At 42.4% G+C, this 56,920-nt stretch overlaps 1 protein-coding gene across 1 annotated transcript; it reads left to right on the top strand.

Moving 5' to 3' along the window:
* Positions 1-18,484: 18,484 nt before the first annotated feature.
* LOC124691031 (protein CHROMATIN REMODELING 35-like) lies at positions 18,485-25,881 on the top strand (the record flags this gene model as incomplete). The annotated part of the gene is made up of 5 exons (XM_047224319.1): positions 18,485-19,081; positions 19,380-19,691; positions 20,090-20,257; positions 23,816-25,619; positions 25,726-25,881. Coding segments are annotated over 4 exons (2,841 nt in total), but the record flags the coding sequence as incomplete, so codon positions are not given.
* Between the last annotated feature and the right edge of the window lie 31,039 nt (positions 25,882-56,920).

The following is a 56,920-nucleotide window of genomic DNA, read 5'->3' as shown; positions in this document are numbered from 1 at the left end:
GCTTGGGCCGCGCCGGCCGCCGGCCTCTCGTGGCCCCACTTCGTTAGGTCTTCGGTCTTACGGAAGCTTCGTGCAAAAATAGGACCACGGGCGAAAGTTTCGTCCAATTCCGAGAATATTTCTTTACTAGGATTTCCGAAACCAAAAACAGCAGAAAACAGGCAAGTCGGCTCTTCGGCATCTTGTTAATAGGTTAGTTCCAGAAAATGCATAAATATGACATAAAGTGTGCATAAAACATGTAGGTATCATCAATAAAGTAGCATGGAACATAAGAAATTATCGATACGTTGGAGACGTATCAATGACATATAATGTGTATAAAACATGTAGATATCATCAATAATGTAGCATGGAACATAAGAAATTATCGATACGTTGGAGACGTATCAACGCCTCCTGTGAAACCTAAGGCTGGCCCTAAGCCTGATGCTGAGTGCTATTACTGCAAGGAGAAGGGACACTGGAAGCGTAATTGCTCCAAGTATTTGGCGGATCTGAAGAGCGGCCTTGTCAAGAAGAAGAAAGAAGGTATATCTCGATATACATGTTATAAATGTCTATCTTATCGGTTCTCGTACTAGTACCTGGGTATTTGATACGGTTCGGTTGCTCATATTTGTAACTCGAAACAGGAACTAAAGAATAAACGAAGACTACTGAAGGATGAAGTGACGATGCGCGTTGGAAATGGATCCAAAGTCGATGTGATCGCTGTCGGCACACTTCCTCTACATCTACCTTCGGGATTAGTTTTAAGCCTCAATAATTGTTATTTTGTACCCGCGTTGAGCATGAACATTATATTTGGATCTTTTTTATTGCAAGACAGTTATTCATTCAAGTCTGAGAATAATGGTTGTTCTATTTTTATGAATAATAACTTTTATGGTCGAGCACCTGAAAAGAATGGCTTATTTCTGTTAGATCTCGATAGTAGTGATACACATATACATAACATTGATGCTAAGCGAATTAAATTGAATGATAATTCTACTTATATGTGGCACCTGTCGTCTTGGTCATATTGGAGTGAAACGCATGAAGAAACTCCATACCGATGGATTACTTGAATCACTTGACTTTGAGTCACTTGATAGATGCGAAGCATGTCTAATGGGAAAAATGACTAAGACTCCATTCTCTCGGTATTATGGAGCGAGCTACAGACTTATTGGAAATCATAAATACCGATGTGTGCGGACCAATGAGTGTAGCATCGCGCGGTGGTTATCGTTATGTTCTAACCTTCACAGATGATTTGAGTAGATATGGGTATATCTATTTAATGAAACATAAATCCGAAACTTTCGAGAAGTTTAAGGAATTCTAAAGTGAAGTAGAAAATCAGCGTAACAAGAAGATTAAATTTCTACGATCTGATCGTGGAGGTGAATATCTGAGTTATGAGTTTGGCATGCATTTAAAGAAATGCGGAATACTTTCACAATTGACACCGCCGGGAACACCACAACGAAACGGTGTGTCCGAACGTCGTAATCGAACTCTCTTAGATATGGTTCGTTCTATGATGTCTCTTACTCGATTTGCCGTTATCATTTTGGAGGTATGCATTAGAGACAGACCGCATTCACTTTAAATAGAGCACCATCAAAATCCGTTGAAACGACACCGTATGAATTATGGTTTAATAAGAAACCTAAGTCGTCGTTCCTTAAAGTTTGGGGTTGCGAAGCCTATGTAAAAAGTTACAACCGGACAAGCTAGAACCCAAAGCGGAGAAATGCGTCTTCATAGGATACCCTAAGGAAACTATAGGGTACACTTTCTATCACAGATCCGAAGGCAAGATCTTTGTTGCTAAGAACGGAACCTTTCTTGAGAAAGAATTTCTCACTAAAGAAGTGACTGGAAGAAAAGTAGAACTCGATGAGATTGAAGAATCTTTGCTCGTTGATCAGAGTAGCGCAGTACCGGAAGATGTTCCTGTGCCACCTACACCGGCAACAGAGGAAGCTAATGATAATGATCATGAAACTTCAAATGAGATAGCTACTCGAACCTCGCAGATCGACAAGGGAACGTGCCACTCCTGATTGGTATGATCCTTGTCTAAATGTCATGATTGTGGACAACAATGATGAAGACCCTGCGACGTATGAAGAAGCGATGATGAGCCCAGATTCCAACAAATGGCAAGAAACCATGAAATCCGAAATGGGATCCATGTATGATAACAAAGTATGGACTTTGGTAGACTTACCTGATAGCCGCAAGGCTGTCGAGAATAAATGGATCTTCAAGAGAAAAACAGATGCTGATGGTAATATTACCGTCTATAAAGCTCGACTTGTCGCAAAGGGTTTCCGACAAATTCAAGGTGTTGACTACGATGAGACTTTCTCACCTCGTAGCGAAGCTAAAATCTGTGAGGATTTTGTTAGCAATAGCTGCATTTTTCGATTATGATGATTTGGCGGATGGATGTCAAAACGGCGTTCCTTAATGGAGACATTGAGGAAGAGTTGTATATGGTACAACCCAAAGGTTTTGTCGATCCTAAAAATGTTGACAAAGTATGCAAACTTCAGCGTTCAATTTATGGACTGAAGCAAGCATCGAGAAGTTGGAACCGACGTTTTGATAAGGTGATCAAAGACTTCGGGTTTATACAGTGTCATGGAGAGGCATGTATTTACAAGAAAGTGAGTGGGAGCTCTGTAGCGTTCCTGATATTATATGTAGATGGCATATTTATTGATTGGGAATGATATAGAACTATTAAGCAGTGTAAAAGGTTATTTGAATAATAGTTTTTCAATGAAAGACCTTGGTGAAGCATCATATATATTAGGCATCAAGATTTATAGAGATAGATCAAGACGTCTAATAGGGCTATCACAGAGTACATACCTGGACAAGATTCTAAAGAAGTTTAGAATGGACAAAAGTAAGAAAGGATTCTTACCTATGTTACTAGGCAAGGTCTTGAGTAAGACTCAAGGTCCGGCTACGGCAGAAGAAAGAGAAAGGATGAGTTAGATCCCCTATGCCTCGGCAGTAGGCTCTATTATGTATGCCATGCTATGTACTAGACCGGATGTAGCACATGCCGTTAGTTTGACTAGCAGATATCAAAGTGATCCAGGAATGGAACACTGGACAGCGGTCAAGAATATCCTGAAGTACTTGAAAAGAACTAAGGATATGTTTCTTTGTTATGGAGGTGACTAAGAGCTCGTTGTAACAAGTTACACCGATGCAAGTTGGAACACTGATCCTGATGACTCTAAGTCACAGTCTGGGTACGTGTTTATATTGAATGGTGCTGCAGTAAGCTGGGCAAGCTCGAAGCAGTGCACGGTGGCGAACTCTTCAACAGAATCGGAGTACATAGCGGCTTCAGAGGCTTCATCAGAAGCGGTATGGATGAAGAGGTTCATTGTAGAGCTTGGTGTGGTTCCTAGTACATTGGACCCATTAGTCATATACTGTGACAACATGGGTGCCATCGCCAATGCACATGAACCAAGGTCACACAAGAGGCTGAAGCATATCAAGCTGCGTTATCATTCGAGTCACGAGTACATCGAAGATGGAGAAGTAAAGATTTGCAAAGTACACACTGATCTGAATGTAGCAGATCCGTTGACTAAAGCTCTCCCTAGGGCAAAGCATGACCAACACCCGAATGCCATGGGTGTTAGGTACCTTACAATGTAATCTAGATTATTGACTCTAGTGCAAGTGGGAGACTCGTTGGAGATATGCCCAAGAGGCAATAATAAAAGTGGTTATTATATATCTTTATGTTTATGATAAATGTTTATATACCATGCTATAATTGTATTAACCGAAACATTGATACATGTGTGATATGTAAACAAACAATAAGTCCCTAGTAAGCCTCTTAACTAGCTTGTTGATTAATAGATGATTAGTTTCATAATCATGAACATTGGATGTTATTAATAACAAGGTTATATCATTATATGAATGATGTAATGGACACACCCAATTAAGCGTAGCATAAGATCACGTCATTAAGTTATTTGCTATAAGCTTTCGATACATAGTTACCTAGTCCTTATGACCATGAGATCATATAAATCACTTATATTGGAAAGGTACTTTGATTACATCAAACGCCACTGCGTAAATGGGTGGTTATAAAGGTGGGATTAAGTATCCAGAAAATATGAGTTGAGGCATATGGATCAACAGTGGGATTTGTCCATCCCGATGATGGATAGATATACTCTGGGCCCTCTCGGTGGAATGTCGTATAATGTCTTGCAAGCATATGAATAAGTTCATAAGAGACCACATACCACGGTACGAGTAAAGTGTACTTGTCAGAAGACGAGGTTGAACAAGGTATAGAGTGATACCGATGATCAAACCTCGGACAAGTAAACTATCGTGTGACAAAGGGAATTGGTATCATATGTAAATGGTTCATTCGATCACTAAAGTCATCGTTGAATATGTGGGAGCCATTATGGATCTCCAGATCCCTCTATCGGTTATTGGTCGGAGAGAGTTCTCAACCATGTCTACATAGTTCGCGAACCGTAGGGTGACACACTTAAGGTTTGATGTTGTAATAGTAGAACTTGAATATGGAATGGAGTTCGAGCTTTTGTTTGAAGTCTCGGATGAGATCCCGGACATCACGAGGAGTTCCGGAATGGTCCGGAGAATAAGATTCATATATAGGAAGTCATTTTATATGTTTGAAAATGATCCAGTGCATTTATGGAAGGTTCTAGAAGGTTCTAGAAAAGTCCGGAAGAAATCACTTTGGAAGGCGGAGTCCCGGAGGGACTCCACCACCCATGGCCGGCCAACCCTAGAGGGGAAAGTCCAAGGTGGACTCCCCCCCCCAAAGGGGCCGACCACCCCCCCTCATGGAAAGGTGGGAGTCCCACTTGAGGTGGGAATCCCAACTTGGGTAGGTTTCCCTACACATGGAAGGTTTTGGGTTGGGGTCTTATTCGAAGACTTGTACACCAACTCTTGGGTGTTCCACCTATATAATGAGGGCCAAGGGGAGGGGGCCGGCCACACCAAAGCCATAGCTTGGCCGGCCACCCCCTCTCCCCAAACCCTAGCCGCCCCACTCCTCCACCTCTCCCACAACGCTTAGCGAAGCTCCGCCGGAATTCTCCATCGCCACCGCCACCACGCCGTCGTGTTGCCGGATTCTAGGAGGAGCTACTACTTCCGCTGCCCGCTGGAACGGGGAGAAGGACGTCGTCTTCATCAACACCGAACGTGTGACCGAGTACGGAGGTGCTGCCCGATTGTGGCACCGTGATCAAGATCTTCTACGCGCTTTTGCAAGCGGGAAGTGATCGTCTACCGCAGCAATAAGAGCCTACTCTTATAGGCTTTGGAAATCTTCAAGGGTGAGTCTCGATCATCCCCTCGTTGCTCCCGTCTTCTAGATTGCATCTTGGCTTGGATTGCGTTCTCGCGATAGGAATTTTTTTGTTTTCTATGCAACGAATCCCTACATCCAAAAGGTTAGAAGGCGCTGGAGCATGCGTAATACTAGTATCACCTGAAGGCGAAAAATTGAAGTATGTCTTACGGATGACGTTTCCAAACGCGTCTAACAATGAAGCAGAATATGAGGCCCTCATACACGGGATGAAGATGGCGGAAGCCTACGGTGCAACTCGACTAAAAATCTTTGGCGACTCACAGTTGGTAGCACAGCAGGTCATGAATCAATGTGATGCAGTTAACGAGAGTATGATAGCATACAAGGAGATGTTCAATGAGCTAGAAAAGTTGTTTGATGGATGCGAGGTAAACCACACTAGCAGGTTGAGCAATGACGAAGCCGATGTTCTTGCAAACATCGGGTATCAATGTCTCGCTATCCCTCCAGGCATGTTTTGGGAAGAAATAAGCAAGAGATCAACGAAGTCAATGAAAATAAAGAAGAAGGAGAAGGAAGAAAAACCTTCGAGTGTCACCAAAGAATCATTGGAAGAAGAAGAAGAGGAACAGGAGCTAGTCATGATGGTGCAAATACCATGGATGCAGACGTACATATCACACATCTTAAGGAAAACAATACCCGACGATCCAGTTGAAGCAAGGCGAGTAATCAGACGATCTAAAGCTTTTACTGTGATAAAAGGGGAGTTGTACAAGCGAGTATTTCGGGTGTGCTACGAGAGATGTGTCACACCCGAAGAAGGAAAGATCATCCTGAAAGATGTACACGAAGGAATATGTGGGCATCACGCAAGCAGCCGAGCTATCGCGGCTAAAGTCTTTAGGGCAGGATTTTATTGGTTAACAGCAATTGAGGACACGAAGGAAATAGTGCGAACTTGCGATGCGTGCCATAGATTCGCCGCTAAACATCACTCTCCGGCAGCAGAACTGATGCCAATCCCATTATCTTGGCTCTTTGCTCAATGGGGTCTCGATATGGTGGGAAAACTACACAAAGCTTCGCCAGGAGGATATGAGTATATGCTCGTTGCTGTCGACAAATTTACCAAGTGGATAGAAGCAAAGCCGATAAATTCACCGGACGGCGCATCGGCAATCAAGTTTGTGAAAAGCATTGTTTTTTGGTTTGGAGTTCCCCATAGCATCGTCACAGACAATGGCAGCAATTTCACATCCAAGGAGTTCAAAGCGTATTGCGAAGAAGTGGGCATTAAATTGAGTTTTGCGTCTGTTGCACATCCACAGACCAACGATCAAGTCGAGAGAGCCAATGGCATCATCTGCAATGGTATCAAGAAGCGCCTGTTAGGACCATTGGAAAAAGCTCGGCATACTTGGCCAGAGGAGCTGCCAAGTGTGTTGTGGAGTATTCGAACAACACCAAATACGGCAATGCAGGAGACGCCGTTTTTCCTCGTCCATGGAGCTGAAGCAGTATTGCTGATAGAAATAGAGCATGATTCTCCAAGAGTTACAGAATATGATGAAGAAACTTCGAGAAGAGCTTTGGAGGATGATGTCGACGCAGACGAAGCTCGAGACGAAGTATTGTCACGAGTCGCCAAATACCAACAGGACCTGAAAAACTACCACAGTCGACGATTGTGACCAAGATCTTTTCAAGTTGGGGACTTGGTCTTACGACTCAATCAAAAAAGCCATGAAAAACTTGAGTCACCGTGGCTTGGACCTTACATCGTCACAGAGGTAATCGAAGGAGGAGCATACAGAATCAAAGACAAGAAGACGGGGATTGCTGAGCCAAACCCTTGGAACGTGGCGCAGCTCCGGCGTTTCTACGCTTAGATGCCGAAATATAGTCTCCTCTGTAAACATACAATGTACTGAAACGCCCGCGAGTTTTCAGACGCACTCTTTTCCTTTTTCGGGGCACCGAGTGGGGCCGGGAAGGTTTTTAATGAGGCGGGCTCGCGGTGCTGCAATATAATAAAGATAGTGGAATTATATATCTTTTCGACAGGCTCGGGGGCTTCTACCCAGAAGATACAATATATATATACGCAATGTCTTCAAATACAATCTGCAAAATATCTCGCCTTGGTATAAAATACCTTGCCAAACAAAAATATGTCGCCAAATAGCGATCAATATAAAGCTCGGGATTTCGCACCCGCAAAAATAGTGCACAAATATAATTTATCTTGCCTTGGGACAACCTCGCATTATAAAAAGAAAAACATCGCCAACAAAACGCCCGGGGGCTTGGCATTGAAAAACAGAAATATAGTGACTTTACAATATAGATTATGTCTACTACACACAAGATACAATCATTGAAGCAGCAGATCTTCAAGGGTTACCCAGTATATTATCTATCGTCAGTCGTTCATTATTTATTGCGCGAGTGCTATGTTCAGCATAGCTGCCCTTCACGAAGAATTCGGCGTCCATCCGAAGAAGTTCATCCATCATATCTTCGGCAACAGGGGTTACAACGTCGTCATATTTGCTGAAGTTCTTCCTCCTCTTCGCCATCTTGGCCAGGCACTTTGGAACAACCTGACCCACGTCCAACTTCGGGTAGCAGATTTTTATCATGATCATAGCAAACCTTGCGCCAGCAGCTAGTTGGGCCCGCACAAAGCCGTGGATTCGAGGAGCATCCCGAAATTTGTCCATTAAAGCAGGAAGAGTTTCTGGCATCTTATTGCGAGGAAACATGGTGCCATAGACCAGAGACAAGGTCCTTGTACAAAAGTCGAGATAATCGCAAACCTGAAGCGCGCGGTCCTGAAACCTGACGATCTGGCGAGTCCGTTCAGGCGTGCCCCAAAAATTTGAACCATGATCATGCGCAAGCCGGAGAAGTGCATTGGATCGAGCTTCGACACGTTCATCTTTGGTGGTAGCATCCAAGAAGGAACCTATTTTTGAAAGAATCAGCGGGCAACAAGGAGACAAGTGATGCGCGTAGATGTACACGTCCGTTGGGAACCCCAAGAGGAAGGTATGATGCGCACAGTGGCAAGTTTTCCCTCAGAAAGAAACCAAGGTTTAATCGGACCAGAGAGGAGCCAAGAAGCACGTTGAAGGTTGATGGTGGCGAAATGTGATGCGACGCAACAACAGGGATTCCGGCGCCAACGTGGAACCCGCACAACACAGCCAAAGTACTTTGCCCCAACGAAACAAAGGAGGTTGTCAATCTCACCGGCTTGTCGTAACAAAGGATTAACCGTATTGTGTGGAAGATGATTGTTTGCAAGAAAACAAGAAAACAAGTATTGGCAAGAGATTGTATGCTATGTAAAGAATAGGACCGGGGTCCACAGCTCACTAGAGGTGTCTCTCCCATAAGATAAAAGCATGTTGGGTGAACAAATTACAGTCAGGCAATTGACAAATAGAGAAGGGCATAAAAATGCATGTACATGATATGGTAAATATAGTGAGATTTAATCCGGCATTACGACAAAGTACATAGACCGCCATCCAACCGCATCTATGCCTAAAAAGTCCCCCTTCAGAGTTATCATCCGAACCCCATTCAGTATTAAGTTGCAAAGCAACAGACAATTGCATTAAGTATGGTGCGTAATGTAATCGACAACTACATCCTTAGACATAGAATCAATGTTTTATCCCTAGTGGCAACATCACATCACAACCTTAGAACTTTCTGTCACTGTCCCATGTGTCAATGAAGGCATGAACCCACTATCGAGCATAAATACTCCCTCTTGGAGTTAAGAGTAAAAACTTGGCCGTAGCCTCTACTAATAACGGAGAGCATGCAAGATCATAAACAACACATAAACAATAGATTGATAATCACCATAACATAGTATTCTCTATCCATCGGATCCCGACAAACACAACATATAGTATTACGTATAGATGATCTTGATCATGTTAGGCAGCTCACAAGATCCAACAATGAAGCACAATTAGGAGAAGAAGACCATCTAGCTACCGCTATGGACCCATAGTCCAGGGGTGAACTACTCACTCATCACTCCGGAGGCGACCATGGCGGTGTAGAGTCCTCCGGGAGATGAATCCCTCTCCGGCAGGGTGCCGGAGGCGATCTCCTGAATCCCCCGAGATGGGATTCGCGGCGGCGGCGTCTCTGGAAGGTTTTCCGTATCGTGGCTCTCGGTACTGGGGGTTTCGCGACGGAAGCTATTTGTAGGCGGAAGGGTAGGTCAAGAGGCGGCACGAGGGGCCCAGGGGGCAGGGCCGCGCGGACAGGGCCTGGGTCGCGCCGCCCTATCCCCTGGCCACCTCGTGGCCCCACTTCGACTCTCCTTCGGTCTTTTGGAAGCTCCGTGCAAAAATAGGACCCTAGGCGGTGATTTCGTCCAATTCCGAGAATATTTCGTTACTAGGATTTCTGAAACCAAAAACAGCGGAAAACAGCAACTGGCTCTTCGGCATCTTGTTAATAGGTTAGTTCCAGAAAATGCGTAAATACGACATATAATGTGCATAAAACATGTAGGTATCATCAATAAAGTAGCATGGAACATAAGAAATTATCGATACGTTGGAGACGTATCAACAAGCAAAAAAGAAAAATAAAGCAGGACAAAGATAATGAAGCACACCTGCCATATCCAAGCTAGCATTTGTCAGCAGTTGAAGCATAAAATTCTCTCGAGATGTAGCTGCAGCAGCCTCAGCAACCGCGGAGTCCTTCTCAGGTATGGCATCTTGATCCTGTTGGAGTGCAACCTTTTCCCTCTCGGAGGATTTCCGAGATTGTTCCATGAGCATAAGCGACTGCCTCTTCGTAGATTGGAGTTGCTGCCGAAGCTCTTCCAAATCTTGCGCTGAGTCTTTACCCGACGAATCCTCAACAAATTCGACAGCGACATAGTTTTTCTTCAAATGGGATGAAGGAAAAGCCTCGGAAGGACCAGGAGTCGCAGTATAGTTGTCAAAAATCAACTGAAAACAAAATTTTCGACATCAATCATTAAGCAAAGATAGATTTCCATTCATTCTGAAAGTATGTACATGTCTATTACAAAAGAAGGACCTATAGACAACTACTGAAGCAGCCACCGCCAAAAACACTATGGCGACAGTGCCAAAAGAGGGGAGAAACTAAAAGGAAAAAAGCAAAAGTGGTCTACTTGACCTCCGGCTTTGAAGAACTCGGAGCAGGCGCTGGCTTATATCCAAGGGTGGCAAGGATCTTCTTCGAGTTGGGTTTCGCCGCTTTAATTAGCGACTGCCATTTCTTCGTCTCGATATCCTCTGCGTCGCCAACCCTTACCCAGTCGACGTTTTGTTGGCTATTAGCAACAAAGGCCATTGTACCTTCGACTCCAACTTTTAATCTTTCTTGGCGAAGTTGGAGTCCAAGGTCTTCTTGAGAAGTGAAGCACTTGGCGAGATCAATGAAGATTGCGGGTTCCTCCTTCTTCTTGACAAAATAGGGGAAAAGCCGTGACAGACCAATTTCGGCTTCAGCAAGGCCGTCACGAGCTTCAGTACCATGGATTTCAAGGAGAGAAAGCGCATCAAGGAGCTGGTCACCCTCAGGATTCTCCAGCTCATACTCTAGGTGTGTTCTCCCTGCTTAAAGCATAAAAAAAAGAGTTCATCACGGGGAAAAAAGGACCAAAACATGATGCAAAAAAGCAGCAAGGGTGTGGATACTTACTAACAAAATGTCGACTCTGCGACTCCAGTCGACTAAGGATTTTTTCTTCGCGAGCAGAATTTTGAGCTACATTTTCTTCTAGAGCCTTTTTTGCGTCGTCGAGTCTCTTTTGAAGATCCTCGACAGTAGCAGCATCTGCTTCAGCTTTCATGCGTGCCGTTTCGCTTTGCTCTAGCTCAGCAGCAAGAGCGTCATCACGTTTGTTGGCTTCCGCAAGTTTTTCTGCCAACATAAAAAAGGCGAGTAAAGTACTGCAGCAAAAAAGAGTGATTGAGTATATTTTGAAAAAGGCAAAAGGGGGTACCTTCAAGTTTGACGGCATATTCGCGGTACCCGATAAATTGGGTACTGAAACGGATAAGCTCCTTCATGAAAGGCTAAAGAAAGATCATAAAAAGAGGATCAATATAAGAAATGGAAAAGTTCGACATCATGAAGAAACAGAGGGAAGTTCAGAAAAATGAAGCCAATACAGAACAAAAAATATAACTTACTTCTTCCATCAAAGGAGTCGAGGAACAACCAGCTAGTATGGTTGGTTCCTTGGTTGATTCTACCCTGGCTCTGTTCGGGGAAGGAGCCTGGGGGCTCACACCTGGTGGTGGATGTTCAGGGTTTTGTTGAGGAGGTGAAGTTTCATCGCCATCAGGACGAGCTTCGGAAACAACTAAAGTACGAGACGTGCTCGTTTGAGCAGTCTCGTCAATAGGTGCATCTTCCTCTTCATCGCCACTGCAACAAATACAGCGACATGATAAATAGCAATTTCAAAAAGCATCGACAAAAGAAAAATATAATGCATTAAAAACTTACGAGCTAACGAGAGCAGCTTCGTATAGATCCAAAGCTTCTTTCTTCGCGTCAGGCGCAGCTTCTTCGGCACGGGTAGCACCGGCTTTGGAGGTACCGGTGTCAACAACGTCATCTCTTTTCCTCTTGCTCCTGGGAGAAGCAGCTGAAGGAGGCGAGTGTGTCGATGAAGTTGCCTCGGCCTCGGCGTCCTTTTCAGAGGATACCGCAGATTTTCGAGAACCTGCGGCCTCACTCTCAGGGCGAGACGTACCCTGGTTGTCGTCGGTGACAACGGCCCTTTCTTCAACTTCTCCACCTTCGGGAAGGGGAGGAAGAGGTGACGCAGTTGCATGATCCTATTCAAAGACAGAAAAAGTATCGACATGAAGTGTTTGAAGGAAAAAGATAGAAGGAAAATAAAGACATGAACAAAAATAATACCTGCGGGAGTGCGTTGGTGGCGCTGTATGGAGCCACACCGCAAGAAGTCGGGACGACATCCTTTTTGTTCAGTGACGAGATTTTTCGGACAAGTTTCTCCAAATCTTTGACTGACAAATCCGTCGACAAGCGATCGCCATCTTCATCGCCAGCATACATCCAAAGAGGGTTTTTGCGAGCTTGAAGAGGTTGCATCCTAATTCTAAGGAAATATGCCGTGATTTGGATACCCGATAATTCTTGTCCTCGAGTATTTTGGAGCTCGTGGATGCGCGTCATCAGGGCCTCTGTCGCCGCTTTTTCTGCGTCGGTAGCCTCTGCATCCCAAGATCGGCGGCGACAGATTTTTTCGGCACCGTCAAAAGGAGGAATGTTGTCTTCAACAGAGCCGTGGTTTTCTTCACGGATGTATAACCATTTCTTGCGCCACCCTTGAACTGAATCAGGGAATTTGACGTTGAAATATTCGACGTCAGGGCGAACGCTGATTACAACGCCGCCTATGTTATAGGCGATTGTGGGAGAGCCATTACGGCGACAGAAAAAGATACGTTTCCAGAGGGACCAATTGGGCTGGACCCCAAGGAAAGATTCACACAATGTGATAAAAATAGCAATGTGGAGGATGGAATTGGGAGTGAGATGGTGAAGTTGCAGTCCATACATGAACAACAACCCGCGAAGGAAGTCATGAATGGGAGTGGAAAGACCACGGATGAGGTGGTCGACAAAACTAACCCGGTATTGCATCGGCGGAGCTGGGTAGCTTTCTTCCTTGGGGAAGCGAAGCGCATCTTGCTTCCCGTTAATGCCGAGCTTCTTCAGCAAGTTGGCATCTTGCGGGGAAATCTTGGATCTTTCCCACTCCAAGCTTCCCAGATCTTCGGTGGCCATCTTTGTTGCAGTAGCGCTGTGCTTGGTGAGTTTGCGCGGTGGCATCAACGAGAGTGAAGGCGAAGAGCGCACGAGCGGTGGAGCACAAGGAATTTTAGGGCGCAATGAAGAAATTTTGCAGAGGAAGAGCAGATGGGCGGCGCAAGCGAAAGTGACAGAGGAAGAAGACGATGGACTTAAATAGAGGTGCGGTGAATCGACGCAACCGTTGGATGGAAAAATTACGGAGCAGATGGAGCACACGTGGACAAGGGGTAAAAATGGATTTTCACTGAGAAAAGAAAAGACAGGCGGCACAGTGCGTGCGCCAGAAAAAGTGGAGGACGTGTGTCCCCCACTTGCACAACGTGTCCATCGGAGAGGGAATCTGGACCCACGAGGCAGTGAAAGGAGCGGTTTTCGCATATTTCCAATACAGTAATCGTGGCTATCATCAGCAATGACGTCACTGAGGTAAAAGAAAAACTCGACTAAGAAGCCTGGTGAAAGTATCGACAACGCAAGATTATTTCGAGAGCCTTCCATCAAATACAAGTTTTTGCCCAAATGCTCGGGGGCTACTTTGGAAAAAGAGAAAATTTAGAGTATGACAAAATAGAAATGGCGAGAGCCTATGACCAAATGCAAGCATTTGTTCATAGCCTCGGGGGCTACTCCCATCGGGAGCGCTGGTCGCGCACCCGATAGTTATGAAATGCTCGAGAAGGATTACAATATAGCTGCAGAAGATATTAATCTGTGGAGCCTACAACCAAGTACAAGTCCTTGGCTGTAGCCTCGGGGGCTACTCCCATCGGGAACGCTGTTCGCGTGCCCGATGAAATTGTACAAAAATATAGAGAAATAAAAAGAAGTGAGTATATTTCGAGTTATACAGATAACTCTACATATACTCCCATCGGGAAGGCAAAATAAGTCATCAAATGTGACTCGATAAAATGTGCTATTCCAACAGCCGAAAAGCACTCGACAATATATTCTCAGAGCGCTAAAAGTCACGAATAATCTCTGAATGCCGCAAAACTTTGCGAAGGTAAGACCCCAGATCCGTTCTGAGCGGCGTGGCACCGTCTCTGACGGCGGTTTGCTACTTTTTTCCGTATCAACAGATATGAAGAAAAATCCTAACGGACGCGTTAGGTACCCGATAAAATATGACCGGGACTCGACAGAATGGTAAGACCTTAAGCGGCACCTGTCGAAGTTTACACCAGTATCCCGAGATCATGTCCAGGGACGTGATCTTGAAGTAGGTTTTTGCGGATTGCCACTAGAGCAGTTAACTAGTACCTGATCCGTCAGATGAACTAGCCCCAATTACCGTTATCCCTGTACAAAATAATGTTTATGTATCGAAAGGTTATGCATTGAATTCGATAAGATTATTAAGTGATTAATGTTGGAGATTTTCCCTGATTCTTCGATTCAAGAAAAATCTCGGGGGCTACTGACATAGGCATCCCCAATGGGCCTGCCGAAGGTGGTACCCGGGGTTTATTGAAGGCCCAGGACTCGAAGAATAAGAAGGTTCGGAAGCCCAATTAGTGTTAAGGAAAGATAAATTGTATTAGGAAATATAGAGACTTGTAATCTTACGGGATGGGTACGAAACCCTCCCGAACTCTGTAACTTGTGTATTACGAGAACCCTCGGCTCCACCTCCTATATAAGGGGGAGCCGAGGGACAAAGAAAGTATCGAATCTATTGTCAACAGAACCCTAGTTTTTACAATCAGCGAGTACTTTTCGGCTGAAACCTTCGAGATCTACTTGCCCTCTACTTCTAACAAAACCCTAGTCTACAATCTGTAGGCATTGACAAATTAATCGTTTGTCACCTCCCCTCCTTCCTAGCCACCACCACCCACTGTCGTAATCCGCGATAGATCGCTTTCGTTTATACCTACTTTGCTCCACCGAAAAGTTTCCCCGCCGTCCGCCGCTCCCCCCTCTTAGCAAGCTTGTGGGCAGTGGTTTGGTTCCGCCGGCCACATCAACCGCGGTCCTGCCATGGATGTGTCGCCAAGCTCGATCAGAGGCACCGTCGCGGTCCGTAAGGCTTGATTCGAGGGGGACGCCACTACCATCAGCACCTCCATCGCCTCTCTCGGATTGAGTTACCTATACATCACAGAATATATAGGCTTACCCAAATTTATAGGCTTTAGTAAATCCGACCATTAGGTCAGCCCTGAAGGGCAATTTCACACTATCTAAACTTAACGCAGTTACCTATATATACATCACATAATTTTCTTTTCACATTTCCACCTGACTCAACCTCACACCTATTCTTAGTTCTTTTTGTTGATATGAATGGTCATGGTACCTTTTGTAGTAGTTTATTTTGTTAACATGAATGAGCACGGTTCCTTTTGTAGTTTGTTTTATTGATCCACAAGGTTAATAGATGTCACCGACAATATGTTACACCATGAACATGGGGCCACATCGAATAACCCCAAATGCTTGCGAAGCCATATTGATATTACATCATATTACCTCAGCTCTAAGAAATAATGCCTATAAATTTGGTCAAAAGTCATAGTTTACTAAGTTTGGCAAAATATATAGTACAAACATCATCCACAATATTGAATAATACATTGAAATTTAGTTTAGAATCTTTTGATATTTATTTAATACTACATTTCTTTTTTCGTGTCTATATAATAGATAAAAATTTAGAAGACATTGACTTTTGACTAAATTTATACGCGTTATTTTTTTAATAGAGGAAGTATGATATAAAAAGTTACCAAAAATGAGTAAGGCGAGTTTGGACTCTTTTTCTACAAATGAGGGAGCAAATTATAGCACCCTAAAGCATGTAAGCAAATAAAGATTGCTAATCAATGCTAATTAACTACTCAGTTCTTCCCAAAAATATATTGCATATACTTTGTAAATGCATAGGATATGAAAATATACTCCATCATTGATCTAATTACACATTAACCTAATATTATAATTGTTTATATATTTCCATACTAAGGATATAATGAAAAGTGAGATCATCGTAAAACTTGCTTGTGGAGAACCATTCTCGCATGCTATGTGTTGCCAAATGTTGGTTGGTGTGGTTTGTATAACGTTGATTGATTCAACATGAAATTCTGACGTCAATTTCTTTTGTTTCTTTAATTTCTTCTTCCTTAACCATTTGGTTGTGTCCATGTAGGTGCGTTGACTGGCTCTTGATGTTGTGTTATTATCGTAATAATATCGGCTAGATATTGATATTTCGTCCATTATCTAAAACAATCATCAAACAATAAATACCATATTATGAACTGCGCGCGTGATGAAGCAGGGCCACGTTCATGTACGTGCGCATGTTAGACTGGATGTTATTTCTTAACGTGAACTATGTCTCGAGTATTATTTTGCTAAAAAACATTGAACTTGTGATCCATTAATATTGTTGAAAAACTCCACCCTTGATTTGCGGGTGTGAAGTAGTTTCATCCATGCACTTCAACAATTCAACCGAAATTGGTCCGATGTTCCTCATGCAAAGGAGAACATGCCTATGTGGCATACATAAAAAATAAGAAAAGGTTATAAATTGTTATGTGAAGTTTGTAAAATGAACCGTTATCGAGTGATAAGCAAGAAAAGAAGATCAGCTCAAACACATACGAAAGGTGAGAACACATAGTGATGATTCAACCGATCAAGTGCATGGAAAACTCATGAAGATCAATTTGGAAACTTATACCCGAAAATTGGCATATTTAGACCCGGAGGCAAGAAAATCTAAATATCAACGGTCTAGGGTCTAGAGAAGAGAATTGCGAATACAGTACCACTGACCAGAAAAATTGTTTGCAGCTAATATGGTGTGTGGTGCTTCAGACGGGACAACTTGCTCTAGAGGCGGTAAGTTTTAGGGTTCATGCTCGACGACGTCAGACAGTCGCATTAAAATATAAGACATTCTTGACTTTTAATGGCCATAGATACATACCTTTGATTACTATTTACACTAAAATAGTGTATGTGCAAAATCAGGATTACTTAAAACATATACTTCATCTGTCCCGAACATGATGTCGTAGATATATGGATACATCTAAATTTAGACAAATTCACAAAGATAAAAAAATATACTTCTTCCATTCCATAGTAGTGTCGTTGATTTGGATGTATCTAGACGAAAGGTAGAAAAATAAGAACTGTTATTCTATTCCACTTCTTGATGGAGAAAGAACTAAAGGAGAAGACTGATACTGCTGTCGAGATACATCTAAATTTAGGCAAATTTTAGAAAAAAATTCATAGGACGAAGGACTATTAAATAAGAGGGGAATACTAGGGGATCCACATATTTGGTGTCCATTAATTCAAACAAAATCGTGAACCGAAAACTGCTCAAAAGCCAAACAGTCGCTCGCGTCCTGTCCGTATTCTAGGAGGGACAGTAGTAGTATATCAAATCAAATCAAAGCAGGAGAGGCACATTTTCCGCTGCGCTCCTGTCTCCCCACTTTTCCCCAGCGCCGCCCGTCGCCGACTCGCCGTCGCCGTCGCCAGCGGCCATGGACGCCGCCCCCAGCGAAGACCCCCCAGCGGCGGCCTCTGGTGAGCGCTCTTCCTTTCCCCCCTCCAAACCTCAGGCGCCACCCCTTCCAAGTCCACGAAGCGCCGCAAGCAGACAGTGAGCAAAAGCGGGGAGGGCGAGCGGCAGGACCGCCTCGCCCTCGCGCTCCCGCAGCCAGCGGAACGCCTGCTCCTCCTCTCCCTCACTCTGACGTGATCCCGCGGCCACGGCGGCTCTCCCTGCCACGCCTATGCCGTCGCTAACGGGGGTTTGGCCTCGGCGCCTCCGGGCGAGGGGGGCGGCTTGGGAAGGCGGGGGCTTTAGATCGTGCGTAGGATCGGTCGACTGATGCTGCATTTGCGTTCGCGTTGCTGGGAAAGGGGCTGGATTTGTGGGGATTTAGGGTTTTTGCCAAGGTTTGGGGGTTTCTTCCATTTTTTGGGCCCTCTTCGATCCGCAGGATGCCTAAAGCCGCAAGTGCAGAAAGATATTATATTAAAAAAATGTACAAATTGGCTATCATGGTGTGCCTAGATCCTCCTACAAATTCTTTTTTTTTCCCAATATAAACATTCAACTCATGAATGATACTGCCTTTATCGATTACTGCTGCATACTGACTGGCCACAATGTTTCTTGTCCACTTTGCATGTGGTTTACATAGAGTATATCATCAGAAGTCCTACTTCCATTGCTAATACTTTTTTTTTTCTTCTCTCTTGTATGCAAGTAATTGATCATCTGTCTCTGTAGGCATGTACTATCGGAGAAAAAAGAAGGCTCCTGACCCCGTCGGCGCTCTTTCACTTCCGGCTGCAAGTTTGGGTCGCATATGGGGATGTGGCAGTGTCAGCAAGGAGGTGGAAAGTTCGTATGCTCGGAGGCTCCAATTGCTAAGTTTCCTTTCCACTACTCTGCGTGAGCCCACAGGGAGTCATGTGGCGGGTGCTGCAACTAATCTGACCGAGAGCCCCATCAGCCAAGAACAGGGGGATACCAAAGTGGTAATAAATCTTGATTCAGATGATGAAGATGAAAGCATTGCAGCATGCAAGCAACTGGCACCTGAGAAGAGCAATCAGCTCACACCTGAGGAAAACAAACTGCTGATGCCATCAGAGCATGCTGGTACTCTCACGACATGGCTGGCAACCGAAGCAAATGATGAACCAAGTGAGACCAAGCGTGATGGTGATGGAGACCAAACCAGTCAAATTGTTCCGTATTGTCAAAGTGCAGCTATAGTGAATCAGTATCCTTTGCCCAGTTATCAACCGTCAGTGCAGTTTGAGAGAGTTATATTGCAGAGAAGACCTGAGGAGGAACGTATCCAAGATCTGGCTGTATGTGCTTTTTTACTTGCAATGCTTTAGTGAACTTCAACTTCTACGCACTGTATTATTGTTTTTGTTCTACATGCTGCAATGCACATCGGTATCTCTGAAGGGCACTGCTAATCTGTTATCTTTGTTTTCAGTGTTTTTTTATGTTCATCCATCTAATTGTGTAATTAGTTAGTTTCTCAAATGCCCCTTTCTCTTGTACTGAATAATGGGGTACAAATGTTTGATATTTGCTGAATCTATTCCAACTCAAAGCTGAAAGGTTTCATCCAGCCGTAACTCTTTCTGCTCAATGTAGGTTGCTACCCGTGTGGAGAAGATAGCAGAAACACAAGTTTTCCCTGCTCTTCCTAAGGAGAGAAAACAAAAAATAATTGACCCAAGCTCCCAGCTAGATGGGGATGCTGAAACTGCGCCAAGAAAAAGGAAAAGGAAAAACGATGCGAATCCAGCGGTATTGGATTTGCCCTCAGAAACTTGCAATCCTGTGGAGGAAGATGAGCCTATGGAGGAAGATGAGCCTATGGAGGAAGAGGATAAACCAGAAAAAGAAAGTGATGGTCTCGAGGATTTTTGGAATGACTTCTCACTGGCTGTAGAAAGCTCTAAGGTATAAATTATAATCACAGAATTATGACTTTTTTGCTGCAACATTTTGTAAGTTAACAGTTGTTCTTATAAATATGCTCTATGTAATTACCTTATCTGAATATTGAACTGCTTTGCACAAAAGATCAGTCCACATAGTCCCCTTGCTTTCTCCCCCCTCTACCCAAGCTCATGTGGTATGTTGCATACACAGTTCCACTTGCAATATAAGGGGGGGGGGGCAGATTACCTGGTAAAGTGAGCTCAACTCAATAGTTTGGTGGATTATGTGGACTTGACTCTTTGCACAAAGCAAAATGCATGGTTAATGCACTGTAATAGAAATTTGCACACTTTATTTCAACGTTAATTTCGATTTGTGTTGTTCGCCGTAATGACTTGCTTGTATTTATTGGCCAGCTTGACACCGTTGAAGAGGTAGCCAGTGAGAAAGAAGTGGGTGAAAAAGAGGTGGACACCGACTGCAATCATGACATACAGATTCATGATGATCTGGGTCATGTATGCCGTGTCTGCGGTATGATTGTGAGAAGGGCTGACACAATCATTGATTATCAGTGGAAAAAGGTATTTTTGACACAAAACCCCCTAGCGATATCACATACAAAATAGGAAACTGAAAACAGATCTCAGAAATACATGACCAGATCGGTTTCCAGATTTTCTGGGCTTGACTTGATCGGTGGAAGGGGTTCTTTGCAAAAAAACATAGCTTTACTCTTATATTTTGAAACAAATGCGAAAAAACAATAGGCATTATAGAAAGGAACGGAGGGAGTATATTATTTGCTTAAGATACGAGATCCTTCTGCAACTCCGAGCTCTTTTAGCAACATAAATTGTTCTTCATATGTATATATTTTTATTTAGCAAGTTCTTACCATATCCTTTTTGGCAACTAGCCATGTTTATGAGTGGCCATCATTTCTGTGTGTGCAGAAACTTCTTTGAAACGCATTATTGATTTCATATGACATTGTTTTAACAAGCCAACCACATAAAGGAGCACAATATGCCATAATCATACATGATAATTAGACCATACCATCTTAACCAACAAAATGGACGCATTTGCTCATCCCGCACAGCCTTATACTTCACTGTGTGGGTGTTGTTGTATTGGTTATTCCTATATTTCCAGCATGAAGAAAAATTTCTAGTATAGTAGCACATAATTTTTTTTTGTGAGGATAGTAGCTCATATTTATTGCTGTTATTTTCGGATATTTAGTACCAACTGCTCTGCAACAAAAAAAATTCGCAAATGTTATGATGGCATAATATATACTTTGGAATAAATTGAAGTTCAATTAACCAGCTTTTTCCTGAAAATTTCCGAAAGATCTGCCTGTCTATCCAATCAATAGGGGGTGGGGGATGTGACAGGAGAAACAAAGTCTACAGAGGGTGCTAAAACTAAACTACTTTAAATCCTGAAAACTATATCCAACGGCGTTGACAGGGGAGCCTTTATTGCATACATATTGTACCTTCATTTTGTCCGCTAATTGGTGCAACTTGCATTGCTCTCTGTTGAAGGGACAATCATCCCCAAGTTTCCAAATGGTCCATATTGTGAGGATGACAATAGTATTGATAATGGTACCTTTTCAACTTTTCTTATGCTCGCTTGGCGGTAGATGCCCTCGAAGCTATGGAATCTTTATTGATTGAGATGTCATCTCTGGTTCATCTCCAGCTAGATTAGTCTATTAAAGAAACAACCGAGGAATAGATCAGAGTAACATGTCATTTCAGCTTGTTGCAACACACAACAGCTAGATTTTTCTATTAAAGAAACAACTGAGAAATAGATGGGTATACATGGATTCATTGTTGGAGCTGGTCAGCGATCCACCACATTTCCTCTGAAGCAAAACTGTGCCAAATGAAGCAATGCTGAATAGAATATCATGTCCACTATCTGCTCCCCAACATGATAGTATCACGTCCACTAAATATCAATTGACAATCCTGAATAGAATATCTAAGTACTTGAGTCATGCTTGAAATGCTACTCTAAATCCATAATCAGTTCTATTGTTTAATTGCTATTCAGCAAAGAAAAAATTGCAACATTCTACAAATCAAAATATCTTAAGAATATGGACAGGACAATACCAGCCTACGACTATAGGAAATAAACTAGCCTGATCATTTTCTAAACAGGCTCATGGTGGTACTATTAAAAAGTTGTGCTAGAAATAGTGATATTATATGTATTGGAAATTTGACCGAGGAATATAATTTATTATTTTTGGAAAGAACGTAGATATGCTGTGTATTTAGATTCCTAAACAACACATATGATTTATATTTCAAATTCAAGAACAATTGAGGGTCTGTTTCATTGAACAAAATGGGGCATTCTCATTTGTTTTTACAATCAATGTAGACTGTAGCTATCAATATCATCGTGTACCTATACTTGATCTCCAAGTGTTCAACATCTTTGTATATAGGACTCTTCGGTTAGTCATAATTGGTGATACTGAAGAATAGTAATCTGGAGATATCTAGATGTTGAAGGCCAAGGGCTTGTGATATGTAGTAGCAAAGCATGTAGGAACTAATTAGAGCCAAGACTTTAGTTGTCATGCTATATGCTATGTCAAAGAGAGAAAATCAGGGGGGCATTGACATATATGTTGAAGGCCAAGGGATTGCGCTTGGTGTTATTGACATAGAATAGGCAAATAATGGGCATCATTTCCGTTCCTAGATATAAGCCATATAGTTTCTAGCACGGAAATTAAAGAATGCAAATTTTGGAAAAAGTACACCATGTTTGGGTACGATTAACTCTAGGCCATTAACATGAGTTAATAGAAAACTTTGCATTAGATAAGAAAACGTAATCAAATTTCTAAAAATATTGTCCATATAAGTGGTGCAGTGCAATACACCTTATATTCTGGACTTTTTCTCAAAAAACTATATGGCTTATAGCTAGGAGTTAAGGGGGTAGTAACATATGCAAACACCATATTAATCAATGAAGGGCATACATGGTTTTGATGTACAGCATATCCTAAGCTTGGCAATTGGCTAGAAATAAACTAAGTGGATATTAGACTTACCTGAAAAATGAGATTCCAAATGCAAACATATATTCTTATCTCTTTCAGCTACATGTCTGTTTGTTGTTTGAGAAAATGAGGTTTGTACTTATGCTAGCTTTACCATCAAGTTTAACTCCCCAATAGAAAAGGCTATTAGCCTATCTACTAGGCCCTGGAGTACAGACAAACTTTCAGAAAGCACGGACAACACAAAAAAACCTCCTAAAATGGAATAATTCCAGTTAAAATAAGGGTGCACACCCATTTCCTGCAATTCTCATTGAAACAAAAAGAGATTTGTCCATCAATCCGATGCCTTGAAATAAAAAAGATTCACCAAGTTAAAGTATAGTTCGGGGCATGTGTGGAGGCCTTGATTGCTTTCTACCCCTTTCAGGACAGGGGTAGCTTGAATGCAGCGGAGTGATGGCCATGTGTGCCTGTAGTCTATGAAAACTCTAGTTCGGGAGTCTGCAGTCTTTGGCAGAGGGCAATTTAAGCTCCTCGTCAGCATGCTCTTCTGTCACCTCTAGCTTCTTTGAAGGTGAGGAGAAGAACGGTGCAGAGATGGTCTATGGTGTGGCATGGCGATTTGGGACTGTGTGGTCGCACCAGCGCATGGAGTTGGTGCGGACATGCGGGAAGAGTGATTTGGGGGAGATGGAGAATGGCAAGGAGTAGGTAGTGGATGAGCTGGATCCAGCGCTACAGAAGCAGCAAGGGATATTGGAGAAGAGAATGTTGTGCCGCCAGAGAGGCGATGAGAGCTGCAATGCTGCAAACTTTGCAGGCCATATATTTAAAAAATATGCTGATATGTTCAACAAATGGTTGAATGTATTTTTTTTGTGAGAATCTGTAGTCTACCTTTCTATTTTCTACCATACAGTGCTTTTTAGTACATAATAATAGATAGATGATTTGGCTGGGCAACTTAAGCAAGACATGGGATTAGTAACATATATGGAACTTCAGCATACATCACTGTTTCAAATTATGGTAATCATGAAATTCAAATGTATGATTGGAACAATCAACTGACATTATGTTTACCTCATGCAAGGCATCAAGGTCAAGATCTTATTTCTCTGAAACACGTTCAAAGGATTCTGACGAGATTGTCATTGGTGATGTTACAGTCGCTGAAGAACTCCTTGTGTTAGACATTGCCATTCATCCAAGACATGCAAAGCAAATGAGATCACATCAGTTGGCAGGTTTCCACTTTCTGGTTAAGAATTTAGTCTCTGACAAACCAAGAGGTTGCGTTCTAGCTCATGCCCCTGGTTCGGGGAAAACTTTTATGCTCATTAGTTTCATTCAGAGCTTCCTGGCAAAGTATCCTTCTGCAAGGCCCCTTGTTATACTTCCTAAAGGCATATTAGGTACATGGAAGAGGGAATTTCAACGGTGGCAAGTGGAGGACATACCACTGTATGATTTCTATTCTGTCAAGGCTGACAAGAGAACAGACCAGTTGGAAATCCTCAACTCTTGGCAAGCCAAAATGAGTATCCTGCTTCTTGGATACAAGCAGTTCTCTACGATCATTTGCAGTGATGGGGGTGGCACCGTCGCAGATGCGTGCCGTAACATGTTGCTTCAGGTCCCTAACCTACTGATAATGGATGAGGGCCACACACCTAGGAATCAGCAGACTGATGTGCTCTCATCACTGAGCAGAGTACAAACTCCACGTAAGGTGGTTCTATCTGGTACACTTTTCCAGAATCATGTCCAAGAAGTGTTCAACATCTTGAACCTCGTACACCCGAAGTTTCTCAAGATGGAATCATCTCGTACTATCATTAAACGTATAATGAGTCAAGTAGCCATATCAGGTGGCCGGATTTCAAAAGGAGCTGTTGATAATGCCTTCACTTTTTCAGTAGAAGAGACCCTGCTGAATGATGAAAACATCACGAGAAAATCACACGTCATTAGAAGTCTCAGAGAACTAACCAAAGACGTGCTTCACTACTACAAGGGTGATATCTTAGATGACCTACCTGGCCTAGTAGACTTCAGCGTCTTCCTGAAACTCACTCCCAAGCAGAAAGAACCGGTTCAGAAGTTGCTAGCCTATGAGAAGTTTAAAAAATCCTCAGTGGGAGCTGCAGTGTACATGCATCCTTGTCTGTCAGAAATGTCAGAAGTCGATGCTGCAGATAGGGCAGTCACCTTGAAAGATGCAACTATTGATAGTTTGGTCCAGTCTATCAATGTGACAGATGGTGCGAAGGCCAGATTTTTCACTAATATCCTGTCACTTGCAAATTCTGCAGGAGAGAAGTTGCTTGCTTTTGGTTCATACATACTTCCCATGAAATTCTTGGAAAGGCTATTGGTTAAGACACGGGGCTGGCATGTAGGAAAGGAGATCTTTGTGATCTCGGGTGATACTAGCCCAGAAGAGAGAGAAGTGGCAATGGATCAGTTTAACAACTCTCCCGACGCAAAAGTTCTGTTCGGTTCTATCAAGGCGTGTGGGGAGGGCATCTCCCTTGTGGGCGCATCAAGAGTTGTCATTCTGGATGTTCACTTGAACCCGTCCGTTACCCGTCAAGCAATTGGGCGTGCTTTCAGGCCTGGGCAGCAGAAGAAAGTGTTTGTATACAGGCTCGTAGCTGCTGATTCTCCAGAGGAAGGTGACCATGAAACCGCGTTCAAGAAAGAAGTCATACCAAAGCTGTGGTTTGAATGGAGCGAGCAGCACTACACGTCTGACAGCTTCAAGCTGAGCAAAGTTGAGATTGATGACTGTGAAGACGAGCTGCTGGACAACAATGCGATGCGCCAGGACATAGTGGCTTTGTATAAAAGGTGAAAGCAGGCTGGCTGCTGTACACCATGTACATTGCTCTGAAGTAAGGATCCTCTAGAATCATTCCTCACATCATCATACCCATTTCTACGTGTTTAATATTATTTTGCGACCATTCTTTCTTTAACTGGTAACCTTTTCTTCCACAGGGTGTTACAGTTGCTCCGTTGTGATGGAAATGCCAGGAGTTGGCTGCCAGCAAGGGTTTTCTGTCGTTCCCGTCATTTTCCTACCCATGTTTATGTGATGACCTATTCCATGGAGAACTTATCCTTTGTCTCGTTTCTTTATCAAGACTTTTAGGATTAGCAGCTATGCGTTAACACGTGAAACAGTAACCAAATAATATTACTGTTCTGGATGTGACCCTTTGGCTGCACCTCTTTGTAGGTTAAAGGTGTTTGCTGCAAACACAAAATGCAGGTACTCCCTCTCCTTTGAATGTCCGGCTATGAGGGACGCCTCAGGTCTGTGCCGTTTCCTTTTTTGTAGCGAGCCTGTGGTGGCTGCCTAAAGGCTGTTTACTGTCATGGGAGGGTCTGTTGTGTGTCTTGGTTTTGTCCTGTTTGTGTGTGGGCCTGGTGTTTACTCGCTCTTGTGCTTGAGTCTGCTCGTGGCCCTGTGTGTTGGTTCTTTTCTGGGCTTGGCGCACACAGAGGGGCATGCCTGTGTGTGTTGGACAGGAGGTTCTAGGCGGTTCCGTGGGGCTTGGATTTCGGTGCATTTATGCATTTCTAAGTTCTGCTCTGCTATTATGGTTATCAGCACATTGGTTTGTTGTTTTGCAAGTCTACTGTGGCCTGGTGCGTGCCTGCATGGTGAGGTGTGATTCTGTGCACGACGAGTTTTGGCGTGTCAGTTTCTTTGGGGCGATACTTCTTCATTTGTAGTGCGCAGTGTGCTTATTTGATTTGCTAGACCGTCAAGTTTCTTGTGTGATCCCCATTTCTAGATACTCATTTTGTTCTGGAAATTTTATTGGTGATTGTATTTGCTTCTGAGTTGCTCTTGGTTTTAGAATCAATCAATGCAGGGTTCCGCACTGAATGGGCCAATCGGATAGGTTTAGATGTTGCTATTCTGTAAGGGCAGGCATACAATCCGCAGTTTGTAGAGACTAGAGTGGCGAGGGATTCTTTCTGTAGTCTGAGGCTTGGTTCACAAGGGGGACCAGTTTAGGAAGTCATACCTGCTCCGACATCTCTTTGGGGAGTTTGATCCATAACCTCTTCGACAGATCGTTGCTTCCAAGTTACTCGGCGTTATATCTTTTCTTTCACTAGGTGTATTTCTTTTGAACATGGGTAAGGGAAGATATATTACTTATAAAGCGACAAGGGATTTTGACATGGTGTTTTCTCTGTACAATCTTGCAGATGTCACGAGGATAATACCCGGTGTGTCTCCTCCGATTAGAGCGCAGCTCAAAATGTGAATATATTGTCCCCTGTTATGTCAGCAAAACTATTTCTATCGCACTGAATATATCGTGCATAGGCACTGAGACTATTATTTCCGAAGCATACGTCCTCTTCTGGGAAGCACGCTGTTGTGATCGATCGCAGTAGCCAGTAGGTACCCTTTGTCCGCAGAGCTACGAGATACCGATTCCTCCTTTTCCCTTTGCTACACATTATTCATCCCTCCCAACTGTCATTGATGATAATCAAAGACATGAGCCTAACTAGCACGTACTACTTAATACCTACAGTATTAACCTATCTAGCTTAGCATGTGCACCGATGCTTGTGCTGTACTGTATATATATATAGTTCCCGAGCTGGGTTTACATGGAACGAACAGAGACAGAGGAGCAAACCAAAGTAGCAGGAGACGAAGGAAGAAATGGCGCCCAAAGCACTCCCGGGTCTGCTTCTCCTCGCCCTCGTCTGCGGCGAGCTGGTGGTCGCCGGGCATGGCCAGACGTACATCGGCGGCACCAGGGGAATGCAGCCACTGCCCTATGCCAAGGGAAGATCTCCTGCAGGAATGGAGCCACCGGCCTACACTAGGCCCGCGCCTGGTAACTCATCACTCGTGCTTTTCTGCATCCATGCATAGTCGTTCCGTCGATAAAACCGTTCCATGTTGCGTGCCATGGCATGTGATGATGAATTTGTGTGCTCTCCTGACTCCTGTTTTCGTTGGGATGGTTCTTATTATCAGTGGACACGCGACGGGAAGGGTTTCGGGTGTGGCAGAGGAGAAGGCCTTCATGATCCACGGCGTGCCGCCGCACGACCGCGCGCGCCCGGTTCCTGTTCCGCCTACCGCCAATTAGTAGCCCCAGCGGGGCGGCCGAGCTGGACCAACCGAGGACTAAATAAAGGGTGCCATGAATCCTTAAGAATGAACAAACTGTGGCAAGTTTGTACTGCTTGCAGGGTAGTACCACATTTCGGTCTCTTTTAATTGACTCGAATTTGAAATAACTTTAATTTGAGTCAATTAACAAGGACCGGAGGGAGTAACTCTTTTTCTGTCGGTTGCATAAAGGGGGGAATGGAATGTGATGGTAAATTGGACGACCTGCTGGAATTTCTAAGTGCTATCAAGGAACATAAGTTTATCCCAATATGTTTTCTACACACCTTACCAAAAAAAAAAAAAAACAGTGCATGGCTTTTATCTCAATCGTGCACGAGCGATTTGGATTTCAGCCATGGATCACTACCTCCAGGAGTCGTCACTCTACTGTTGTACTACGAGTCTACGACGACGACCTCCCGAACGGAACTATACTATAACCACTCCTCGTTGAGTTCGGTGAAAGATTGCAAGCAAACGTGTTTGGAAAAACAAAACCTGCTATCTACATTCAAAATATATTGTCCGATGAAACCTGAGATAAGACCCCATGTCAGTTTTTCTCCAAATTTTCTATGGAATCTCATCCTGCACAGGAATTATTTCCGTAGGAAACATATCATCTAAAATTCCCATGTTTTTTTTCCCTTTGTTCCAAACGGGGCCCTAAGCTCATGTCTTTTGTTCTTTTTTTTTTGCGGGGAACGTCTTTCGTTCTTTGTAGTCATATGACATCCGTTTTAGCGTGAGATACATTTAACAAGTCATCATAGTCTATATTCAGACCGTGCTTCAGACCAGAGAATTTGAATTCCGAATTCAGAAGAATCATTAATGTCTACAAATTTACTTTTGGTAAAATAAGCATCCTAGATTGAGTCATCAGCAGTTACTTTGTTTTATTTCACCGTGTTTCGCACTCCCACTTGTATTTTGAGTTTTATTAGTACAAGGAGAAAACGGAGAATCCAAGTTCTTCTTTTTCATGTTGATAAATATAGTATGCGTTGGACAGGAGGTTCTAGGTGGTTTCCTGGGGCTTGGATTTCGGTGCATAGGCATTTCTTAGTTCTGCTCTGCTATTATGGTTATCAGCATAACGATTTGTTGTTTTGCAAGTCGACTGTGGCCTGGTGCGTGGTGAAGTGTGGTTCTATGAACGACGAGTTTTGGCGTCGCTGATTGTCAATTTCTTTGGTGCGATGCTCTTTCATTTGTAGTGTACATTGTGCCTATTCGATTTGCTAGACCATCGAGTTTTTGCGTGATCTCCGTTCTAGATAGTCATTTTGTCTTCTGAGTTCTCTTGATTGTAGAATCAAGAAATGTAGGGTTCTATGCCGAAGGGCCAGCCGAAGTAATATTGTGTTCTATTCAGGAAGGACAGGAGTTTCCTGAGCCTAGATTGGCGAGAAATTATTTCTGTAGTCTGAGACTTGGTTCACAAGGTGGACCATAGTTACGGAGATCATCCCTGTTCCGACATCTCTACCCCTACATGCTTACAGGCTTCATATCTTTGAAGAGTTCGATCGATAATGTCTTGGACAGATTGTTGCTTGCAGGTGATAAGGGATAAGAGATTTTGACAGGGTGATCTTCCAGATGCCGTGGGGATAATAAACGTGCATCTCTGATCTCAGTGTTATATATATGCTGTGTGCTGTTATTATCTTACTCGGTCCATAAATGGATGTTTGATATTTGTTAAAATTTGGATGTCCGTAGACGTAGACACTATCTACTGTATGATACATCTAAATTTAGAAAAATCTAGGACATTATTTGAAGATGAGTGAATTCCACTTTTTACCCCCCCCCCCACCCCCCACCCCCAGATCAATTTTGTGCCACTTTTTACCCGATTTAACAAATATTCCTCAAAACTACCCCATTTAACATACTTCCTTCTATTTTTTACCCTTTTTTATATTTTGCCATGTTCGATCCCACTCTCAGGCCAAACCAGGGTGTGTCCTAGTCAGATTTTTGAGCTGAACCGAGCCGAGCCGAGATGGTTTAGTTCAGGTGTGATGAACCGGACCTGATCGCAAATATTAGCCGAAGCCCGGAACCAACTCGCCGTCCCTACGGGTCGAGCCAGGCCACTCCTTTTCCCTTTCCCCTCTCCCTAAGCTAGGGATTCAGCCGCAGCGAACAGTGCTGAATCGGATGCCTCGTTCCTTTGAGATTAGTCACTAGTAGGAAAATGTTCATTAGTAGCGCACCAAAAAAGATATTCTGTGGCGCATGGGCGGTGCACCACAGAATCTTCGCCATAAAAATAAGGATTCTGTGGCACCGACCCATGCGCCACAGAATTAAGACATTCTGTGGCGTACAGAGACGATGCGCCACAGAAATAAGAGGTTCTATGGCGCATGTGGCCGAGGTGCGCCACAGAAATATGTGCGCCACTGAATTTATTTTTGGTGCGCCACAGAATAATCTATAGGTATACACGATTTTGTACTGCCTGCTGTAGACATGCAAGTTTTATACAAGTTTTATATAGTTATATATACAGGTAATATACAGATATAATATAGACATCATGTATACTAGACAGATATAATATAGCAACATTATAAATCATCATCACATTACTTAGAGCGTGATCGAGTTATACATATAGCTCCATACAACTCATAATCCATACAAAGTTCATCATCTCGAGATACAAATGAAGTGACACCGGCCGCCGCCTACACTAGGATAAAATAGAGTACCGCCGCGACGATGGTGAGCAAGAGCGAGAGCACAACCAAGGTCTTCATCTTGCTCTTGTTCGTCTGGTGCTTCCTCCACATGGCAGCCGCCTCGTGTCTAGTCGGGTTCCCTTTGTAGCAGTTGCCGCTGAACTTGTGCACATGTTTCTTACAGTCCTCCCACTCCTCGTAGACTCTTGGAACCCGCCCCTCGAACACGACGTAGTACGTTATCTCTATGAACACAAGCATATTAGTATATAATGCAATGGAAAGAATTAGAGGGTTCACATGCATACGTATTCACAAGAATTAAAGCAAGGAAATAATAATAAACCTAAAAGATATATAGCATCGGTATCACATAAGCAATTAAGTTCAACGACAACGACTACAATAGTAATTGAAGTCCAACAATGATGACCGTTTCGAGCAAATTAAATTTTTTTAGTTTACAACACACTACACATTGTCCATAAATTCAAAGTAATGGTAGGCACACTGGCATCAACCAATGAGATGTCTCTTCGACGGCTCCGGGAACGGTTTGTGCATGTCCTTCGTCATCCACGCCCTTCCATCACCCTGCCTATGTAGGCGTTCTTCGATATCCCTCTTACACAACCCTTTGAGTTGGTGTAAGAGCCCCGATCTATTGCATACATCTTCTTGGATAATTTCCGATAGCTCTACTTGGATGCGACCGAAGTCTTTTCTAAGATCAACATCGTTGATCTCCCCCGCCATTTTATTGGGGTCTCGCATACTAGGTGGCAGACTCATCATCTCTGCATCCGTGACAAACCCTTTAAGGTGATGGAGGACATAGAAAGCATCCTTCATGCTGTCAGCTGGCTGCTTGATGCAAAGGAATTCGATCACGTGCTTGAACCCGAGCTTGCCAGTCTCTGGCCTGATAAATTACCCTTCTTGTCGAAGGCACCTCCATTTTTGGGGTAGCCAAGGATAGCCTCATCGAGAACACCCCTTATTCTCTTGTAGTCTTTCGTCGTCGTCGTATTCGACGAGTCGAAATACTGGGCTAGTGACCACTTTGGGCAAAGGATGATGAGTGTGCAGTATTTGTACCTGCTCAACACATGCGCAATTGAAATAGAATGTTGTAAAGGATCGGCAATGTAATAAATATATAAGAAATCATAAGTTACGACAACCGTGAGCGGATGTGTACTTACTCTGGAAAGACAGGCAGAAGAAGGGTGTTCTTCTCTTTGTTCCTAAGCATGAAGCTCTGGAGGTACTGCACCGCCTTGGTCCGTGTCCTTGAGCCTTGCTCCAGCTGGCTATCGCGCATGTAGTAGGGATCCGCTACCGCGACCTGGGGGGTCTCTCTTTGTTGATCTTCATATGAAGACTGAGCGCGTATAGGCGGACCAAGTTATAGTCGAGCCGTCTCCAGTGAAATAGATTGAAGACGTCCTCGAACGCTATGAAGAAGATATCCGCGGGATCTTCTTGGACGAAGTTCGGGTATGCTGGCACCTTGACTGTGAACACCGGGTAATTTGGATCCATGCACTTCACACAGCCGTAGTATCCGTGGCCGACCTGGGAAGATACATATGCGTAACCAGGATAGTCCGTGACCGTCGTGATCAACACTGCTCTCATATCGAAATAATTTCTAGTGTAGGCGTCCCACGTACGGGGTGGCGTCTTCCACAACGTGTCTAACTACTCTTTCAGCAGCCCGAGATACAAATGCATGTCGACACCTGGTTTTTTTTGCCCGTGAATGAGAATACTCAGGTGTATGTACATTTTCTTGGTGCACAGCCATGGGTAGGTTGTAAGGCCATACACACACAGGCCAGGTGCTATGCGTGCTACTCTGTTTGCCAAACGGATTGAGTCCGTCGGTGCTCATACCCAACATGACGTTCCTTGCGTCGCCCCCGAACCTAGGGAAGGTGATGACCCACAAGTATAGGGGGTGTATCGTAGTACTTTCGATAAATAAGAGTGTCGAACCCAACGAGGAGCAGAAGGTGTTGACAAGCATTTTCGATGAAGAATTCACTGTAAATGCTCACAGACAAGTATTCAGGGGGTTTTGATATAGCAGATAAATAAAGTACAAGTAAATAAAATGCGAGAGTAATAATTGCAACGAGTGGCCCAATCCTTTTTAGCACAAAGGACAAGCCAGTTTGTTTACTTATAATGACCAAACATTCTTGAGGACACACGGGGATTTTAGTCTAGTGCTTTCGCTTCCTATAGTTGATTAATCTTCATTGTTTTGATAAGTGTTGTGTGGGTGAACCTATGCTAATGCACCGCCCTTCCTAGGACTAATACATACTTGTGATTATACCCCTTGCAAGCATCCGCAAATACAAGAAAGTAATTAAGATAAATCTAACCACAGACCTTAAACTCGAGATCCCGCTTATCCCTCCCGCACCAATATACTAACAGGGGTTTAGGTTGCTGTCACTCCGGCAACCCCACAATTAGCAAACGAATACAAGATGCACTCCCTAGGCCCATAAAGGTGAAGTATCATGTAGTCGATGTTCACATGACACCACTAGAAGAATAACACCACAACTTAAATATCAAACCATTAAATATTACTCAACATAGTTCACTACTAACATTTCGAATTCACCCATGTCCTCAAGAACTAAACGAATTACTCACGAGACATCATATGGAACATGATCAGAGGTGATATGATGATGAATAACAATCTGAACATAAACCTTGGTTCAATGGTTTCACTCAATAGCATCAATAACAAGTAGAAATCAATACCGGGAGAGTTTCCCCTATCAAACAATCAAGATCCAACCCTAATTGTTACAACGGTGACGAGATGCAGCGGTGGAGATGGCGGTGTAGATGGTGGAGATGATGATGATCCCAATGATGCCCAGCTCGATGACGATGGCGATGGCGTCGATTTCCCCCTCCGGGAGGGAATTTCCCCGGCGGATTCCTGCCCGCCGGAGAGCTCTTTTCTCTCTGGTGTCTTTCCGCCCCGCAGAGGCGGCTCTGTCGATTCTCCGTAACTCCCCGTGCCTTAGGTTTTTGGGGATATGATGTACGCGAAGGAGAGGAGGTCTGAGGGGGCTGTGGGCCCCCTCCCCACATGGCGGCGCGGCCAGGCCAGGGCCCGCGCCGGCCTATGGGGGGCCCATGGCGGCCTCTCTCGGCCCCTCCTTTTGGCTCCCTTCGTCTTCTGGAAAAATAGGATTTTTCATATAATTTCCGTCAATTGTTGATCTTCCGAAATATGGTGTCCTGATGGTGCTTTTTCCAGCAGAATCCTGACTCCGGTGAATGATTCTCCAATGATCATGAAACATGCAAAATAGGTGAAATAACATAAGTATCATCTCTAAATATGAAATATATCAATGAATAACAACAAATTATGATACAAAATAGTGATGCAAAATGGACGTATCAACTCCCCCCAAGCTTAGACTTCGCTTGTCCCCAAGCGAAACTGAGCTCAATAAACAAGACCACATGTTTATGGAGTGAAGAGTCGATAAATAAAATACGGACAAGAAGCATCATATTGATTCACACAAGATATTCTAGTAAACATCCTCCTCATATAATTCAACTTGAAATAAGTAAAGAGAAATCACAAATAAAGGTGCATAGGAAATCATAAATGGTTATGGCAAACTTTGTTCTTGGTCAGAGAACTACTAACGGATTGTACTTATCTTCTAAGAAAAGCTTTCATATTAGAATTTATATAACAGGGCTTTCATCCTTAATCATAACAATCTTCTCATAATCATTGATAAATTTCAAAGTCATATTCATTCAGATAAAATTTGTACTGAACAAAAAAGCATAAAAGACATGATTAACTAAACCATAGTATAAATGGTTGGTTCACAACAACTCAATTGCTTGCTTAAGATAGAGGGAAATAGGTTTACTGACTCAACATAAAAGTAAAAGATAGGCCCTTCGCAGAGGGAAGCAGGGATTAGATCATGTGCTAGAGCTTTTCAAGTTTTGAAATCATATAAAGAGCATAAAAGTAAAATTTTGAGCGGTGTTTGTTGTTGTCAACGAATGGTAGTGGGCACTCTAACTCCCTTGCCAAACAGACTTTCCAAGAGCGGCTCCCATGGAGGACGGCATCTCTACCAGCAAGGTAGATTATCCCCTTTCTCTTTTGTTTACACATGTATTTTAGTTTTATTATGGATGACACCCCCCAACCTTTGCTTTCACAAGCCATGGCTAACCGAATCCTCGGGTGCCTTCCAACATTTCTCAAACCATGGAGGAGTGTCTATTGCAAAATAAAGTTGCTTACTGATAAATCAGGGCAAAACATGTGAAGAGAATTATTAATGAAAATTATTAATTGGGGCTGGGAACCCCGTTGCCAACTCTTTTTTGCAGAATTATTGGATAAGCGGATGTGCCACTAGTCCATTGGTGAAAGTCCACCCAACAAGATTGAAAGATAAAACACCACATACTTCCTCATGAGCTATAAAACATTGACACAAATAAGGAGTAATATAGTTTGAATTATTTAAAGGTAGCACATGAAGTATTTACTTGGAGTGGCGCAAAATACCACATAGTAGGTAGTTATGGTGGACACAAATGGCATGGGTTTGGTCTAAGGTCATGGATGTATGAGAAGCATTCCCTCTCAATACAGGTCTTTGGCTAGCAAGGTTTGGTAGCAAGCATAAAGGTTGAGGGAAACAAACAAATATACATGTGATAGAAACAATCATGCATCTTTCTCATAAGCACAAGCAATTTTAACTTCAGAATACTAAACTCATTAGCAGAAAGATAATAAAGAAATATATCTACATGTATTTCCCTTTTCTATTTAAACATCAAGGTGTTGTTGCTATCATGCTAAGTTTGCCAAAACCAAATAGATTTACTTGATGCTCCCAAAGTGATATCAATACTAATGTCAAGAGTGATGATATAATAGAAATTGCAAACTAAAATAAGGTGTGCAAAAAGTAAATGATAAGACTTCTCATTAATATTCCATAACGATAACTCACACCAACGGATACATAGATAACCAACTAAGAGAGAGATACTTCCACACTGCAAACTATTCTGTATGATAACTTCCCTACTCATGATATGACACTACTTGATAGTAAAAGATAAAGATAGTGATGATGTGATACCGCGGCACTCCCCCAAGCTTGGGACAAACCAAGGGAATGCCAATACCGATGATGAATTACTCCTTCGGCACCGATGATGGTGGATTCTTCTCGGCAAGCTTCTTAACAAGTTCCTTTAGGTCTTCAATCTCATAAGTGAGGTTGCGAATCAGCTCCGAGTTGTGGTCAACACGGCTCATAAGCATGTCAGACGGCGAGTCCCAACTCTTAGAGTTGTTTCCCCACCCTTCAGCTTCAGGTTTCATCTCTCCTGCGGTGTTAGAACGTTCTATATCCCAACCACTGGGCAATACTACCTTGGGAGTCCTTTCAGTTTGACGATTGTAGATTAGATTGCGGAAAGGGTGGTGGATGCCTGGAGAAGATGTCCTTGGAGCTAAGAAGAGACGTGGAATTCCTCCTCCAGTGGCGATCCGTGCACTTCTCTTGGTGTTGGACGGATTTGCTATCACGCCAATGCTTGCAACGGTGGCGCGCTGGTGTACTTGTGGAGTTTCCTCCACTTCTTCCTCATCCTCGCTCTCGACTTCTTCCTTCAATTCGGGGTCTTGAATATCTTCCTCCAAAGGCCCCTTGTCTTTGTTGTTGGAGACCATGGTGCTTCTAGATCAAAACAAATCCTGGCAGAAAACAGCTCGAAACAAAACACGACGAGAAAATGATATACGGACCTCCAGGGGTCCGGGGGATTATATAGCAAATATTTTTACGACAAAAGGAAGGTTCCAGGCCGAAAACGAGTGGAAACGGGGCGCCGAGGGGCTGTCCCCATAGGGCAGCGCGGCCAGGGTGGGGCCCGTGCCGGCCTAAGGTGACGGGCCCTCGCGCGTCTCCTCCACTCCGTTTCGATCTCGTAATTTTTTATATTTTCCAAAAACAGCAGAAATATTGTTCAGAAAGTTAAACGCGGACTTTTTATTACTAAAACTGTTACCTATTCAAAGTCGGACTCTGCAACACTGTCAATTTGATCTTTGATGAAAGCTTCCGGAGTCATCACTTGAATAACATCAATATCTTCATTATAAGAATCTCCAGAAATATAATGCTTGAGTCTTTGTCCATTCACTACTTGTGTGGCATTACCTTCCAAAGTGCTAATTTTAATTGCCCCTGAACGATATACCTCCTCAATAACATATGGTTCTTCCCATTTTGAGAGTAATTTCCCTGCAAAAAATCTGAGATGAGACCGATACAATAGGACTTTATCTCCAACATTAAATTCTCTTTTAATAATTCTTCTATCATGCCACTTCTTAACTTTCTCCTTAAAAAGTTTAGCATTTTCGTAAGCTTCACTTCTCCATTCATCTAAATAACTTAATTGTAGCAACCTTTTCTTACCTAAGCAAGTTTAAAATCTTTATTAAGTTCTCTTACAGCCCAATAAGCTTTGTGCTCTAGTTCTAAAGGTAAATGACAAGCTTTTCCATAAACCATTTTATAAGGAGACATTCCCATAGGGTTTTTATAAGCGGTTCTATAAGCCCACAATGCTTCCTTTAACTTACTAGCCCAATTCTTTCTAGATTTATTAACAGTCTTTCCCAAGATAGCTTTAATTTCTCTATTTGATAATTCTACTTGCCCACTAGTTTGAGGATGATAAGCTGAAGCAATTCTATGATTAATACCATATTTGGCAAGAGTTTTTCTAAAACCACCATGAATAAAGTGAGAACCTCCATCAGTCATAATATATCTAGGTACTCCGAATCTAGGAAAAATAACATCTAAAAGCATTTTTCTAGAAGTCTCACCATCAGCACTTTTTGTAGGTATAGCTTCTACCCATTTAGTAACATAATCAACATCGACAAGTATATGAGTGTTACCTTCTGAAGAAGGGAAAGGACCCATGAAGTCAAATCCCCAACAATCAAATGGTTCAATAACAAGAGTATAATTCATAGGCATTTCATTGCTTCTAGAGATATTACCAACTCTTTGACATTCATCACAAGATAAGATAAACTTCCTTGCATCCTTAAAAAGTGTTGGCCAATAAAAACCTGATTGTAGAACCTTTTGTGCGGTTCTATCTCCGGCGTGATGTCCTCCATAAACACTACCATGACACTTACTCAATATCTCTTGTTGTTCGTATTCTGGGACACATCTTCGCATAATACCATCCACTCCTTCTTTATATAAGTGTGGGTCATCCCAAAAATAATGCCTCAAATCATAAAAGAATTTCCTCCTTTGCTGAGCTGAAAAGGTTGGAGGCAAGTACTTCGAAACAATAAAGTTAGTATAATCAGCATACCAAGTACTATCTCGCGAGCTCACCTTTATTGCAGCCAATTGTTCATTTGGAAAACTATCATTAACAGGAACAGGATCATAAGCAATATTTTCCAATCTAGACAAATTATCAGCAACGGGATTATCAGCACCTTTCCTATCTACAATATGTAAATAAAATTGTTGCAAAAGAAGCACCCATCTAATAAGCCTTGGCTTAGCATCTTTCTTTTCCATAAGGTACCTAATTGCAGCATGATCAGTATGAACTGTAACCTTTGAATCAACAATATAGGATCTAAACTTGTCACATGCAAAAACTACGGCTAATAACTCTTTCTTAGTTGTAGCATAATTTCTTTGAGCAGCGTCTAGAGTTTTACTAGCATAATGAATAACATTCAATTTTTTATCTACTCGCTGTCCAAGGACAGCACCTACAGCAAAATCACTAGCATCACACATAATTTCAAAAGGTAAATTCCAATCAGGAGGTTCAACTATAGGAGCTGTTGTTAAGGCTTTCTTTAGAGTTTCAAAGGCTTCCTTACAATCATCATCAAAAACAAAAGGTACATATTTTTGAAGAAGATTAGTAAGAGGCTTTGAAATTTTAGAGAAATCTTTAATAAACCTCCTATAAAAACCATCATGACCAAGAATACTATGAATACCTTTAACATCCCTAGGATAGGGCATCTTCTCAATTGCTTCAACTTTAGCTCTATCAACTTCAATACCTTTCTCAGAAATTTTATGTCCCAATACAATTCCTTCATTAACCATAAAGTGGCATTTCTCCCAATTAAGAACAAGGTTAGTTTCTTCACATCTCTGCAAAACATTATCAAGATTTCGCAAGCAATTATCAAAAGAATTCCCATACACAAAAAAATCATCCATGAATACCTCAACAATCTTTTCACAAAAGCCATGAAAGATAGCAGACATGCATCTTTGAAAAGTAGCAGGAGCATTACATAAACCAAAAGGCATACGCCTATAAGGATAAGTTCCATAGGGACAAGTGAAAGTGGTTTTCTCTTGATCTTTAGCTCTAACAGCAATTTGTGAAAACTCAGAATATCCATCAAGAAAACAGAAATGAGTATTTTTAGACAACCTTTCTAACATTTGATCAATAAAAGGTAAAGGGTAATGATCTTTCTTAGTAACTTTATTAACTTTTTTGAAAATCAATGCACATTCTATACCCTACAACTACTCTTTGAGGAATGAGCTCATCATTGTCATTAGGAACAACAGTTATTCCACCTTTCTTAGGAACACAATGCACATGACTAACCCATCTACTATCAGCAATAGGATATATAATACCTGCTTCAAGAAGTTTTAATACCTCATTTCTTACCACATCCTTCATCTTAGGAATTAGACGACGCTGATGTTCAACAACAGGTTTTGCACCATCTTCTATATTAATGGCATGTTGGCAAATAGCGGGAGAAATCCCCTTCAAGTCATCAAGAGTGTAGCCAATAGCTCCTCGGTGTTTCTTCAATATTTCCAATAACCTTTCTTCCTCAATATCTGAAAGCTTAGCACTAATAATAACAAGATATGTTTTCTTATCATCAATATAAGCATAATTAAGATTATCAGGTAATGGTTTCAAATCAAATACAGGATCTTCCTTTGGTGGTGGTGTTACACCTAAATCCTCAACCGGTAAGTCATGTTTAAGAATAGGTTGACGAAGGAAAATTTCATCAAGCTCATCCCTTTCTTCCCTAAAAACTTCACTCTCACTATTCTCCAAAAGTTGCTACAAAGGATTATTAGGAGCAAGAGCAATAGATGCACAGTGTTCAACTCTAAAATCATCATTAGGCAAATCAGCTTTATAAGGAGTTTTGGAAAATTTAGAGAAGTTAAACTCATAAGATTCACATGCAAATTTAGTAACAATTTTCTCTTTCTTGCAATCTATAATAGCTCCACAAGTGTTTAGAAAAGGTCTACCAAAAATAATAGGACAAGACTTACTAGCAGCAGAACCAAGTACCAAAAAGTCAGCAGGATATTTAATCTTACCACATAGAACTTCAACATCTCGAACAATACCAATGGGAGAGATAGTTTCTGTATTAGCTAGCCAAATAACCACATCAATATCTTCAAGTTCGCTAGAACCAATTTCATGCATGATTTCCGTGTAAAGCTCATAAGGAATGGCACTAATACTTGCACCAATATCACTTAAACCATAATAGCAATGATCACCAATTTGAACGGAGAGCACAGGAACACTGGCTTTCCTATACTTATTAGGATGCGAAACAATATTAGAAGCATCTTCACAGAAAATAATATGACCATCTTCCACATTTTCAGTAACAAGATCTTTAACTATTGCAACAGCAGGTTCAACCTTTATTTGTTCTTCAGGTTCTATGGGTTTCTTTGCACTTTTATTAACTACACTAGTTATAACAGAATACTCCTTCATTTTAGCAGGGAAATGAGTTTTTTCAATATAAGCTTCAGGAAGAACATGATCAACAGTTTTAATTTCAATACATTTACCTTTAGGTGAATCAACTTTATCTTTATAAGGTTCATGATACTTATCAAAATTCTTCCTAGGCAATTCAAAATGAGAGGCAAAGGCTTTATAAATATTTGCAACAACTTGAGAGTCAAGACCATATGTAGCACTTATATTACGATATTCATCGAGTATCCATAAAAGTTTCAATGCATTCATAATCATAATTTATACCTGACACTCTACCTTTGTCATTCTCCCATCCTTCAGTATTTTCTTGGATTCGATCAAGAAGGTCCCATTTAGACTCTTCTTTATTGCGCTTGAATGATCCAGAACAAGAAGTATCCAGCAAAGTTTTATCTTGAAAAGAAAGTCTTGCATAGAAATTATCAATGATAATATTACCAGGAAGCTCATGAATGGGGCATTTGAGCATTAAAGACTTCAATCTCCCCCACGCTTGAGCAATACTCTCTCCATCATGAGGCCAGAAATTATATATACGGTTGCGGTCTTTGTGAATTTCACTTGGAGGATAGAATTTGGAATAAAATAAAGGCAGAATATCCTTCCAATCAAGAGAACGCCCATCCTTCAACAGTTTATACCAATGCGCCGCTTTACCAGATAGCGACATAACAAATAATTTCTTCCTAACTTCATCCATTGAAATACCTGCACACTTGAATAACCCGCATAATTCATGTAAAAACAAGTAAATGATCTCCAGGATGAACAGTTCCACCCCCTTCATAGCGGTTATCCACAACACGTTCAATAATTTTCATAGGTATTTTATATGGTATTACTTCCTCACTTGGCGCCTCATCCACTACCGTTGCAGTAGTAGTAGATTTCCCAAATAGAAATTCAAGGGAGGATCTCTCCATAATGACTTATAGCAGCAAGCAGAAACAAAATCAGCACGTACAGTAAAAGTTTCCTTACCAATCCTACTTACCAATAGCGCTTCACTCCCCGGCAATGGCGCCAGAAAATAGTCTTGATGACCCACAAGTATAGGGGGTGTATCGTAGTACTTTCGATAAATAAGAGTGTCGAACCCAACGAGGAGCGAAGGTGTTGACAAGCAGTTTCGATGAAGAATTCACTGTAAATGCTCACAGACAAGTATTCAGGGGGTTTTGATATAGCAGATAAATAAAGTACAAGTAAATAAAATGCGAGAGTAATAATTGCAGCGAGTGGTCCAATCCTTTTTAGCACAAAGGACAAGCCGGTTTGTTTACTTATAAGTTATAATGACCAAACGTTCTTGAGGACACACGGGGATTTTAGTCTAGTGCTTTCGCTTCCTATAGTTGATTAATCTTCATTGTTTTGATAAGTGTTGTGTGGGTGAAACTATGCTAATGCACTGCCCTTCCTAGGACTAATACATACTTCTGATTATACCCCTTGCAAGCATCCGCAAATACAAGAAAGTAATTAAGATAAATCTAACCACAGCCTTAAACTCGAGATCCCGCTATCCCTCCCGCACCGATATACTAACGGGGTTTAGGTTGCTCGTCACTCCCGGCAACCCCGCAATTAGCAAACGAATAGAAGATGCACTCCCCTAGGCCCATAAAGGTGAAGTATCATGTAGTCGACGTTCACATGACACCACTAGAAGAATAACACCACAACTTAAATATCAAACCATTAAATATTACTAAACATAGTTCACTACTAACATTTCGACTTCACCCATGTCCTCAAGAACTAAACGAACTACTCACGAGACATCATATGGAACATGATCAGAGGTGATATGATGATGAATAACAATCTGAACATAAACCTTGGTTCAATGGTTTCACTCAATAGCATCAATAACAAGTAGAAATCAATACCGGGAGAGTTTCCCCTATCAAACAATCAAGATCCAACCCTAATTGTTACAGCGGTGACGAGATGCAGCGGTGGAGATGGCGGTGTAGATGGTGGAGATGATGATGATCCCAATGATGCCCAGCTCGATGACGATGGCGATGGCGTCGATTTTCCCCTCCGGGAGGGAATTTCCCCGGCGGATTCCTGCCCGTCGGAGAGCTCTTTTCTCTCTGGGTGTCTTTCTGCCCCGCAGAGGCGGCTCTGTCAATTCTCCGTAACTCCCCGTGCCTTAGGTTTTCGGGGAGATGATGTACGCGAAGGAGAGGAGGCCAGAGGGGGCTGTGGGCCCCCTCCCCACATGGCGGCGCGGCCAGGCCAGGGCCCGCGCCGGCCTATGGGGGGGCCCATGGCGGCCCCTCTCGGCCCCTCCTTTTGGCTCCCTTCGTCTTCTGGAAAAATAGGATTTTTCATATAATTTCTGTCAATTGTTGATCTTCCGAAATATGGTGTCCTGACGGTGCTTTTTCCAGCAGAATCCTGACTCCGGTGAATGATTCTCCAATGATCATGAAACATGCAAAATAGGTGAAATAACATAAGTATCATCTCTAAATATGAAATATATCAATGAATAACAGCAAATTATGATACAAAATAGTGATGCAAAATGGACGTATCAAAAGGCGATGTCCAATGCTTCCCACTGGCCAACGTCTGAAGGGTGTGTCAGGATATAGCCCATCTCTGGATCTTCCTCGGGCTTCGTCGCCCTTTCCGCATGCCATTGCATGAGCTTTGCTTCCTTAGGGTCCACGAAATACTGCTGCAGACGGGGAGTGATAGGAAAGTACCATACCACTTTTCAAGGTACCTTCTTGTTCCCATCCTTGTACCTTCCTGGCCGCACACCGGACATGTGGTTTTGTCCTTGTACTCGTCCCGATAAATCACGCAATCATTGATGAAGGCGTGGTATTTTTCATGCGGTAGGTCAAGAGGGCACACGACTTTCTTGTTGGAGATATGCCCAAGAGGCAATAATAAATTGGTTATTATATATCTTTGTGTTTATGATAAATGTTTATATACCATGCTATAATTGTATTAACCGAAACATTGATACATGTGTGATATGTAAACAACAAGAAGTCCCTAGTAAGCCTCTTGTATAACTAGCTTGTTGATTAATAGATGATCATCGTTTCATGATTATGAACATTGGATGTTATTAATGACAAGGTTATATCATTATGTGAATGATGTAATGGACACACCCAATTAAGCGTAGCATAAGATCACGTCATTAAGTTCATTTGCTATAAGCTTTCGATACATAGTTACCTAGTCCTTTCGACCATGAGATCATGTAAATCACTTATGCCGGAAGGGTACTTTGATTACATCAAACGCCACTACGTAAATGGGTGGTTATAAAGGTGAGATTAGGTATCCGGAAAGTATGAGCTTGAGGCATATGGATCAACAGTGGGATTTGTCCATCCCGATGACGGATAGATATACTCTGGGCCCTCTCGGTGGAATGTCGTCTAATTGGCTTGCAAGCATATGAATGGTTCATAAGAGACCACATACCACGGTACGAGTAAAGAGTACTTGTCAGGAGACGAGGTTGAACAAGGTATCGTGATACCGATGATCAAACCTCGGACAAGTAATATATCGCGTGACAAAGGGAATCGGTATCGTATGTAAATGGTTCAATCGATCACTAAGTCATCGTTGAATATGTGGGAGCCATTATGGATCTCTAGATCCCGCTATTGGTTATTGGTCGGAGAGAAGTCTCAACCATGTCTGCGTAGTTCGCGAACCGTAGGGTGACACACTTAAGGTTTGATGTCGTTTGAGTAGATATGGAATATGGAATGGAGTTCGAAGTTTTGTTCTGAGTCTCGGATGGGATCCAGGACATCACGAGGAGTTCCGGAATGGTCCGGAGAATAAGATTCATATATAGGAAGTCATATTCCAAGTTTGGAAATGATCCGGTGCATTTATGGAAGGTTCTAGAAGGTTCTAGAAAAGTCCGGAAGAAAGGCACTATGGAAGGTGGAGTCCCGGCCAACCCTAAGGGGTGGAGTCCCAGGTGGACTCCACCATAGGTGGCCGGCCACCCCACCTCAAGGAAAGGTGGGAGTCCCACCTTGAGTAGGACTCCCCCCTTAGGTAGGTTTCCCACCAAAGGTAGGTTTGGTGTTGGGGTCTTATTCGAAGACTTGGGAGACAAGGTTTGGGGCTTCCACCTATATAAGAAGGGGCAAGGGGAGGGGGCCGGCCACCCCAAGACCACTGGTTGGCCGCAACCCCAGGTCGGCGCCCCAAAACCCTAGCCTCTCCCCAAACCCTAGACGCCTCCTCCTCCACCGCAACTCCCGCAGCGCATAGGCGAAGCCCTGCCGGAGTTCTCCACCACCAACGCCACCACGCCGTCGTGCTGCCGGGATTCCGAGGAGGATCTACTACTTCCGCTGCCCGCTGGAACGGGGAGAAGGACGTCGTCTTCATCAACACTGAACGTGTGACCGAGTACGGAGGTGCTGCCCGATTGTGGCACCGTCAAGATCAAGATCTTCTACGCGCTTTTGCAAGAGGCAAGTGATCGTCTACATCCACCCCGAGATCTAATCTCGTTAAGCTTTGCGAATCTTCGAGGGTTAGTCTCTTCATCTCCTCGTTGCTACCGTCTACTAGATTAGATCTTGACTTGTGTTTCGTTCTTGCGGTAGGAAATTTTTTGTTTTCTATGCTATGAATCCCATCAGTCGTATCAGAGCCGTGTCTATGCATAGATTGGTTGCATGAGTAGAACACAATTGTTTTGTGGGCGTTGATGCTTTTGTTGTCTTTAGTTCGTGTACTTTGCATTTTGCGGCATAGTGGGATGAAGCGGCTCGGGCTAACTTTACATGACCGCGTTCATGAGATTTGCTCCACGCTCGACATGCAACTTGTATTGCATAAGTGGCTTTGCGGGTGTCTGTCTCTCCCACTATAGTGAAGATCCAATTTACTCTTTCTATTGACAACACTAGTATCACCGTTGTGGTTCATGTTCGTAGGTAGATTGGATCTTACTCGAAAACCCTAAACCACGTAAAATATGCAAACCAAATTAGAGACGTCTAACTTGTTTTTGCAGGGTTTGGTGATGTGATATGGCCATAATGTGATGATGAATATGTATGAGATGATCATTATTGTATTGTGGCAACCGGCAGGAGCCTTATGGTTGTCTTTAAATTTCATGTTGAGTAGTATTTCAAAGTAGTTATAATAGTTGCTACATGGAGGACAATCATGAAGACAGCGCCATTGACCTTGGTGCTACGCCGACGATGATGGAGATCATGCCCGTTGATGATGGAGGATCATATCCGTGCTTTGGAGATGAAGATCAAAGGCGCAAGGACAAAAGGGCCATATCATATCACATATGAATTGCATGTGATGTTAATCCTTTTATGCATCTTATATTGCTTAGATCGCGACGGTAGCATTATAAGATGATCCCTCTCACTAAATATCAAGATAATAAAGTGTTCATCCTTAGTATGCACCGTTGCTAAGACTTGTCGTTTCGAAGCATCACGTGATGATCGGGTGTGATAGATTCAACATGTGCATACAACGGGTACAAGCCAGTTTTGTACACGCGGGTACTAAGGTTGCCTTGACGAGCCTAGCATGTACAAACATGGTCTCGGAACATGGGATACCGAAAGGTAGAGCATGAGTCATATGATTGATATGATGAACACTTGGAGTGCTCGCCATTGAAATTACATCTTGTTCGTGATGATCGGTCTTGGTGTGGTGGATTTGGTTCGTGTGATCACTAAGACAATGCGAGGGATATTGTTTTGAGTGGGAGTTCACCTAGTTTTTAATTTTGTTAAATTAAAATTTGAACTCAATTTGTCATAAACCTAGTCTAAACTATTGCAAATATATGTTGTAGATCATGGCGTCCCCATCAATCAATTTTAACCAGTTCCTAGAGAAAGAAAAGCTTAAAAGCAATGGTAGCAACTTCACCGACTGGTTCCATCATGTGAGGATCTTCCTCAATGGCGGAAATCTGCAATATGTGCTCGAAGCACCGCTAGGTCCCCCACCACCACCTGCAGTATCCGAGGAAGAAAAGAATGTTTTCGAGACTCGGGCTAAAGTGTATTCTCAAGTTCAGTGTGCCATCCTATGCAGCCTAGAGGCAGAGCTTCAAAAGCGCTTTGAGCACCACGACCCTTGTGAGATGATCCGTGAGCTCAAAGTTATCTTTGAAACTCATGCGGCCGTGGAAAGCTATGAAGCCTCGAAGCAGTTCTTTGGCTGCATGATGGAAGAGGGCAGCTCCGTTAGTGAGCACGTGTTCGCTATGTCCGGACACGCGAGGAAGCTCAGTGACTTGGGGATTGTGATCCCTAACCAGCTGGGTATTCATCGTGTTCTCCAATCACTGCCACCAAGTTACAAGAACTTCGTGATGAACTACAATATGCGGAACATGAACAAGGAGTTACCTGAACTCTTCTCCATGCTGAAATCTGCTGAGGTTGAGATACAGAAAGAGCACCAAGTGTTGATGGTCAATAAGACCACCAAGTTCAAGAAGGAGGGCAAACCTAAGAAGGACCTCAAGAAGGGCGGCAAGAAAGCTGCCGCGCATCCTGAGAAGCCTAAGGGTGGCCCTAAACCTGATACTGACTGCTATTACTGCAATGGGAAGGGGCACTGGAAGCGGAATTGCTCCAAGTACTTGGCTGATCTGAAGAGCGGCCTTGTCAAGAAGAAGAAAGGTATATCTGATATACATGTGATAGATGTTTATCTCACTGGTTCTCGTACTAGTTCCTGGGTATTTGATACTCGGTTCGGTTGCTCACATTTGTAACTCGAAACAGGAACTACGGAATAAACGAAGCCTAGCGAGGGATGAAGTGACGATGCGCGTTGGAAATGGATCCAAGGTCGATGTGATCGCTGTCGGCACACTCCCTCTACATCTACCCTCGGGATTAGTTTTAGACCTTAATAATTGTTATTTGGTGCCTGCGTTGAGCATGAACATTATATCTGGATCGTGTTTAATGCAAGACGGTTATTCATTCAAGTCTGAGAATAATGGTTGTTCTATTTTTATGGTCATGCGCCTGGGAAGAATGGTTTATTTCTATTAAGTCTCGATAGTAGCGATACACATGTTCATAACATTGATGCTAAGAGAATTAAATTGAATGATAATTCTACTTATATGTGGCACTGTCGTCTTGGTCATGTTGGAGTGAAACGCATGAAGAAACTCCATTCCGATGGACTACTTGAGTCACTTGACTTTCAGTCACTTGACAGATGCGAAGCATGTCTAATGGAAAAAATAACTAAGACTCCATTCTCTGGTATTATGGAGCGAGCTACAGACTTATTGAAAATCATACATACCGATGTATGCGGACCAATGAGTGTAGCCTCGCGCGGTGGTTATCGTTATGTTCTAACCTTTACAGATGATCTGAGTAGATATGGGTATATCTATTTCATGAAACATAAGTCCGAGACTTTCCAGAAGTTCAAGGAATTCCAAAGTGAAGTAGAAAATCAACGTAACAAGAAGATCAAGTTTCTGCGTTCTGATCGCGGAGGCGAATATCTGAGTTATGAGTTTGGCATGCATTTAAAAAAATGCGGAATACTTTCACAGTTGACACCTCCGGGAACACCACAGCGCAATGGTGTGTCAGAACGTCATAATCGAACTCTCTTAGATATGGTTCGTTCTATGATGTCTCTTACTGATTTGCCATTATCGTTTTGGGGTTATGCGTTAGAGACAGCAGCATTCACTTTAAATAGGGCACCATCGAAATCCGTTGCAACGACACCGTATGAATTATGGTTTAATAAGAAACCTAAGCTGCCGTTCCTTAAAGTTTGGGGTTGCGAAGCCTATGTAAAAAAGTTACAACCGGACAAGCTAGAACCCAAAGCGGAGAAATGCGTCTTCATAGGATACCCTAAGGAAACTATCGGGTATACTTTCTATCACAGATCCGAAGGCAAAATCTGTGTTGCTAAGAACGGAACCTTTCTTGAGAAAGAGTTTCTCACTAAAGAAGTGACTGGAAGAAAAGTAGAACTCGACGAGGTTGCTGAACCTTCGCTCGTTGATCAGAGTAGCACAATACCGGAAGATGTTCCTGTGCCGCCTGCACCGGTAACAGAGGAAGCTAATGATAATGATCATGAAACTTCGAACGAAGTAGCTACTGAACCTCGCAGATCGACAAGGGAACGTACCACTCCTGATTGGTATGGTCCTTGTCTAAATCTCATGATTGTGGACAACAGTGATGAGGACCCTGCGACGTATGAAGAAGCGATGATGAGCCCAGATTCCAACAAATGGCAAGAAGCCATGAAATCCGAAATGGGATCCATGTATGATAACAAAGGATGGACTTCGGTAGATCTACCTGATAGCCGCAAGGCTGTTGAGAAGAAATGGATCTTCAAGAGAAAAACAGATGCTGATGGTAATGTTACTGTCTATAAAGCTCGACTTGTTGCAAAGGGTTTCCGACAAATTCAAGGGGTTGACTACGATGAGACTTTCTCACCTGTAGCGAAGCTAAAATCTGTGAGGATTTTGTTAGCAATAGCTGTATTTTTCGATTATGAGATTTGGCAGATGGATGTCAAAACGGCGTTCCTTAATGGTGATATTGAGGAAGAGTTGTATATGGTACAACCCAAAGGTTTTGTCGATCCTAAAAATGCTGACATGGTATGCAAACTTCAGCGTTCCATTTATGGACTGAAGCAAGCATCCAGGAGTTGGAACCGACGCTTTGATAAAGTGATCAAAGACTTCGGGTTTATACAGTGTCATGGAGAGGCCTGTATTTACAAGAAAGTGAGTGGGAGCTCTGTAGCATTCCTGATATTATATGTAGATGGCATATTATTGATTGAGAATGATGTAATGGACACACCCAATTAAGCGTAGCATAAGATCACGTCATTAAGTTCATTTGCTATAAGCTTTCGATACATAGTTACCTAGTCCTTTCGACCATGAGATCATGTAAATCACTTATGCCGGAAGGGTACTTTGATTACATCAAACGCCACTGCGTAAATGGGTGGTTATAAAGGTGGGATTAAGTATCCGGAAAGTATGAGCTTGAGGCATATGGATCAACAGTGGGATTTGTCCATCCCGATGACGGATAGATATACTCTGGGCCCTCTCGGTGGAATGTCGTCTAATTGGCTTGCAAGCATATGAATGGTTCATAAGAGACCACATACCACGGTACGAGTAAAGAGTACTTGTCAGAGACGAGGTTGAACAAGGTATCGTGATACCGATGATCAAACCTCGGACAAGTAATATATCGCGTGACAAAGGGAATCGGTATCATATGTAAATGGTTCAATCGATCACTAAGTCGTCGTTGAATATGTGGGAGCCATTATGGATCTCTAGATCACGCTATTGGTTATTGGTCGGAGAGAAGTCTCAACCATGTCTGCGTAGTTCGCGAACCGTAGGGTGACACACTTAAGGTTTGATGTCATTTGAGTAGATATGGAATATGGAATGGAGTTCGAAGTTTTGTTCGGAGTCTCGGATGGGATCCAGGATATCACGAGGAGTTCCGAAATGGTCCGGAGAATAAGATTCATATATAGGAAGTCATATTCCAAGTTTGGAAATGATCCGGTGCATTTATGGAGGGTTCTAGAAGGTTCTAGAAAAGTCCGGAAGAAAGTCACTATGGAAGGTGGAGTCCACATGCTAGGCCGGCCAACCCTAAGGGGTGGAGTCCCAGGTGGACTCCACCATAGGTGGCCGGCCACCCCACCTCAAAGAAAGGTGGGAGTCCCACCTTGAGTAGGACTCCCCCCTCAGGTAGGTTTCCCACCAAAGGTAGTTTTGGTGTTGGGGTCTTATTCGAAGACTTGGGAGACAAGGTTTGGGGCTTCCACCTATATAAGGAGGGGCCAGGGGAGGGGGCCGGCCACCCCAAGACCACTAGTTGGCCGCAACCCCAGGCCGGCGCCCCAAAACCCTAGACTCTCCCCAAACCCTAGCCGCCTCCTCCTCCATCGCAACTCCCGCAGCGCATAGGCGAAGCCCTGCCGGAGTTCTCCACCACCACCGCCACCACGCCGTCGTGCTGCCAGGATTCCGAGGAGGATCTACTACTTCCGTTGCCCGCTGGAACAGGGAGAAGGACGTCATCTTCATCAACACCGAATGTGTGACCGAGTACGGAGGTGCTGCCCGATTGTGGCACCGTCAAGATCAAGATCTTCTACGCGTTTTTGCAAGCGGCAAGTGATCATCTACATCCACCCCGAGATCTAATCTCGTTAAGCTTTGCGAATCTTCGAGGGTTAGTCTCTTCATCTCCTCGTTGGTACTGTCTACTAGATTAGATCTTGGCTTGTGTTTTGTTCTTGCGGTAGGAATTTTTTTGTTTTCTATGCTACGAATCCCATCATTTCTTGGCCTCCTCGATACTACTTGGCAATCTGTTCCCCTCTAGGAGACGATCGTGCCAGAATTTCAAGTTCTTGCTGAAGCTGGAGTCGGTCCATTTGTTATGCGTCTTCATCTGCTGATAATCAAGCGTTACATGCAAGCGTGTATCCTGCGGACGGCACCCAAGAAAGATCGGAGTCATCCCGTCTTTCTCCATTTGCGCCAGCTTGGCTCTCTCTCAGGCTGCAGCTCTGTCGTTGCTCGTCTCCTGGAGGAGCAGATATTGAACATGAGAGTCCCGCAAGACCGAAATTAGTGGGGTCGTGTCGGAATCTTCTTCTTCATGATGATCTTCTCCGTCGGCATCTTCTTCTTCATGATGATTGATACGTCGCAAACGTATCTATAATTTTTGATTGTTTTCAAGCTAATATTATGCCTTTGGCACTTGTTTTCATATTAAGTTTATGATTTATTTGGACTAACCTATTTATAGTTGCAAAAGTGCACAATGTTCTTGTTTTACACTTTGATGTGTAGGAATTATCAAGAAATAAGAGGAAACCTTGTTGGAGTCGAATTGGAACTTTGCTGAAATCTGTCCTAGAACTGTTTTCGGAGATTGTCTGTTTGACCCTCGAAGATGACCTCCAACGAAGTTGGGCTTGAAGACGAAGTTGTATATAATTTTCTGCTGAACATTCTAGAGTTAAAATTCGGCCCAATCGCCTTCCGTATGCGACCTAGAGACCCGTTTTACTGAAGCCCTAGATGGGATGACGGAAATCCGAGAGTCTATATAAAGGAGGAAACCCTAACTCGTGGAGGACTCCTCCACCCACGAATTTCCAGCCACCAAAGCCACGTTTTTGCCTCCCCCATGGATCCCATCTCCATGGGGGAGGGCCCCCAAGAAGCCATGAAGGAGGGAGGCTAAGGGGCGGCGCTCCCCAAGCTTGCCGGCGGCGGGGAAAGGAGTTCCCCGCGCCGCCGGCGCCGCCGCCGCCCTGCGCCGCCGCACTGCCCCTCTCCGACGTCTTCACCGCCATATCCATCACCATCTCCTCCTTTTATTCAGTGGTTCATCCTCTCATAAACCTCTGTACCGTTCTATGTAAACATGGTGTTTGATGCTATAATATTTATCCTATGATCTATGTCATGTGTATGTAGTATATTTGTATTTTGATTGCTTTGTTGAATGTCTATGGTTCATTAGAGTTGTATGTTGATATGGTACTATCCTTTGGTGTCCATTATACTTGTGCGTGCATGGATCAACACCATAGGGTTAGTAGTATGTGCAAAAGAAGGGGGTAGGCCTGCCGGAGTGACAGAAACCTAAGGGCTCAAACCGGTTAGTTGCATGTGTGGGAGTAAGAGGACCACAAACTTAAGGCTATGGTTGGGGAAACCTTAATGCATTGTTAGTATTTACGGATGTTTGCTAACAATCCAATCATATAGTACTTGTAATCCCAAGTAGTGGAGCGCTTGTATATTTAGCCTCTCCCACATTGAAAACTACATCAAAGACAATGAACTAAATGTCTTCACTAATTAATCTTGGACAAAGCCACCACAATTATCACCACTTTTCCACAATCATGGTACTGTTAGTATATGGTTACTTAGTGTACTTTATTGCTGCAGCACTAACATTTACTTTCATGTATTTATTATCTTGCAAAGTTATCTCTCATACATGTATTGCTACTGTAGTTTTATTTCCTAGATGAAGCAAACGCTTAGTGCACGTAGAGTTGTATCAGTGGTTGATAGAACTTGAGAGAGTACTTATCCTACCTTTACCTCCTCGTTGGGTTCGACACACTTACTTATCGAAAAGGATACACGTGATTCCCTATACTTGTGGGTTATCAAGACCTTTTCTGGCGCCGTTGCCGGGGAGCCATAGCGTAGGTGAATATTTTCGTGTGCACTTATTTGCTTTATCTCTAAGTAGTTTTACTTCCTGTAACTAGTTGTTCTCTATCTCTTGTATGGATAGGGAATGCGAATTACAAAAAAAAAATAGTGTACTTCTTATATAAAAAAATAAAAATTGTTTTCAGAAAAGAAAAGTGATTGGAAAGATGAGTAATGGTGAAGTGGGGGTCGACCTTGAACACTTGTGTTCATGCCTGCGAAACCAAAACAATTATTTTCATGGAAGCTTTACATTAAAAACTTGTAAATAGTGTATATAGTGTATATAGTGTACATATCCCGCTGTAAATAGAATGTATATATAACCCCTAGTTTGTTATGCAAGTTTGTCACTATGCTGCCTAGAAAACAGATTTCCTGTGCTCCACTGTAGAAAATTTGAAAAATCACCAGAACGTGATCTTGATCTGAAATTTCTTGAGTGCATAGTAGTTCCTGCTATCTAACTTTCGTTAGTTCTGACTTTTCTGATTTGAGGTACGTAGACAGATCTAATAATTCAATCTTTACGGACTGATTCTGTTGAGACAGATTTCCTGTGCTGTACTGCAAAAATTCGTGAAAATCTCAGTATGGCATTTTGATCTGAATTTTTTTGGTGCATAGACCTGAGGTTATGATCTGTCTTTCATTAATCATGAGTTTTTCGATTTGAGCTACGTAACTATATCATTGAGTGACATCTTTACAGAGTGTTCAGTTTTGACAGATTTCTATTCTCTTTGTTTAAATATTGTACTTAGGATTCAAAAGTTTCCGTCGTTTTCGACGTACGATTGAAATAATAAGAAATCTCACTATTACAGTGGCTAAAAATTTGATAGATTTTATAGAAATTAGGGATATTTGAACACTTGTGGATTTTATTTAATGAGTACTAACCTACTAATGAGTTTTGTGAAGTTTTATGTGGATGCAGTTTTTAAGTTCCAATCAATATGGTGATATGAGATGAGCAAGAGGATGCAAGAGCTCAAACTTGGGGATGTGTAGATGGATCCCAAGAGAATATTTAAGAAGATGCAAATATCTAAGCTTGAGGATGCCCAAGGCATCCCCCTATTCATCAACCAACATGAGGTTGTCTCCTTCAAACTCAATATTATCCATCCACATGTAAGCATTGTATATAGTTGCTTTTATTATCTTTGGTTTTATCCTATTTAGTTTTATTAGGTTCTTGTTTCTTTGTCAGTTTCACTTATAATTGGAAAACAACAAAAAAAGGGGGTTTGAGAGTTCCATCAAATAATCATGCCCATCTTAAATGGCTATAAAGAAAGAGCTTTATGGGAGACAACCCAATATGTTTATATTTCTGTTATTTACTGCTTTGTTGAGTCTTGGAAGTCATTACTACTGTAATGACCTCTCCTTATCATGTTTGTTTTGTTTTTGTGCCAAGAATTGCCTCTAATGGTAAGAAAGTGGTATTTGGGGGATTTGCAATCTTGTTTACTGTTTCTGGTTTGTCACGAGAAAAATCGCCAAAAATCACCAGAACGTAAGTTTGAGCTGCCAATTTACAAGCATCTTCCATAGGTATTTATCTAACTTTCATTAGTTAAGAGTTGTTCGAGTTAAACAGCGTAACTATTTTTCAAAAATCAATTTTTACGAACTGTTCTGTTTTGACAGATTCTTGCACTGTTTTGCACTTGCATCTTTTTGCCCATCTTTTTGAGTTCTCTTGATCAAAGAACCTTATTGAAGTTGTGCTACAGTAACTAATGCTTATTAAAATGATTTTCATATGTCATACTGAACTTTGTAGATTTGATTAATATTATCATTGCACTAACACTGCTAATGAGATTTGTGATGACTTTTGTATGAAGGAAGTTTTCAAGTGTAGGAAAGAAGAATGATGAGATGAGATGAAGAATGGACAAAAGCTCAAGCTTGGGGATGTCCATGTCACCCAAGATATATTCATGAAGTACAAGCGTCGAAGCTTGGGGATTCCCAAGGCATCCCCTTCTTCATCAATAAAAATATCAGGTCCTGTTTCTGTTCACTATATTTTTATTGCTTCATATACTATGTGTTATTATTGGAGCGTCTTTATTTTATGTTTTGTATTTTATTTTCAATAAAGTGGGCACCATCATACCATGTTTGTTTGGGAGAGAGACAAGCTCGGTTTTAATTGTATGAACGCTCTAGTTTTCACTCTTATTGTTCAACGAGCGTTTTATTTTTGCTAGTACTGCGTTTAGCTCTGGTTTCTCACTCCTATTTTGTTCAGAGCTTGTTAGTATGCTTCAGTTATATATGATTAGCTCTCTGATCTTTAATGAATATTATAAATGAGAGTTGTTTCAAATAAGTTGATTGGTGTTGGATACGAGTAAAAAGGTTTCATATTAATAGTGATGCAAATGGAAGATCTCCTCTGATGTTTCAATTGGGTTGAATTGATCATTTAGTTTAAACTTTTAATATCACCATATGCTTTAATTAATAAGTTTTGTCGCTATGCATGATTATGACAATTATTGCTCTCTTAGTTGGTCGCTATCTTTCTTTTTGCTAGCCTTCATTCTGTACTGAGTATGATCTCTACTCGTGCATCCAACCACCAAAAACCAAAATATGCCAAAAGTGTCCACCATACCTACCTATATGTGGTATTTCACCGCCACTCCAAGTAAATTTACATGTGCTACCTTTAAAACCTTCAAAATAATTCCTTGTTTTTGCAATACATAGCTCATGGGAAAGTAGCCTAAAAAAATATTGTGGTGAGGAAAATATCACTTATGTATCTTAGTTCTTATAAGTTGCTTGTTGTGTGGCAACCATGCTGACATGGGGACACCATCATCATATTTTTTATACATATCATGTGAGTTAGTATGCATGTCCGTCTTGTCTGAAGTAAAGGAGATAACCATGATAAAAGGTTAGAGTATGCATATTGTTAGAGAAGAACATTGGGCCGCTAACCAAAGCCATGTTTACATGGTGGAAGTTTCAGCATGGACATTAAAACCTCAAAAATCTCTTATGATAAATTTATGTTGCCAAAAGCTTTAAGCTTAAAGAGGAGTCCATTTATCTGTTGTCCATGTTGTCCCGGTATGGATGTCTAAGTTAAGAATAATCAAAAGCGAGAAATCCAATGCGAACTTTCTCCTTAGTCCTTTGTACAGGTGGCATGGAGGTACCCCTTTGTGAAACTTGGTTGAAACATATGTAATGCGATGATAATCCATGGAAATCCGAGCTAATTAGGACAAGGTGCGGGCACTATTAGTATTCGATGCATGAGGCTTGCAACTTATAGGAAGTTTTATACATAACCTATATTACTTATTGCTACTGTTGACACAATTGCCTCTCTTAAAATTTTATATCTATATGTTTTCAAAATAAAAAGCTCTAGCACATGTTTAATCTCTGCTTCCCTCTGCGAAGGGCCATTCTTTTACTTTTATGTTGAGTCTTCATCTTCTAAGTTATATGCACCGTCTTATGAGAGCATAGTTGTCATTCTTAGTTCTATGTGCATGGTCCCAAAATTATTATTGATTGAATCATGAATGTGTTATTACTTGTTCTTAAATTATTTGTATCTAGTCATCCTTTGAACTTTGAAGGTGCATGTCACCTCAAAAATTATTCTTTTTATCACTTACCTACTCGAGGACGAGCAGGAGTTAAGCTTGATGATGTTGATACGTCGCAAACGTATCTATAATTTTTGATTGTTTCAAGCTAATATTATGCCTTTGGCACTTGTTTTTATATTAAGTTTATGATTTATTTGGACTAACCTATTAAAAGTTGCAAAAGTGCACAATGTTTTTGTTTTACACTTTGATGTGTAGGAATTATCAAGAATATATGAGGAAACCTTGGAGTCGAATTGGAACTTTGCTGAAATCTGTCTCAGAACTGTTTTCGGAGATTGTCTATTTGACCCTCTAAGATGACCTCCAACGGAGTTGGGCCTGAAGAGGAAGTTGCAGATAATTTTCTGCTGAACGTTCTAGAGTTAAAATTCGGGCCAATCGGAGTCCGTATGCGACCTAGAGACCCGTTTTACTGAAGCCCTAGATGGGATGACAGAAATCCGAGAGTCTATATAAAGGA

This window comes from Lolium rigidum, chromosome 2 (genome assembly GCF_022539505.1).
Source record: "Lolium rigidum isolate FL_2022 chromosome 2, APGP_CSIRO_Lrig_0.1, whole genome shotgun sequence".
Lineage (NCBI taxonomy): Eukaryota > Viridiplantae > Streptophyta > Magnoliopsida > Poales > Poaceae > Lolium > Lolium rigidum.
Note: the sequence above shows the minus strand (reverse complement) of the source record. Positions and strands in the feature narration are given on the sequence as shown.